The 72089-nt window shown below is 34.9% G+C and overlaps 4 protein-coding genes, 1 long non-coding RNA gene and 1 other non-coding gene across 7 annotated transcripts in view; 2 read left to right on the top strand and 4 right to left on the bottom strand.

Annotated features, from left to right (window-relative positions):
* Positions 1-2850, bottom strand: part of LOC132560508 (10 kDa heat shock protein, mitochondrial-like) — a 2955-nt gene extending 105 nt beyond the window's left edge. The window contains exons 1-4 of one of the 2 annotated variants that reach the window (XM_060225173.1): positions 2776-2850; positions 1756-1917; positions 840-929; positions 1-564 (exon numbers count right to left, since the gene is read on the bottom strand). The exon at positions 1-564 is cut by the window's left edge and continues 105 nt beyond it. In XM_060225173.1, coding sequence (XP_060081156.1) covers positions 517-564; positions 840-929; positions 1756-1917; positions 2776-2778 — 303 coding nt within the window. In that variant the 5' untranslated portion in view covers positions 2779-2850 and the 3' untranslated portion in view covers positions 1-516. Of the gene's footprint in view, positions 565-839; positions 930-1755; positions 1918-2144; positions 2286-2775 lie in introns of those variants that run through there. The other variant, XM_060225175.1, reaches the window with a different exon arrangement.
* A 283-nt stretch (positions 2851-3133) lies between these two features.
* Positions 3134-13172, top strand: LOC132560522 (heat shock protein 60A-like). The gene is made up of 13 exons (XM_060225189.1): positions 3134-3196; positions 4322-4498; positions 5221-5473; positions 6129-6211; positions 6438-6533; positions 6945-7038; positions 7888-8056; positions 9088-9187; positions 9644-9751; positions 10016-10153; positions 10434-10608; positions 10835-11013; positions 11271-13172. Exons 2-13 carry the CDS (start codon positions 4331-4333, stop codon positions 11436-11438), a joined length of 1731 nt encoding a protein of 576 aa, XP_060081172.1. The 5' UTR covers positions 3134-3196; positions 4322-4330; the 3' UTR covers positions 11439-13172.
* LOC132560524 (small nucleolar RNA SNORD53/SNORD92) lies at positions 9478-9557 on the top strand. Its single transcript, XR_009554657.1, has one exon. It is a non-coding gene; the product is annotated as a small nucleolar RNA SNORD53/SNORD92 (small nucleolar RNA).
* Positions 13173-15779: 2607 nt separating the features above from the next.
* Positions 15780-18461, bottom strand: LOC132560519 (uncharacterized). The gene is made up of 3 exons (XR_009554656.1): positions 18320-18461; positions 16430-16478; positions 15780-16061 (listed from the first exon to the last, which is right to left on the bottom strand). It is a non-coding gene; the product is annotated as an uncharacterized LOC132560519 (long non-coding RNA).
* Positions 18462-24562: 6101 nt separating this feature from the next.
* On the bottom strand, positions 24563-25783 carry LOC132560500 (protein yellow-like). The gene has a single exon (XM_060225164.1). It carries the CDS (start codon positions 25781-25783, stop codon positions 24563-24565), a length of 1221 nt encoding a protein of 406 aa, XP_060081147.1.
* A 2964-nt stretch (positions 25784-28747) lies between these two features.
* LOC132560504 (serine/threonine-protein phosphatase 6 regulatory ankyrin repeat subunit A-like) lies at positions 28748-60355 on the bottom strand. The gene is made up of 28 exons (XM_060225169.1): positions 60314-60355; positions 58634-58717; positions 58109-58258; positions 56728-56928; positions 56243-56395; positions 54873-55076; positions 54385-54471; positions 51538-51616; positions 48764-48878; positions 47361-47513; positions 46999-47067; positions 46397-46537; positions 45854-45965; positions 45368-45433; positions 45000-45075; positions 43984-44109; positions 43474-43561; positions 41886-42003; positions 41531-41671; positions 41102-41168; positions 40720-40807; positions 40400-40483; positions 39732-39877; positions 39131-39210; positions 37882-37964; positions 37287-37378; positions 36347-36484; positions 28748-34882 (listed from the first exon to the last, which is right to left on the bottom strand). The coding sequence occupies exons 1-28, from the start codon at positions 60353-60355 to the stop codon at positions 34764-34766; spliced, it is 3102 nt and encodes a 1033-aa protein (XP_060081152.1). The 3' UTR covers positions 28748-34763.
* Positions 60356-72089: the final 11734 nt, after the last annotated feature.

Genomic DNA, 72089 nt, shown 5'->3' with positions numbered 1-72089 from the left:
ATTTAAGAAAATTCTTCAAAATTACCAAAAACATCTGAAAACAGTCACCAATTTTTTTCTTCTTGGAACCTTTATTCAACAACGCCAATTAACTTCACACTACTTAATTCTAGTTTACACACTGACTTTGGATATTTACATCCAAATTTGATGTTCTGGTTCATAGAAACACATGATGTATCTTCTAAAAACACTAGTCTGAATGTTTACAAATATGCTACGTTTCACTCTTGAATAATCTAATATAATCTACACACACATTCACACCACTTACAATTCACAATGTTTTAACATGTATCTGAGTTAATGCTCCGCATTACTAAACACATTGTTAGCGGGACCGACAATGTAGACTTTGGGGCTACAAGGGAACACAGAGCAGCAGATGCTTGTTTATTTGTATTCCTCCTTCTCTCCTGCCATAATGTAGTCCAGTGGATCAACACACTTATTTTCATCACATAAATGCCTGGTCAAAATTGTTCATCATTGATTTCTGAACTTCCTTTTTCCATGTCACTCAAATTTTCCTAATATATCGCTGTCTCTGAATAAAAAGTAATCCTGAAACAGCAATTAACAAAAAATTATATCAAGCTAGGGTTAAGAACACATTTCTTAGTCAAGAAGAATGATACCATTTTCTATAGAGAGGATGGGTCGGACATCTAGTCTTCCCGTAGATCTCCAAGATCACCAAGGTGACCATCATTTTTACAATTCAAATACCATAACAAAATTTTTTCCCCATTTTTTTTCTTAAACAGTTTTTCAGAACTAACGGAAAACTATGAAAAAATGCATTTATGTTTTAAGGTTTTGTAACTAAGAACGCCTACCTTGTCTTCCAGCACAACCTTGGTACCACCATATTCTGGCAACAAAACTCTATCACCAGACTTCACACTAGTGGGGATGACCTTTCCATCCTGTGTATAAGAAATCAAGATGTACAAATTGAATCACTGTTATCAGTTTTTTCATCCAACGTTCCTGGATCAGCAAGTCAGCCTCGTGTACCCAGGACGGACAGAAATATACTGAAAACATGGTACTGACCCAATATGATAAACCTATCAATGCGATTGGTTTCCCAATTTTAGGAACTAGCATCAAAACTTTAACTTAAAGATGAGAAGTAATAACTAATCAACATTTCAACAAATGTTTCTTAAAACTGTATTTTAGTTCAGACTTGTGGTGTGCTTATGAAAGAAAATAAAATGATACCCAGTGGCCTCTTATGTCTTCATTCCACATTAGGACTAATTGATGGAGCTAGTGGAACCAACCACAAATACCCTGCTTCATCCATAGCAACTTCTATTCTCATTTTTTTCTGATCGTGTCAAAATATCCCTAGTACCAGACCCTTTTACCACTTTTAACTTTTTGCCAGCCAGACCTCCAGACGCCTTTTTACACTAGCTTGTCCCTGTTACCAAGTCATACTACCAACACTGTGGCAGACAGTCCAATTCCCACTTTGTCTTGACCGAACTACCACAATAGTCAGTGACTCCTTAAACCTTGATTTATGACTTCTGTCATCATGGTGGTTCCTATGACCTGTTACCACGTTTTCTGCTACCACAATGGTTTCCAGAATGTCTACTGCCACCAGTGGTTTTACAACCTTCATTTACCATGCCCCTGATGTGAGTGTGGTCTTATTGTCTGAAAACACTCTCACCTACCTGATCCCAGTTGCCAGGCCCCTTTGGCACTAGTATGACATTTTATACATTAACTTACCTTGTCCCTATTGCCAGGCCCCACTGCCACCACGGTGGCCTCCAACACTTTTCCTGCTGATTTATCAGGGATCATGATTCCCCCTTTTGTTTTCAACTCTGCAGCAAATTTTTCAACCAAGACCCGGTCGAACATGGGCAAAAATTTCTTGACTGCTGATGCCTGTAAATAAGAAAGTGTCCTACACATTACTTATGTAACGGAAGACTTTATTTATATGAATGATTCTGCTATTCCGCAACATCTAGATTATTAGTCTTATGTTCAACTGATCCAGCTAAAGAGAAGTTCTCTCTAGCTGAGCAGTATATTTTTTTTCAAGGTTAAATACATGAAATTATTTGTCCACAAGTTTGAAGGGGTTACAGTGAAGCTTGTGAAAGTAATACCAGATATCATTCCGGAGTCCTTGTGACACAGTGGTAATCATTCAAATACCGACATCTGGCTTATACTAAACTTAAGACTCTCGATCGAACTAAAGGGAAGTTCTCCTTAGCTAAACCGTACATTGCGGTAACCCTAGTAAATGCTAGACGCAATATTCCTCTTGGCTACAGAGAACATATCTTAAGGTGATCGGTTGAGTGAATGACTAGCATGCCAGAGGTTCACAGTTCGAATCCTAGCAGATCTAGAGGCATTTGAATAAATAAAAGCACAAGTATATTCCATCTACTTGCCATCTTAGCATTACTACTTCTACTACAGTACACACATTAACAAATACGACTATAAATTCCAATAACGCAAAATCTTAGCTATAACATATCAGTGCTATTGTTACAATTTTTGCAATCATACATATCTACTTTCAAGCACGCTTAAATGATATTACGCAAAATAACACATTGAATAATGACCGCTCCCCATATAGTGTATACCCTCCCACGTGTGACATTGAACCGGCAGGGACAGTAAGCAGTTCAATGCAACAAGAAATGTTGCACCCGCATTTAACTTGGAAAATGCTGAAAGACGTTGATGCTATCTAACATCCTTCAGTAAAATAAATCATACCATATTAAAGGTGATCTTCACGCTCACGACGACGTTTACCGTTCACTGTGTAGAAGCCTCTAGAAATTTAGCACATGGCATAAACAGGTAAATGCGCATGCGTACAAAGAAAGTGCCAGCAGGAAATAAATTAGGCCCTGAAATGAATACTAAAAACGATTGTTTGAAAACTCTGACGACAACTCTCTATTAACTCTACCATGCTATCTTTATTTCAATGTAGATATATAACATTTTCGAAGCAACACCACGCATTGTTTATATTCGTTTCTGTGGTGCCTTCATTATAAAAATACTTCTACATGCACTGTTTTGGGGCTGCAGTCGACCTTTGTTCCGAAAGACATTCGAGGACGACCGAACGAAAATCAGATCACAATACGGAACCGTCAGAGAAGATACGCCGGTACCTTACAAACTGGTAAGATAGATTTTAAGCCGAAGTTGTCATTTTGATATCTTAGGAAACAGCGAACGTCTTTTTCACAATTTTGATTATCTGCTTGACGTCTGCTTTGCATGCAGAACAACATAATATTATGCATGCAATCAGAAATAAGACAGGGCCATGAAGCAGCTAGGTTTCCACGTGGTGTCTGCCCACGTGCTTGATGTCACTGAGAATTAATGCCATTCGGTGTTTTAATGCGTCATATTTTATATGCAGGTTGATTATGGGCTCTACTATGGCAACATATAATGTTGCATAATTATTATATATGGTGCATTGTATAATGCACCCCATAATTATATAACCAAACTTCAATGTCATACGGTGGGGAGAATTAATTATTTCAATGTCAGTTGGTGATGAAACCGGTTTCACAAATTTCATCATATCATGCTTGCAACAGACCTCTTAACTGATTAAATTTCTAGTAGTCAAAGAAAAGTATACTGTTTTATCAAAGAAAAGTATGCTGTTTTATCAATTGCTTTGTTTTGCAACTTGATTAAAAATACATATTATAAAACCATGGATAAACCTGTGTTAAAATTTCAGCAAGTACAGATATTTAAACTAACTTTCTTTCATTTTTGGTTTTTTTTTGTCGGTATGAATGTATGCAATCAGTCGGCCATAATTAGACATAATTGAAGAATGTTTTTTGTCAACATAAAAAAACGCAACAACAAATTGCTGACATGGTTTTCACTTCTAAAGAACCGTAATTAGTTGTAAGAGAAATTAGACACTGCTTTTTCGATGTGAAATAAATGGATTTCTATATCATATACCAAAGTACTGTCAGATTTCTCGCACGTGAATATCACAATCATGTACCCAGGGTAGCAGTTTTTGACAATTCAGAATGATTATTGTTGTACAATAAAAACAAATATTGGTCTGTTTTCAAATGAATACAGTGATTTATATGTGGGAAATATATGTAATATTCTTGTGTTCACCTGAAAATGGATCAATGATAGGATAGTATGAGTACTATTAAAAATATAGCTTAAACTGAATATGATATTCATACATGTATGCACTTTGGAAATCCTTAGTTTTAATTACACATCCACTTTCTGTTTTTGTCATTAGATTCCAGCAATGTACCGTCTACCAAGCATGTTGCGGCCTGTTTTGGCCCGTCAGGTGATCCCTTCCCTGACAAGGTCGTATGCTAAAGATCTCAAATTTGGAGCTGATGCCCGAGCTCTCATGCTGCAAGGTGTAGACACTCTTGTTGATGCTGTTGCTGTTACCATGGGTCCAAAGGTAAAAATCAAAATTGGGAGTGAATTTGGCAATTTACTGTTTTTCAGCCTACTAGTTTTCATTCAAATGATTGGATTACATGTTAGTTGTTGGTCAGTATCAGCAAATGGAGCTAATTAGTATAGTAATTAGTAGGTTTAAAATCATGCCATTATGAAAAAGAAATATGGTATCAATCTAACCTCATTGTGGTCATATTTTATTCATACAATCTGCATGTATGTTATATATTTTGATCCAATTTCTGTTTGAAATTCTGACCAAAAGACTGAATTTTCTGCTTTGCTTAAAATAGGACAAAAATTCCCCTTTTATCACATATTTGATATTAACCAAAACTACTCCCTTCCCCATTTTTCTTTTCTATTTATATATTCAAGATTAACCATTTTTTTTGAAGTTTAAAGATATTAACTTACATATCCTTTCATCAATGATTATTACAGTGTTATTTTGAAGTTGAAATTGTAATGAACTGGCTTTTGTTTTCCATGGCATTAGGTCAGTTATTTGGCTTGAGAGATCAAGGTATAAATGATTGGTCATTATGAAGTGTCCTAAAATAGTACTGGGACTGGTGCCTCTTTGTAAAAGTCATGATGAATGACCGAATTCATGGGGTCAAACATATTTTCAAAAAAGGTGAACCTGATAAGTCAAATGACTTTTCCCCGTGGCATTTCTTGTGATTTTAAACCGATTCTGTTCTTATTTTTTTCAAGGGAAGAAACGTCATAATCGAACAAAGTTGGGGAAGTCCAAAGATAACAAAGGATGGCGTAACAGTAGCCAAAGCAATTGACTTGAATGACAAATATCAGAACATTGGTGCTAAACTGGTGCAGGACGTAGCCAACAACACTAATGAGGAGGCTGGTGATGGGACAACCACTGCCTCCGTACTCGCCAGGGCCATTGCAAAGGAGGGCTTTGACAAGATCAGCAAGGGAGCTAACCCTGTTGAAATTAGAAGAGGTTGTTATCTTTGGATTTCATCTACCTAACTAATGTCTGATTGCCTTTACATGTATAAAATTATGTATATAGTAGATATAGAATTAATAAGTCCCAATGAAAGAAAACAGATGAATACAAGACAATGGTAATTGTGTATAAATTCATGTTTACCTTCTTTGGATTCTTCAATTGTTTAGTAACATGATAAATGAGTGAGTCGGTGTAGATTGTAAATAGTGTTAAGTATTGTCTCAGTGACTCAGCTGAGGAAGCATGCTATGTTAGAAGAGTCGGTCAATTATCAAGCTGGAGACTACATTCAATTCCTGGTTGGGGCAACCGACAGGAATGTGTTTTTCCTATTGTTTCACAATAGTAATGTGTCTGTCGAAATACTTTCAATAAAGCAAAACATTTTCTTCAACTTACAAAATAATCTTATATTATCTGAAGATTGAAACAGATAATAACATTGTGAAAAAATATATATGATGAATGAATATCAAATGTTCTACATTGTGTGATTTTTTGAGACACCAGTGAGCAACAGTTTTAAAGGGAGATTTACTGGTAAATATATTTTTATTTTGTTTGGGAGAAAATATTCATACACAGTTTTTAATTAAAGTTCTATCTTTGATGGTTTATTGTTAACTTGGTGTTTATCTGGTAGGTGTCATGGCTGCTGTTGAAGCTATTGTCACACAGCTGAAATCCATGTCCAAGCCTGTCACAACACCAGAGGAGATTGCACAGGTAAGCACAAATTTGATTCTACTGCCTTTACCTCACACTGAGACCAACTCTTTTTTTATGTTAAGTTGTGATGTTATTTAGCATTACATATTCCTAAAGTAACATTAAGAGCATAATGCTTGATCAGATTGATGGCAAACGTAATGACGCAGCCAAATTATTAAATTTGATATTCTTGTTTGCTTTTTCCTACGAAAATAATGAAATTCTGGTATCTTTTTGACAGGTAGCCACAATTTCTGCCAATGGTGACAGTACTGTTGGAAACCTGATATCAAATGCCATGAAGAAAGTGGGAAGAGACGGAGTCATAACTGTGAAGGTAGGTTTCAATAGGCAATCAAAATTACCTCAAAAGTAAACTCGGAGACAGACACCAACTCCATCCCTTGTGTTTTGCTTTAATGGACTCTTTTAGGTTCACCAGCTTCAAATACAATATACATTATTTTCAGACATGTGAGTGTTCATGCTGTTGAGTTACTAGCATTTTATGATATAAGAAATATATGTTCCAAAGTTTCTAACAGTAATTTTAAGGTTATTTGGATATTAACAGGGGAAACCATCACAAAAAGGTTTTTTTCACCCTTGCAAAGAAATGTTGCTTGTCAATACATACCCAAACACATTTAATTGTAATAACAATTTTTTTTCCAAAAGTGCAAAATCAGATGGGAAGTTTCACCATACACACATTTTTGGTATCCTAAATGATGTGATTGTATTTAAGGATGGTAAAACCATGCATGATGAGCTGGAGACCATTGAGGGAATGAAATTTGATAGAGGATACATTTCGCCTTACTTCATCAATTCCACCAAAGGTGAGGAATTGTACAATATCATCTCTGTACAAATTTTATCAAAGGGAATTTGTATATTTTCACTCGTTACATGTACTAGGTCTACTCAGGGATGGTGTTTTTGACACTCTGATTGTACACTGCTGCTTTATAAACATCCAGACACTTGTGGCAAAGGAAATTCTTTTCTGTATATTCCTTCTTTAAAGTGATGGGTGCCTGCTTCACAAAAAGGTTTTGTTAAAGTAGGACATGTTTTTAAAGATAATCGGTATTAATTAACAACATCTATATTAACTTTCAATACTGACATTAAACATCTGTAAAATTAGTATCCTTACACCTTAAATGAAAATGTTATCTCCCCTTGAATTATTAATTGCATTATGTATTAAAGAAGATGAAGTAAACACTTGTTGCTATGTTTGAAACTGTTAAGGAAACACAATATTCCCTTGTTTACTTAATCTGACATTCAAATAAAAATTTCATTTTTTTTGTACCTAGATTTATATTTACACCAATCATAACAATACATATAGAATGTATAAACTATGTTATTAAATCATTAGAATATTTTACTACACAAGTGCACTTGATCTACTGTGGGGTGATGTATCTGACACCCCACATTGTACACTGGTGCTATAGAAACACTTGTTCACTTTCCCATTGTGTACGCAAAGTGTCGCCATGGGCATTCGAGCATGTGACAACTATGCCATCTTATCTGTTCTTATAACATATGTCAGTAGAATTTTTTGAAGGATTATAATTTGAATTTGAAGTGTACTTGCATAGCACATTGAACTAAACACCATGACTTTGTTATTGTCCCAGAATATTAACGTTAAAACCTTGTTTTGACAGGTGCTAAGTGCGAATACCAGGACTGCTTAGTGTTGTTCAGTGAGAAAAAAATATCTTCCTTACAAGGAATCATTCCAGCCCTAGAGCTAGCCAACCAGGCCCGAAAACCCCTTCTTATAATTGCAGAAGACATTGATGGAGAGGCCCTAAGTACCCTTGTTCTCAACAGGTGGGATGATGCTTCAGGTCTTTACAGATCAGTTGTGATGAATTAGCAGTTTATTTTTATGAGTGTTTTCGAACATTTTTGCTTAAATGGATGGGTCCCACAATGAAAAATTTTAGTATTTCCCAGAAATTCTACACGTTCTATCAAAACTCTATGAGTACAGGGCTCGGGGCTCGCCTTTAGATTGATTACTGGATCAGAAATCAAGAAACATCAAGTCTCGGTTGTATCGATTCTTGTTCTACTGTTCCGTCAATCAGAATTCAAATGTATGTCTTGTTTGATTTAGTATCGGTATCATTTTACCAAGATTGTTAGTATTGTGGAGTTGTTTTGAATTGGGGCTTTTCGTTTCATACCATTGGGCTGGTAAAATAAATGACAGTTTTCATGATTAAGAAATGAATTGAATAATATCAAAAGGGTTCCATTGAGCCAGTATACAGTAATTTAGTAATCTAAGAGATCTTTGATAAACTTTGCATCTTACTCATTCCCCAGTTTGTCTTTCTGTGACATCTTGGGATTAAATGGTGCATATAGAAATTGTCACAGGATATTCTGGACTTGATACTTCAAGTCTGGTCCTCCGGTAGACTTACATGCCAAATAGATTAAAGTGTTATGTTGAGCTAGCATTTTTTGAGCATCCATTGTTCCATAAAAAAGTATGGTCTAACAGTTTTGGTTTTTCCAGTTTCTCAGTTCTATCTTATGACTTGTTTTTATACTTTGCTGCTTGTTACCTCTGAATAGAAATAGAGATGGTGATGATAACCACACTACTGCAAAGATCAATACACATATTTTACAAGGGGTTTTGTTTGACACATATTTTGAGAAAAGAAGAAAGCTTGAGTTGAGAAAAAATATTAGAGAAGACTGGAGTCTGTTTCATCACTTCTTTAAAAAATGCATGTATTTTGTTCTTTTAACTGCAAAACCATGAAAAAATTGAACAATCGAAAAAAACAAACTTTAGTGTATTTGAATATGTGACTCATTAACCAACATTGACTGTTACATTACAGATTAAAGGTTGGTCTACAAGTGTGTGCTGTCAAAGCTCCAGGATTCGGTGACAACAGAAAGAATACTCTGAAAGACATGGCCATTGCTACTGGGGGAGCTGTAAGTATATCAACACAGCTTGCAATGTTCTATTACTTTAATGTAAGTTCATTGTTCTACGCTGGCCAGAACTAAATTCCTGAGTTAACAACCAGTGTATGATCTAACATAACCAGTATCATATATTGATGGAAACTGCAGCACAAATTCCCAACATAGTAAAATTAATGAAATTTCAGTGGTTGCAGCTCATTTCTCAAACAGAATGATGACATGTAATCATGTAATCACTGACCCATACCTCCAAAGTAAAATCTGTCATTGATTTCAGTTGAATAAGCTCAAATTGGTTGCGGTGATGATTAAAGGATATGGTTTCACTTTCTATTCTGAAAGTCAATGATTACACTTTCCTTGGCTGTCTGAGCAATCAATTGATTCTTACTGTGGATGTTCTAAGTTAATTTAAGGCATAGTTGTCCTCAAGTTTATCTCTACATACATATTTTTTGATAGATATTTGGTGATGATGGCGATATGTTCAAACTTGAAGATATCCAAATGCAGGACTTTGGTCAAATTGGGGAAGTGACTATTACTAAGGATGACACGCTCATGATGAGGGTAAGTTTAGCTAACCTATTGTGTGGATACTGTTCATGTTGCAATAATCTATCTCTATATCGAATCTATTGTTATGGTATTAGATAAATGTTCAAAGATAAGTTTTGAGAATCCATTTCTAAAAATTTATTTTCATAAAGGATGTTGTTATGGAGGATATGTGAATACAATAATTAACTGTTACCGATTTTACAATTAAATAAATAAATAATGCTAAAAATTGTTTATTTTTGAGTTGCTCAAAATTGATGATTTTCAATCTAGGGTAAAGGTTCCAAAGAAGATGTTGAGAGAAGGGCAGACCAGATCAGAGATGAAATTGAACTCAGCACCTCAGAATACGAAAAAGAAAAACTTAGTGAAAGAGTAGCTAAATTGTCAAATGGAGTAGCAGTGCTTAAAGTAAGTTTTAATATGAATGCGGTTTGAAAATGTCAAGTGTTGACAAATGATTTTAACTAGAATATGTTGAGGCATTTAAGCATTACAAATGCCACAAAACACAGAGTACATTTGTCTGGAAGCTTCTTTGAAAGATAGTTAAGGCTTATTCGAAGGCATTTCCTTGGAAAATCTTTTAAGTTCTTAATAGTATTGTCTTCGTAGCAATTTCTAAAGAAGGGAATAGATACATGATAATAACTATGGTTTGAACATGACAGATGATCCTTTTCTATTTTAGATCGGTGGGACCAGTGAGGTAGAAGTTAATGAAAAGAAGGATCGTGTAAATGATGCTCTGAATGCTACCAAAGCAGCTGTGGAGGAGGGTATAGTACCTGGAGGTGGCACTGCTCTCATCCGTTCTCTTATCGCCTTAGAATCTGTCAAGGGAGATAATGAAGATCAGCGAGCTGGTACGGGAATATTTTGTTTAAATTTAAATGTGGATAATCTTTTTTGATGTGTCTACTTTTTGTGAGATGTTGGTTGTGTCCTTCATCAAAATTTGTTAAAGTATTTAACCACAGATAAAAAGTTGAGAAGAATTTTGTCTTTAAGAAAGAATTGGAACAAAAGACAATTTCAGGATTTTGTTTGAATTTCTTCAGAAGTGATAATGACTGTTTATTGATATTTTAGGTATTGAGATAATAAAGAAAGCATTAAGATTGCCAGCTGTAACAATTGTAAAGAATACAGGAGTTGATCCCTATGGTATCGTGGAGAAAATTGCTAATGGTGAGGGTGACTTCGGATACGATGCCATGAATGGAGAATTTGTGAACCTGATTGAGAAAGGAATCATCGATCCAACAAAGGTATGTGAATGTATCTTGCAGCTGTTGCTATGAATCAAATAGATATGCTAGTCTTTGACTAATGTATACATTGGTCTTCAGAATATGAACATTACAAACAAAACGAAAACAAAAAAGGAATGAATAGAAAAATAAGAATGGCAAATATGATTTAGCAATGAAAATAATTACTGAAAAGGTCGAATCAAATGTTTCTTTAAGGTTGTCATTGGACAATGACACAGAAAATTATTTTTAAGTGTTGAATTTGTTTACAGGTTGTGCGGACAGCTTTAGTGGATGCTGCTGGAGTTGCCTCCCTTCTGAGTACAGCGGAGTGTGTTGTAACAGAAATTCCCAAACCTGATCCTCCAGCACCCATGGGTGGTGCTGGTGGTATGGGTGGTATGGGAGGCATGGGAGGTATGGGAGGAATGGGATTCTAAAACCATACACCAAAAGAGTTTATGGGACTTCTTACTGCCAGACAGAACGTATTGGTGGGAACCAAATGTGATTTGTTAGGGAGCTAAATGGCCTCGGTTATCGTCTTTATCTCACCTATAAGGAATTGGTGATTAGTGACTGTCGCTGTAATTAGACTTAAGAGACTGATTATGGTACATTTTGATGACAAGAAACCATCGACATCACTTTGTCAGGAACAATTTTGATTTCTTGTTCTACATCGGGAATATTTGTTAGCAGACTTTTATACTGAAACAAATATCAAAATTCAACCTTGCCATTCTTTTTTCTTGGTGAACAAAATTGTTTGAAATTTAAGTAACAAAATTTGTCTTTGAAAGTTTTTGAAGCATTTTTGCATGCTCTGAAGCAAATCCTTCCATTTTATTACTCATCATATGTTCAAGATTTCCTCTGTGTGATGGTAAACATGGTGGATGTCAAGGGACAATTCATTCATTATTTACACAGCATTTATCATGTATTTAGACTTTGCTGAGAAGATGGACCAGTTATTGAAATGAAATCAGGTACAGCTTTAAATTTTAAAGTGATAACTTTATTGGAGTTGAAAAAATTCCTACAGTATCTTTTACTGGAGTAAATAGGTTCAAAACCATCACAGAATTGCGCAAGCTGTATGTTTTAGTAATTATTCTTCAGGTATGAGATGGTCATTCATTTTTCAAGATTTATATCATTTCTCACTGTGTCATAAATTTTTCAGTAAAAATCGTGTGAGTATGATTGAAACCAGGGAAGTAGTGGGTTACTCAGGCTGATGAAAGTCAACTTGTCTACTGACCCTGTTTTCAACAGTAGTTGTTTGTGAGCAATGTTTTGTGGAAGAATTTACTATATATATATGTTTAAAAGATTATGTGATGTCTGCTGTAGCCTCTGGCCTTCAAAATTTAAGGAAATTTTGTGATCAGTAATTAGGAGCCAGCATGAAGTTAAAAACAAGACAGATATATTACATACCGATAAATCCTGGCATTGGGATAGATGTAAAGTTTGTAAATGCATTATTGTTTTAGTACACATATCTAAAATCCTTTTCTGGAAAGATGATGGGTATATACATCAAGTGTGTTCTCAAAGAGTTTGTTTTGAGACATTATGAACTGTCACAGTAAATTAATTTTTCGTTTACTGATTTGAGTATTTTATTTATACAATTGTCATTGCAGATACACATATTCGTTAACATGCTAATTTGCCAGAAAGTTGTATTCAAAAACTTGATAGCACCATTTTAACTTTGTATACAGTATTTCATTTTGTGTTGAAATACAAATAACTCCCGTAGAAGAGGACAAAGTCCTCCCAATTGCATTGGCAGATGTTGCACTGCATCTATCATGATTTTTGCCTAGTTGAACAACTAACATTGTTGGAGTATGTCTGCTGAGACCGGAGACTAGGGAGGTACTGTGATTTATAAATGATATTGTGTCCCCAGGCCAGGTATTCAAGAGCGAATGTAATTATTGATATCACAGGTCAGGGACTTTCATGTATGGTGATTTTCCGTGTAATCAGATCAAGATACATTACTTTCATTAGCTAGAGAATATTGGAGAATGATTTGGTATTTGATTATCATTTGTTAGTACATATAGATTATGTAGGAGATTTATTGTAGATGTCCTATGTGTGAAAGTATGGTGTGATTTTATATGAAAGTAATAAAATATGAAAACAACAAATCTCTTCTTTCTTTCTTTCTTTACATATCACTGTGTAGATTCTCTATTGACATTTTAGCTGTACTGATAATAACCATTATGGCTTATTTAGAAAATGTGTGTCTGTGTGTCATGGCTTATTTAGGGATTTTGTGTCATATCTCATTTAGGGAATATGTGTCTTGCCTTATTTAGGGAGTAAGTGCCATATTTTGGGAATATATGTTGTGGCTAATTTAGGGAATGTGTCCTATGTGTCGTGGCTTATATAGGCAATGTGTATTTGTAGGTCTTGGGATTATTTAGGGATTGTGTGCCATGTCTTACTAAGGGAATGTGCATTGTCTATTTAGGGAATATGTCTTTTATGGTTTATTTAGAGAATGTTGTGGTATTTTGAATGAATGAAACATCATCTTCAGCATATTTTTCAAGGGTTTAATTTTGGCTTGGAAGACAACTTCCTGCATATTTAATAAACCCACTATCATCAGGTGGTGGGTAATTCTAATTGCTCTATGTCTATGGTCCGTCCCTACATGAACAATTTTTGTTATCGCTATTTCTTGGGAAGTACTGGATCTTTCTCAGATTCCATATGTAGGTTCCCCTTGGTCCCTAGTTCTGTCTATTTTTAAAACTGATCAGAAAAATAAAATGGCCAACAGGTGCCCCTCTTGGATTTTGACAGTGCAAGTTTGTAATTGCTATTTCTCAAGAAGTGCTTGATGGATCTCGCAAATTTCCTGTGTAGGTTCTCCTAATGGTCAAAATGTGGCCATCTTAATTTTTGCTATCTCTTGAAAAGTAATTGATGGATTTATGGCCCCAAAGATAGTCCATATTTTGCTTCAAAATGCTACTCACCCTGAATGCTTGAATGGATTTCATTCAAATTTCATCTGAGACATCATTGGGTAGGGGGCAATCAGTTCTAAAATTCAGAAAGTTGATTGAACCCTTAGGGGTTTAGGAATTGGGTCCAAATTGGGAAGTTAGACATTAGTTTGCTATTAAATACTACTCATTCTTTATGCCTGAGTATATTTTAACCAAATTTGGTCTGAAAGATCATTGAGGATGAGGAATCAATTCTTAAATTCAGAAAGTTGATAAGACTCCTGGGGATCTTGTCCCGATTTCATTTCTCAATTTATTTTTTTCTCAATTTTAGACAGATCTTTAAATCTTGACAAAGTTTTTCATCAAATACATAGCACTCTTTTCTCAAGACATTTTAAACAGGCAGGGTTTGAAAGATAATCAAGTACTTCATCAGAGATGACCATTTGTCAGCTGTTTTATTTTGTCTGGATAGTCCCAAGTATGCCAATTCACAACTATGGCCCTGGGGCACCTTCATGTGAAAGTTAAAATGACAGCTAATAATTTTCAAGAAATATTAACAAATTGGTATCTGATATTTTCAAATCCAAGATGGCCTAATAAGTTTAAAGATCATAAAAAAAAGCATAATTAGGGATCAAGGGGAACCCACAAATATTTGAAAATGATTTAACAAATGCCCAAGAAATATCTTTACAATATCTGTTTATGGATGGATGAGGGCGATGTAAAACAAAGAGATCCAAGAGGGATCTTGGTGCCCATCATTGTTTGGTCTTTATATGCTCTTTGAAGAATAGATCTTTTCCCTTCTTTTCTGTTTTTTTCTCTTAATGACAAGACATTTAAACATTCCTTTGCTGAAATAGCCATGATAATCTTTACCTGCCAAATAAAAAATGGCGGTGTGGAAGCCATTTTGTTTTTTCTGATCAGTTTCAAACTCAAACAGGCACAGCTAGGAACATAAAGGAACCTGTTTATGAAAATTGAGAAAAATCTACTGTGTAAGTGTCAAGAAATAGTGAAATCAAACTTTTGAAGGCAAAATCCAAGATGGCCATCTGTCTACCATTTTGTTTCTCTGATCATTCCCAAAATTAGATTGGCACAACTAGGGACAGAGGGAAACCTACTTACAAAATTTAAGAAAGATCCATCCAGTGCTTCTCAACAAATAGCAATAAGAACATTTCAAAGTCAAAATCCAAGATGGCTGTCTGTTGGCCATTTCGTTATTCAGATCAGTCTCAAAATTACATGGGCACAACTAGAGACCAAGGGAAACCTACATATGAAAGAGAGAGATCCATCTCTTTCTTTTCAAGAAAGAGCGATAACAATCTTCATTGAAAAAATCCAAGATGGCTGCCTGTCAGCCATTTAGATTTTTTATCAGTCCCAAAATCAAACGGGCACAATTAGGGACCAAGGGGAACCTACATATGCAATTTGAGAAAGATCCATCGAGTACTTCTCAAGAATGGTGATAACGAAATTTCTGTACCGATGGACGGACGAATGGACAACTGACCACGGAAGCAGAATGATTTGAATAGCCTACCATCTGATGATGCAATGTCCCAAGGCATCAAATCAACTTTCTGAATTTAAGGAATGATTTCCAACCACAATGTTCATGTTTCAGACCAACTTCGGTTGAAATCAACCCTGGCTTTAAGCAGGAGTAATGTTTTAAAGGAAAAGTTTATGGATAGTGCATATCACATGACAATACACAATAGCAGTAGGTCATCTTGACCTAAAAAAACAATACCATCATTCAGAAATCAATAAAATTTTAATATCACACTGAACAATACATCTGTATAATTATCTGTTTTACAGTTCTGTCCATCACGTTGTTTTCTCACCATGTCCTGGTATCTATAGTGTAATCATGGATGATATCAACTTATGAGTTTGGGCTATTTCATGCTACTATTTCAACTGTCACAATATCACTCTGTTGACTTAATAGTTCATGAGAATCCTGAATGATGCATGCTATTGATGGTGATGCTGGTGTTTAAGCATTCTGGTCCAACTCACTGCCACAACAGACTGTAAATAGAAGGTATTCATAAACAAACCATTTCCTGTGGCTTTTGATTATCCTATATATCTCACCCAGAAGGTGGTTGGGATTATATTAATCTAGCTTTTAAATCATAATGACGAAATCTATTATCTTTCTCAAGCAAGTTTTTCAAGTTTTCACTATCCTATACCACCTACAATACAATATTCTTTTTTTTTGTGTAACCTAAATTAATATTAAATAAATATTTACCTCTTTGTGCTTTGAACACAGACTAAGATGCATCTAATTGTACACTTATAAATTTTAACTTGAGCTTATTATAAACAGCCCTCTGTCAGGTCTGTTCAGGCATCCCCTCATCAACCCCTCGAGTCTATGATAAACATACCTCTGCCATGTCAGTTCCGGCATTCCCTCATCAGCACCCCTTTTAAAGCCTGTAATGTATACAATAATATTCACACTCTAGTATTGTTAACATAGCTCTAGAAACATGATACAAAAGACTTTTTCTTATATTTTATTTTTGAAAGATTTTCCACATATGTTTTTAACACACCACAAGTACATTTACATTCTCACCACCACCACCATCATCATCATCATCATCATATCAATACATCATTATCATCCTCCTCATCATCGTAGTATCATCATTATATTGTACATCATTATCAATGTTATCATGACATATATACATTCATGCACATACATTTTTTTAACATGGTGGCACATACACACAAAACACTCAAACCTATATAAACACACTTGCATACAGAGAGAGAGAAAGAAAGGGGGAAGCTGAATTAATATTTCAAATTGCAAAAAACAAAGAAAAAATCTAAAATACAAGTTTTATTGTTAGCATATTATCATATTTAAATTTCATTTAACATGTTGTTTTTGCTGTTTCAAATATAATGACTAGTAATGACTTTGTATAGTTTTAAATGAAGTATCAATGTTTAAAAAAATGTGTAGACATCTTGTTATGTAAATGTTGTATTTAAGTTTAATTATCAAAATTATTTCATTATCAACTTGAAGATCAGTGTTATTGTAGCTATTCATCCCAAACAGAAAGGATTGTTTGTTGATAGAAAATGGAATAGTCAATGCATCTTAAGTGTTTCTAGAGTTAGTGAGAATATTCCAACTTCCAGATATTGCCAAAGAAAATGAGTCATTGATTCCCTTTCAGATTTACATAGGTTGCATAATGGACTGCTAACTAACCTTACTTTAAACAGCCAGAATTTGGTAGTTAGAATGTTTTTAGTAATCATGTATTGCAGCCACTGAAGTCTAGTATTTTTCATTACTTGAAATGTCAGTTTCTAAATAGCTTCCCGGTATTTGTTGTTTGATTCAAATAGTTCCCCCATTTTCTTTTATCAGTTGGCTCTGCCAGAGTTATGTTTAAAACTCCTTTGTACGTTTCTGATTTCTCTAAAACGTCTGAATATAGAATGGTATTATTTGCCGCACCACAGTATTCCCTCATGGTAACCGACCGGAAATTGATTTCTTAACAGAAGACACTAACCCCTGATATTTAAGGAAATTGGTTGTTACATTATGTGTTTGTACAAAATCTTCACAGCATAGAAGTGATTACTACATCTGCAAAAACCTTTGTGCTAATAATTTTCAATTCCCTATTTATGATATCTTGGAACAGCAGTTTCTTTCTTAATTCTATCAACTTCTGTAACATTGGAATTCAAATAAGATAAGGGTTTATTTTGTTGTTTTTTTCATCTGGATAGGATTGAGCTGTAAAAATGTGATTGAATGGAGAAATAAAATGAGATTTAATTAAGCGTATCTTCCCTATTGGAGTTCGATATCTTCTTTTGCATGTGTCAAGATACAAAAGATTGATATGAAGTCGAAACATTTCAAAAGTGTAATTCAACATCAGCTAAGAAGAGCTTGCATTCGATGTATTGCATTTGGCACAGATTGTAGGTCGGATCCTAGAATCATAACTCTCAGAAAGAATGATATACTTTTTTTCTATATTAGTATGGCTGGCCCCCTTTTAGGCTTTTTAACCGAGACCGTAACTAGAAATAGATGTTGGCAAATATGCACTCGAACTCCAACACATCCTCGCATTACAGTTATTCTTAACTGAAATTTGGAACTTTCTTTCACAATGAAGTCAAAAAATGCAGAATCTAGTTAAACTGTAACAGCGACCTTGACTGATAAAATGAATGTGGTAGGGGATTGCATGTACACAGACATTGTTTACAAACAGATAAAACAATACCTAGATAAATCACAGCTGGAATGAAGCCATATTGAAATGTCGCTCTTGCACAAGCTATAACTGTGGATACTCTTTTTTTCATCTCAGGACTCATCTTGAATTCGTTAAAGTCAAATCCCTAAGAGAATGAGGATACACATGTGCCGCAATCGATGATCAGAAAGGAAGTTTAAATAGCGATGTTACTCTAAAACCGTACTTCCGTACCAATATTCCGGAGTGAACTACATAATTTCACGAAAAATAATTACATATACGTTTAAAATAAATCTATTTGAGAGAAACAATCTTGTGAAAATTAATTTTGATATTATGAAACAGTTTCATGCTGGTATAATTATCTATTATTTCTTAATTAGGAAAGCAACATAACATGCAGTAATGGTAGGCACACATAGCCTACACTACCATACATAGCACGAGATCAGATAGCAAATATTGACATGGGTAAGAAAACGGTATGAAAGAACGCTATATTTTCTACTCGCAACTATAGGGGTTTAAAGGACTTGATAAAAACTAGTATACATACCGTTTGATATGGAATCTGTGTAATTTGCAACAAACAGTGTTGTCTAATATGCAACACTCAAATTCAAATTTAAACAGTCTTGTTCTTAATTGATAATATTTTTTTTCACAAAATATTTTCTCCCTTGAATTTTGTTGTCGATTATCTCTTTCCTTTTCTATGTATAGACCATGAGAACTAATGTGGACCTTTGTAATGAGGCAATTCATTCCTTTTATCTTGTTTGAATACAACTACAAAATAACTCCTTCTTCTACAGATATGCTACTATAAAACGATAATTTACCATCTATATTTCCAGTTCAAAAATTTTCATTTACCTTTGTAACAGTATGGGGAAATCTTGATCACAACCTGGAAGCTATTCTGGACGTGACTCTACAGGGTACAGTGGAGAAGAAGTTTGAGGTAATGACGTCCATTGTACACAAATTGAGCGAGGAGCGATTAGGAGGTCAAAGTGACTAAGCTGCACAATATATCCAGCAGCTACAACGACCAACAGAAGAGAACATTAGATTGCGCAACCACGAAAAGAGCTGAGAGACTTGGGGAGGTGATTCAAGGAAGCGCCTGACGAGCAAAAGTTTGGGCAACAGCAGCTCAGATATCACCTTAGAGGGATACTTCGCCGTCTAAGGAATGCAGAAAGACTTAGGAAGTGACTGGAGTAGAGAGCGAAGAAAATAGCGAAATTCTTGAAAGATCCATTCCATTTGACAACGTCCTGTTTGGAGGTGAACGATTAGGCCCTCTTGAAAGTTTAAAGGAGGAAGTGGAGGATCATCTAAGAAGTGTACACTCTGATGACAGGAGAGCAGAACCTCTGGGAGATTGTCCTAGAATCGAGGAGGTGGATGCCCAACTACACCACTGGATACCGACCTCCCTCTTTTGAAGGAAATTCAGGACATTGTCAAGAAGGCAAGAACAGGATCAGCACCAGGTCCAAGTGGTATACCGTACACAGTGAATATGAAATGCCTACGGTTGTTACGGAGATTGTGAAGACTCCACTGTACAGTGTGGAAGAAAGGGATTATACCGCCATGTTGGAAAATAGCGGAGGGAGTCTTTACCACAATGGAGAAAAACCAGTTTAGGACCATCTCTTTGCTGAGCGTTGAGGGAAAGATTTTCTTTTCCACCTTCGCTAGGCGGGTGACATCCTACATGGTGGAGAACAGCTACGTCGACACCTCAGTCCAGAAGGGAAGTTTTCCTGGGCTCTCTGGATGTATAGAGCATACAAGTGCAATTGGTTAACTGATCAGGGAAGCCAAGAAAAGCAGAGATAACCAGACGGTAGTCTGGTTGGATCTTGCCAACGCTTATGGGTCAGCCCGACACAAGTTGATTGAGGTGACCTTAGAGCATTATCATGTCCTAAGACGGTAGGAAACAATAATGGACTTCTTCGGAGGGATGCAGATGAGATTCGCATTTAGGGAATGCCCTACAAAGTGGATAGATCTGGAGAAAGGGATAGTGAGAGGATGCACTATAACACTAATTTTCATGGGAATGAACCTCGCTATAAAGGCTGCGGAGAAGGAAATCAGAGGACCAAGAATAGAGTCTGGTGTCTACCATCCAGCCAACCGAAGGTTCATCGATGACCTTACCGTCACAACCAAAACGCATGTACAAGCCAGATGGGTGCTGACTGCGCTGGAGGAGGTGGGTTCATGGGCAAGGATGCAGTTTAAAATTCGGAAATTTCGTTACTTGATTCAGCCAACAGTTCACACTAAAGGTCAAGGATGGTCAGAACCAAAAGGACACCCTGGTCCACGTACACTAATGGATGGAGAGGAAAGTATAAGGCTTGGATGTACCAGCATGGCATGCTACCGAGACTGACATGGTTGCTGTTGCTGTATGAGAGCCCGACGATGAGAGTGGGGTCTTCAGGGAATGTGGCGAACAGGTATCTAGGGGTCCCGCCAAACTTTACAGATATCGGTCTGTATGCACGCTCTACTGAACTACAATTGCCGCTAACGGGAGTCGACGAGGAGCACAAAGTGTCAAAGTGCAAGCTTGTAATGACAGTGCGGGACTCCAAAGATCAATGATGCAGGGATACAGACAAGGACGGGAGTGGTCTGCAGCAACTGCTATAGGGGAAGCATAGAGTATGCTGGAGCTGAGGATCACAATTGGTAATACATGTGTTGGAAGGCAAGGTGTTGGCTGTTCACACATCCAGCAGTGGGAAAGGACAAACACTCAGGAGCGACGGCAGATGGTTCATACGGAGGTACGGAGAGCAGAAGAGGAGAGACCAAATCAGGAATCTGTTGAACTGAGTAAGCTGAATACATGGGCCACATGGAAACTACCGGAGAGAAAGCTTACATGGGCGGAATGGTGGAGGATGGAACCATTTACTCTAAGATACGTTCATAACATTTTCCCACCGTAGGCCAATCTGCACCAGTGGGGAATGACGGATGACCCGATCTGCAGGCTATGCAACCAGAGAAAGTCAATGTCTCACATTCTGTCTGGATGCAAGAAGGCACTTCAGCAAGGAAGATACCGATGGAGGCATGGCAATATACTGAGAGTACTGTCTGATATCCTGTAGACGGAAAGACGGACATTCTGCTATTCGGTTTGTCAGACAGGGTTAAAGAGGGAAAAGGAAGTATAAACTCATCGCAATAGAGCTAACAGTGCCATGGGAAGAATGTTGCGAGGAGGCCCATGAAAGGAAGAAAACGAAGTATGGCGAGCTAATGGCAAAGTGCAGAGAGAGGGGATGGACTGTATAGATATTCCCAGTGGAGGTGGGCTGCAGAGTATAGAAACATTTGACGAGAACTGGATACCACCTGATGACGAAATCAGAGGCTTCACGGCGGAAAGACACCAGTGACATGCTACACACAAGGGATGTCACCGATAGCAGAACATCATCTGTAGGTGTAACTTTGAAGTATATTGTGTATTACCAGCTCATAAACTGCCACTGGCGTAGGAATATCACAAGTAAGGTAAAATAAATCGAGGTTTCGCCCCTTATAACAAGGCGAACATTGAAAATTATGTATAAATAAAACATTTAACTGCATTCATTTAGCATGACGCGTTTCATGTTGAATTTGCACTTATCCCGTGGGCATTCATTTGCCAAGGAATGCTAAATGAAAGCAGTTCTGAAGAAGTTTGCTGTTATGGGATACAATACACGCCCTGCAACAGGTTGCATTATAATCCCATGTAATTTTATCATTAAAACTATTGTATTTTAACACGCTGATAATACTAATCTTACATTTTCAGGTAAATATTCTGGAAAGGTTTCTGAATTGTTAGAAGTATAAGGATTTTGGAGCTATAATTGATAGGTAATTAATTAATTAATAATAAAACGGGATAAGTCATTTGTTATGCTGCTACAACGGCATTCTGAAAAAAGACAAATTAGGTGTTGGAATTAGAAAAGAAGTTACATGTGTTCTTGGAATTTTTGTCGAGAGAGTGTAAAACTTTGCATTACACTAGGTTGGGATGCAAAGTTGAAACCAATGTAATCTATTTTGAATTTGCGGTTGCCAAAAAATGTTAACAATACAAGGCAGAGCAACTGCCATTAGGATATTGTTATTGTCAAAGTATACTATAAAATGAAATAAAAAGATATATGTATTGGAATTTTTTAATGGAATAATGTTCATCTGATTAATTACGGCACAGTTACTGATAAAAGAAAAGTTTAGGTATCCCTGATATACAGTTAATGCTTGAATCCTTTGACGTTTTGATGAGATGGGTCGATTCAGAATGTAAAGCGGAAGACTACATGCTACCATTTTTCATAACAAAGAAAAAATAATTTAGACTTCAGATCAATATATTAACTTTGATAAACAATCAAAACATCTTAAGATAGGCGAAAACTTTGTGAAATATTTCTTTATTGAGAACCCATTGATTAGAATCAAAAGTAAAATGAAATATATGTTTCGTCTTTATCCATTTTTTTCTGCATTGAGCTGGACATTTAAAAACAAGTATCTTTTGTTTTATATTTCATAAATGTTTTGGTAAGATGTATGTGCTTGACTTATGTGTTTATGTATTTTTGCTTTATTGATATCAATAAAAGATAGGAAAAACAAAATGGGTTATCATTCCGGAGACCCAAGATCGATTCCTGGTCGGGGCACTCGGTGGTATAGTTTTTCTATAACTTGGTTTAGGTTTTAGATTTATCAACGCCTTTTGAGATTTCTTCCTCTGGTTTAGGTTTTAGATTTTTAATGACCTTTTGAGATCTCTTCCTGTGGTCTAGATTTAAGGTTTTTAATGACCTTTTGAGATTTCTTCCTCTGGTCTAGATTTGAGGTTTTTAATGACCTTTTGAGATCTCTTCCTGTGGTCTAGATTTGAGGTTTTTAATGACCTTTTGAGATTTCTTCCTCTGGTCTAGATTTGAGGTTTTTAATGACCTTTTGAGATTTCTTCCTCTGTATCTGCAGTATGTATTAATTTATTGTTAATTCACATTCTCTCCATTGTTAAAAAAAACCTTTGATAGTGTTTAATTTCTTATTCATTATGTTATGGTTGAGTTCGATCATTAAAAGTTTAGCTGTTTTTTTGTCTTCGATCAACAGGTACTCTATACTAAATATTTACTATATAAATATATTTCATATAAATACATTTTCAAATGCTGATATACGAGTTTTAATCACAGCCTACGTTTGTAACCCCCCCGCCCCACCCACTAAAAAAGACATATATATTCTTCATCATTCCTTCCTTCATGGTGAGTGTCCTTTGTTATCTTTTTTCAGACAATGATGTAATTCTGTTATTCAGATACCGGAGAGTATTTTCAGCCATTGTGGTGTATAAATTTGTATTGTTAACACGTATGATGACTCTTCATTTCTAAATGATATGATGTCTTCATTTAAGAAAAACATAGTGGTCTATAGATCTTTTATTTATCTTCAGATATCGCAAGGTACCGTTTGCAATAATTCTTTCTATTATTCTGCTTTACGTTAGTACGTACCACTTCTCTGTACCTCAACACTAACACAATGCGGTTAGAGGGGCAGGGAGATTGTTATTAAATTAGAGTACCCCCGCTTAAAAAAAACACACACACACACAAACCCACCACTGTAATATACTTTCATATGTTGATTTTCCTCTCTTATAGTGTATTCTTGTGAACAAGTTTTTTTTTACGAATAAAGATGATTTAGCAAAAAATGTTGAATAAAAACATTATTGTTCCACACAATTATAAATTTGCAGTTTTTAATTTTGCATTCTGAGTACATACTGTTCATTGTTATAGAAATAGTAAGCATTACATCGCTGATGACACCGATTTGGCAGCAGTTTGGATCCCGTTCGTGATAACGCGAATACAATTCACACTTGGCACATTACTACAAGGATTCACTGTCACAATACCTGTTAATTAGCAAACCGGCTAGACGGTGTGTTAGAACGCTATCAGTGCTGTGGAATAATGTTTTATTACAATATAATAAACAACAAAAAACCACAGAACAAAAAACGTCAAGTTGACGATGTATTCTGAACCGTGCCACTATTTGAATGAATTAAGACGTGAAAAAAAGACTGATTTAAAAGACATCTGAATCACTTTGTAATGAAAACATTTTGAAATGGACACCAAATAAACTAACAGCAAATAGCCTTATATATATCCCAGCCTAACCAATCATCATATCTCCATTCAGGGCAGTGTCTGTTCGGGATTTTGCAGATGCCAAATATCCGTTTTCTCCAATGGGTAATTTCCAAATGTACATATTAGTGTTTGTAAAATTCATTCTTCCTGCTAGAAATAAATCTAGACTATTAGCAACAAGCCAGAGAGACTGTTGCGTGTCCATGGCCAGGGAATCGACCCAGCGGAGGCTAGACTCATTGGAGATAACCGTTACTTCATTACCTGCTTCGGTAAATGGCCACTTATCCACGGCATTCGTAGTCAGTCCGCCGTAATACAGGGCCTTATCAGTTGCCACCATTCCACCAGTGACGTCATTTTTTCGGCCAAGCATTTCAACAATGAACACTGCTGATTCATTCCTGAGTACATAGGTGGGAACTCTGTACAATGAGAAGGCATTCAAAGCGCAGTAGTAGACAAAGCGGAAGTCGAAATTCATGGCTATCCCATTGATGTGGACTTTCGTTGTTAAATTATTGTCGCCAACTACAATCGTGTCCGCGCCTGATTCTATCTCCATTGACGGATGCGTGAAGAAATAAGACGTGTTCCTCTTATGATCGTACACAATTAATTTGGAGTCAGAAGAATCTGTTATATATGCAAACGATGCGACACCGTTAACGTAATCTAGAACAATATCATTCAGAAAATTAGACGTCCATGACGCAACACTATCGGGGAACTCGTGCACGTGAACAAGTCTTTCATTACGTATGTCGTAGATGACCAGCTTCGGTGGACAAAGGTTTTGTGACTTGTTCGTTAGAGTATTCACACGCCCAACATCTATTATCCACATATAGCCAGTATTAGGATCAATTTCCATGCTCTGGACATACTGGAAGGCACCACACTCACCCAAAGTCTGCATTTCCCAATCAGGATATGGTTCCAAGATATTCTCTTCCAGATTCGCCGGGTTGGTAACTACCTTGTTCAATGTTGATGGAACGCCTGGTTTCCATCTGGGCACAGTCACGAAAACGTTTTCATCCAAGACTTTAATTCCAGAAATGATATTATTTTCGACTATGAATCTCTTACTTGTTATGCTGTTTTGTTTCGTGGTTTCATTTGGCCACGAGTAATCCAGTGATTTCCAGCGGTAGATAATCTGTGATTGTCCTGAAGATACGCCTTGAGTGTAAACAGTCGACGACAGCAGGAACAGGAGAATGCTGCAAACAGCCGTCATGGCAGAATATCAGGAAGCGTAATAAGTTACGTCGGCAAAACGATGTGTGTGAGCACACACAAAGAGTGGCATATTATATAGTCAGTATGATCGCGTCCTGTATCACAGGGACTTGGCACGAGTTCCCGACCCACGGACCAGATATATGTGTTATATAGTAATACATATATATTGTCCTTGGGTCGGGAATTCTCGTCAAGTTCCTGTGTCCTGTTCTACAGACATCCGGGTAGAGCATTCATTGATCAGTCGTTTATGGTATATATGCCTTATCAGATACTCGTCGATATTTACATAAGGAACCAACCGGGACAACGCTCCCGGAAACGAACACTCGAAGACAACTATATTTTACACATGGTCCTTGATATAAAATTTGAAAATCAAATACAAGGACATGTATCAATAATAAAACACTTTGGAAAGTGTTCAAAATCTCTCCCGCGAATAGCGGAAACATAAAAACTTTTATAACACGGTATTTTACGTCCCTGGCAAACGCCAGAACACGACTTTAGAGATCCTGAAATTTTCATTGGATGAATTCTGGCCAATCGATTATTCATTAAGGAGAATGGTATGAGCAATTCGTTTAAATAAATCTACGTTCAACCAATTGAATCATGTTTCTTCAGTAGAGTGATGCTGCATATATTCCTTCAAATATAAATCCGTGTGGGAAATTTCAACACAGGTTTGTCCATGCTCTCAGATTAGTATGAGTGTATTGACCCGTGGTTTTAAACTGGAATAAGATATCTACTGACTATAGATTGTCATCTTTCGTCCGTGAGGAACTTGTTTTGCAGCGCGATCTATTTTTATCGTTTCCGATTATTACGATATTCTCGAGACCCAAAGTGTGATAAAAACTCAGAACTCTCAAATATATATGTATTGCAGATAGAAAGAAGAAATTCACATGGCGGTTGTCGTCGATGAAGCAGAGAACGCCTACTCTTCCGGAACAGACGCCCCCGTACAAATCTTTCTTTTGTTCATATTTTGTCCAAGTTTTATTGAATTTGACTTTGGATGATGATTATGCTGACGTGTTGATGTTTTTTTTCGTCTCCCAAAATTAATCTAAATATTCCTTGCTTGTTTACAAAGAGTGGCAGCTTTAAGCCTCGTTTTCACTTTTCAGATGATCATCATCATTGGAGCTACACACAACAGCGTTACTCTCCATTCTGTACATGATGAAACATGTTGACCATTTGAAATTCGTCTTTACAACACTTAAAATAGGAAGCGGTAATTTTATTTTTGAAAATTAATGTAAAAAAAAAATACGACATCAGCATTAGACGAGTGGCCAATTTAGTCCAGTTCAGTTTTGGAATTAGAAATATCACATACAATAAGGATTGGATAGTGATGGTGGATGCCGAAATTCGTCACGTGTTAGCTGGATTACCCCAGTAAGAAATAATTACTTCTGTTGTACTTATATGTACCCATCTTTATTAAAAATAAATATTTGTCATTGAAAAGCACTTGTTTATTTACACAGAAATACACATGTACTGCACATATTTCTCTGATTTCAGTCAGTAGGCTTAGGGACGTCTTTACCAACACCCTGTCACATCGGACATTTCATTGAAGCCCCCGTGATGTCGGTAAACTCGTGTTTACTGTATGTATCTGTAGTAATGTCAGTACATCAAAATATGGATGCTATAAAGCGGACTCTGGGTCTGTTCAGAATCCAATTTCCCCCCGGACGCCATCTCCTCTCCAACTTCATTTTTTTCTAATCGTGGTTGATCATATCACAAGTTTCACTATCAATAACTAGTTACGTACATCGTAATATCAATCATGTTGTCAAACAAGGAATGTTCTTGATTAACAATATATATATGTGGCTTTGACACACAGAATGACCGTATCGTTATCAATCATCTCACTTATGACTCTGATGACATTTAAGACAAAAAATGTTTTCCCCTGCTTGCCTCCTCAGGTTCAATAAGAGGCCTGGCGTTCTCGACGATTACCTGAGGTAAGCAACACTGAATGTAAAGGTTAAAGGGTAAGCAGTTTTTAAGTGTCATGAAAAAATGATATTGGCAATAGTAAGACCGATATAATGTTTTAGGCGCGTGGGGATCAGGCAATGTAAATATGATTATGTACACCATCAAAACAGTCAAATAATTCTTACGCAGTTATTTCCAATGGATAATATTTGCTGTAAAACTGTAGTAGATTCTATTCCCTCCCCAGAGGTAAATTTGAGAACATGGAGTCATAAAATTCACAATTTTGGTAAAAACCCTTCCAACCACGCAGAGCACTTGATTCTTCCATATGTGTTGAAAAGATTTTTGAATTTTTAATCTATTTGACCCTTTTTTGCCCCACCTGGGTTAACCAGGGTAAACATCTGCATACCATCAAGTTGTCATCCTTTCCTTATAATTCTAACCAAGTTTAAAATATTTTCAATGGAGATTAAATAAATTATGCTAAAAAATGTACTTTTCCTATATAAACTATTGTAAACCCCCACCCCATAGGGAAATGCGAGACCTTGGGGCAGTGAAATTTACCATTTTGGTAAAGTCCCTTCCATCCTGATGAGCATTTGATTCTACCATATTTTGATATTGAGGAATGAATTTGTGAAATTCCAGTCAATTTGACTGTTTGGGACCATATAATTCACAAGTTTAGTTCATCTTTGGCTAGGGAAAGTTCCAGCAATTTTTTTTTAAAATTGATTCAGTGGTTTTTGAGAAGAAGTCAAAAATGTTAAAAGTTTATCGACGCACAATGTAAGGCAAAAGGCGATTACAATAGGTTACCATGAGACCTAAAAATAAAACATGTAATCATCCAACTTCACTATTCCAGGTAAAGTTTAAAGTGATTGATCACTCTGATTGGACTACGGTGATATATCAGTCATAGAAATACAACAAAACATTTTTACATTTCAACCATTTTACTGGTCTAAAACACATGATATAGAAATATACAATTTCTAGAATTATTTATGAAAAAAAAAAAAAAAAAAAACCATTATTCTCTGGATACTCACTACTTACAACTCGCTCCATAACGATATTAAACTGTTATACACTATACATAACAATATTACAATCTGAGACTTAACACTTGGCTGTGGCACCGAACCGGCTTATAATTTATCAATACGTCTGTTAAACAATTCCTTTGCAGGTCAAACAGAAGATCAATGTGTAAGATTCCTAGAAAAAATTCAAATTAAACAGAATTTGAGTAAGCTTTAAAACGGTGTGCTGAAATAATATTCTGCAGCAGAGTGTTAAATCTCAAGCCTTAAGTCCAGGTCCCTTGTTCATATTACTTGCTTCCTTAAACTCTTGAAGTTGACCACAAACTGAAAGTAATGAAAGTGTATATGAAATATTGTTATAATCACTAAACTCCTTTAAGGAAACACAAATCTGTAGGACCAATTTCGCTCTTTAGATACATTTTCCATATTAGAAAAATAATTATATGTTTCAAAACTAGGTTTGAATTGTTGGCACATTTCTGTTGGGTGTAGTTTGATCTATACCTCTGTATTATTCGACAGAAGACGACTGCTGCTTCATGACAGATTCGCTCAGGCTTGAAGGCCATGCGATAGCAAACTCTAAAATTGTTAAACCTTTCACAAATATGATTTCCTTACAAAAAATCTCTAAGTACTAACTAAATATGAAAAATAAAGCATTACATCCAAATGATATTAATCAAGGTAAGATGAAGATCGGAGATAACATCCTTTTTTACCAGTTTTGACCTTTCCTAAGCTGTTCTGTTTGTCTTTTTCTCAATAACTTTGCAGAACACCTGCATGGCTTTATGTCTGTAAGGATTTGTGACTAAGAATATATATCTTTCAAATTAAAAATGTTTACATTAGTATGACTTGAACATACACTCAGTTAGAAAACTTAAAAACCCTGGTTAGAACCAAGGCACCAGGACTGTACAATAAAGGATATTAAGACTGAGACAGGAGTAGTGGGTTACAAGACAGGGATATGAGCACTTCTGATTACAGGTACATGTCGATAAAAATCATATTCTATATACCATTAAGTAATTACCTATAGGGGTTTATATATCTTATTGTTTCATCTAAATACAATCAATTAATATTTACCAACCTGTTATAAATCATTTAATACATTGTATATTTTTCAGAATAAATTTACAACTTAGGCACGAAATTTTCATGAAACTGTAAATGGAAGGAACTCAAAATAAATATAAGAATTTCCAATAATCAAATTACAGAAGTTGCTTATAATTTTTTTCATAATACAGGAACATTTATACAATCAACAGAATTATCATAGCTTACTATAAAATCATGTATTTCTGTGAGGCTAAATTTTTGTTGTTTTTTTTCCCCAAAAAATTACTTATATTTTGGAGACACCTGATCTTGTGGATAAATATAGCTCAGTTAAGTAATACTTATTTAAACATTTTCTGGACATATAAATTAATGGATTAAAAGTATCCACTAAATCCATGAAAATAAATCCTCCATTGAATTGAATAATTTTACAGTATTATGGAGAAAAAATTGTTGAAGATGAATAAAATACTTCATAACTTCAAGTACATAGAAACCTACAAAGAAAAACCTTAAAACAACAAAACAAAACAACATCAAAGATTGTTGATTCTAATTAAAGGTGTTAGGACAGAATATAAATATTTATGACATGTTATCAAAAAAGGATGACAACCTGAAGAGTCCTGGTGTCCCTGCAAATTAAAGCTTCATATTGGTCCATAATTCCATACACAACTAATCGCAACACATTCATAATGTGAGCTCTTTTAATCTCAATGCTGCCTGAATTTAATCCTGTATAAATTCCATTGTCTAAATATGCTGCATGGACCATCGTGATGTCTTATCTTTCACTGCAAATACTGATATATCATGGTGAAAAGACGAGTCAAACACAAAATCAAAACTAGGGTGCGAGATTCTTTTACTCAATGAGGTCAAATGAATGAAAATGAGGATCTGAATGGAATTTTGAATTTAACAACCTTTGTTCCTCACAATGAAAGTGAAAGTAGCAATTTCATTAGTGTTGAAACTTAAACACTTACCTCTGATCAATGATTAACCTCTCTTGGTAACATGCACATGATGTATTACATCCTGATTGAATGCTGACTTTTTAATCCATTCTCTAGCTGATATTTTATTAGTTGGACAACTAATATTTGTAAAAACTATAAACATACACATCAGTCACTGAAAGTTAAAATACATTCTCTATATCCATTGATATATAATATGAAGCCCAATTCCAGTACAAATACCCTCTCCCACTGCAAGACAAAACACACTACCACACTGTAAGCAAAAAAGATATAATTCTATCCGATTAACTCTTTAGCTTTGTTTCATGTAGAATTTGATATATGCATAAAAAGACAGACAGAAGTGGATACAGGAAGGAAGTCTGTAAATACTTTTATTGCCATTAATTGGTTGCCAGGTGTATTGCTCTATGAATTGCCACGACTGTTGTAATACCAGGCCCCCTTTAATGTATCATTTTCTCCTTAAATTTTCTTCACTTGATAATGTAATATACCAATTTAAACTTATACTGACATCTCCACCATCTGGAGACCAAACTTCAAAACATTTACAACATGAAGTCCCCTCTTTATAGCATATCAAAACAATGCCCACTTGACACATTGAAATTATTCAGCAAGTCTCCTAGGTTGATCTACTGTAAACTCATATTCAAATTCAAAGATGATAGATGTGCTATGGTTTATAACATCACCATAATATCTGACGGAATAATCTGAGCATAAACCCTTTAAGTTCAGTAAAAAGATTTTCAAACATCAACTGGTCAAATGTAAGCCATTCAAATAAATGTTGGAAATGTGTTATCGTGAACTAAAACTTGAGGTAGTTCAAAAGTGTCGAAAGTCCCTATCTAACTGAAAACAAGATTAAAACACTGAGTGTCATCATATCGTGTATCAAATATTTGACTTTCCATTCAACGTGTTTTAATGAATACTTGGTAAAGATAAGAAATGTATCGGACATTTAGCATCAGCAACAAGTTACCAGGCACCCCCATCTGTACATAGAGCTGTTAGTTCAATATTGTAATAATATAACATTGTACAACAAATTAGAAATAAATAATCGAAATAACAAAGAGGGACAAAAATTAACACTGTATGCAACCCTACTTGTCATAAAATGGTGTACCAATAAAACTATTTTCTTTGGACTTTTCATTCACTGGTGAGATCACCAGCAACCAAATCAGAAAGAATGCTAGATTTTTATAAAAGATACAGAAGAAAAACAAAGAATTTCATATCAGAAACAATCAAAATACAGACATACAGAAAGTAGAGCAACTATACACCTAGAAAACTAGTCATCATAGTTTCAAGAAAACAAACTAAGATACTACGCCCCATATGTTAGATTTTATATCATTAAAAAACATTATTATATAACACAGAGTAAAATCAAATATTCAATAATCCCTGTCGTGTATAGCTGAATATATAATACCTATTACAGTCTGTCCTCACCATTCTGGTCACAAGTGGTGTCGGTAATATCGCTTGAATTATCAATACTGAATAAACTACAGACAGGACTGTAATCCTAAGGTGATCAGTTTTTAGCACTTTGTTCCTGTGCCGTGCTGGTTATATATGATGGTAAGAAGCAAAAATGAAGTTTTTTTCAGCTGTTCTGTAAATACTGATGGCTAAAATTGCAATACACTCTTCGATGAAACTTGATAATATCTCCTTTAATAAATATTACAGATCGCTGATCATAGCCGTCTATTAAGTTCACAATTTATGCCTGTGATTTTAAGGCAATGGCTAACAATGCAGAGTAATGACAAATATAATTTCTCTATGTTTTCAGAGTAATGACAGATACAATTGGTCTAGGTTGTTTTTCAATCCTCAGGAATTCATGACAAATTTCAAATGTGTTCAAGTTTCCCACATCAATTGAAACCCTTCTGTTGCTTCGAAAAAAACCCATACCACATTCAACCCTGACAAAGGCAATATCATACATGTCAGGGACACATTCATTTCATATCCTAATAGACAGACAGCTAATCCTGATTGACAGACAGTTAGTTATCCTGATGTGTTATAAGTTAAACCAGGTTTAACGTCCTCGTCTTGGTTAAGAAGACGACTGTAGATGTTAGCAAAAACAAATATTCTTACTTGGTCATAAAATTCTCACACCTAAAGTTAAATCAAATTTGATTGAAAAAACAAACACAACAGTTTCTCAACAGTTACAAACAGATGATACACACATGTACTGGGAGGTATAATGTATAACTTAAACATAGCTAGCTCTACACAAATATTTTTGATTAAAGAATTATAATGACTTATAAGTAATGAATTTGAAACATCTCAGAAATTCTATAAAACAAACATAACTTAGTACAGTGAATATTTATCCTAGACATCTGTTCAATTGATAACAAGCATATTTAATATCAAACGCGTGCCTGACTCCTGTCCTGTACAAAACTTGTTTGATGTTCAAAATTCCCATCTTAAACTTAACTAATAGTCTATTTATTTTCAATACAATTCTCCATAAGCATTTTATACTTCATGTGTCCACTTGTTGTACAAGAATATTTCATCTGAACAAAACTTAATCCACAACTCATAAAGCTCACTTGATTTTGTTTTTTGTTTTTTTGATGAAAATAGGACAAATTGTTTGTGTATCAAACATGGATAAAAAGTACTAGTATCTGTATATTTTGTAAATAGGCTAATATATTCCTGAGAATGATCTGCTTAATATAAATAGGAAATATCAAAGTCATAAAACTTTTTATACTTGATTTGACAGGCAAGATAGTTCACATCTCTTGCATTCAATCACTATTCATAAATTTTGGTAATACATATGATGTATTACTATCTACAAGTATTACTGGGGAAACAAATTAAAACATTTGAACAAAAATGAGGAAATGTTACTAGTATATTACACAGATACTGATATCATACAAAGTTACCTTGTTAACTGTATATTATGGTTTAAGACTTTCTTAATGTCAGTTATAAAAAGAAAAGTTATAATCTTGAAATTCAGCTGTGAGTGACAAACCAATTAATCTATAAACAAACACTTTCAAAACCTTCCCCATTCTTATACAGCAGAGGAAAACAATATGTCATGACCGCAAAAAATCACTCAAAACTAATTTATAAAAAAAAAAAAAAAATCCACAAATTCAACACTGTTAAAAATTGTGATCTGTACAAAATGACCATTCGCACTTTACAACTATCTGTATGAGCTATCCGGGAACTTAGTCCCACATGTTCGCACGTTACAACTACCTTGACAATTTGTCCGCAAATTTAAATCCTACATATACGCACATTAACAACTATCTGGACAATGTATCCAGAAATCTCTGTCCCACACATGTACATCTGGTCCTCTTTAAATTAAAGCCATTGTTCCCTGCAAATTTTGGAAGAACTCAATTCATTTACTGGCAATATAAACCTATACGTCTCTGGGCAGGAAACATCTTTTCTGCTGACCTACAACTTGGCACCAACCTGTAATCATGCTACCTGATTCTCTGTCATGGTTTCTATCTTTACACTGTCTTACTGTGGTATCAATGATAAAAAATCAACAAATTTCTGTCTAACATTTTCTGACTAAAATATCAGTTATTGACTAACACATGACAATATGACCAGTGTATTGGTATTAAGGATACCTCGACAGTTCTACCACTAATACTGAGAGATGCATTATATCACTGGCAGCAGGTCCATTACTTTGACATTAAGGTCTTGGCAAATTCACACAAATCTTTGTGATCAGAACTAGAGAGTTGTGGAAGTTAGCCAGAGTGTCGACAGAGTAAGGATATTGGCAGGATAACAAATTTGATCAATAAAATTCTGAATCGGAACTTTGGTACGAGCCCGAGTGTTCTTTGACATCCTGGACGCTGCCTCCTGGACTTCCTATTCCAGTGTTGTCTGGGGTCTCCAAAGTACGGGTCGCACCTGTAAAAGTTACCACCTGATAAAAGGCCCTCGTCAAATCTTGGATGTCTCCAATCTTATATTTCTTAAATAACAGAATTTCAAATTGATATATGCATATTGTATTTCAAGTTTTTCCTATACAAGACTTGAGATATAGGAGAATTAGAGACATGACAAGAACTATCAAAGTTTTGACTGTAAACATTACATCATTCTGAAGCAAGTAGAAAAAGGCACTAATGAAATGACAATAAGAAACAGATGTGAATCTACAAACCAATCAATCTGAATACTTATACCCACAAATGATTTTCACTGTTATGTTCCTGGTGATACGGAATTGAACTTTCATTTTAAAGTCTGATTTCCATGGATACATACACAGTATCATCCATAATGTGACCACTGGTTTTTCTGTTCAGAAGAGTATATTAAACTCCCATGTTATCATAGTTAGATCTCCTGGGCCGACACCAAAGTTAAAATCACAAGTGTCTTATTGTAATGAATTATCCTCCATTCCATAATCGGTTATAGCTAGGTATAATCAATTGTTTTAGAAAAAAGAACTACTGATTCATATAAAAATACCAAAGTACAGTCAGAATGGCATTATTATCTTAATCTCTACCAAAATAATACCCTCGGTTACAGAGTGCACTCCCTTTCATAAAACATATAATTTACATGCCCTCTGAAATGATCCTTTGTAAAGGACAATTGAGTTTCAGTGGTTTTCCAGTGGAGGAAATCCTTCTACCATGCCATGTCAATATATGGTTGGGTGGCACGCTGGTAACACACTCGCCCTTTCCTCAAGTTGGCTGGGGTTTGATTCCCAGAGCGGACATGAAAAGGTAAACGGTCATCTGCCTGACCAAGTGAGTTTTCCTGGGTACTCCTCTTTCCTCTCACAATAAGACCCAACATACACTTACATCCAGGCCAACAAGAGTGATTAGTATAAGTTGAAATAACTTGTTTTGCAATTGTTGTAAAATAGATAAAGTTTATATTAACTTTTAAGATGTTAATTACTACTTATATCAAAGAATGGTGAAACCCATCTGTGCAGCATAACTTTTTTTTTTAACAGACCTAAAGTTCAACAAGAGGCCCATTCGCCTTAATGGTTATCTGACATAGAATACAAGATTTCAAATTTTGAACTTGAGAAGTCGAAAATGTGTTTTCAAGATGGTGGCCATAACCAACCCGAAATTACCTAACTTTGGTCAGGATCATGTCACGTTAATTTCAGGTAAGTTTCAGCTCAATGAGACATGTAGAACTTGAGAAGAAGCTGAAAATGTGTATGACGGATGCCGCCGGACAAAAGGCGATCGCAATATGTCATCAGACCCTTCAGTCAGATGACCTAAAAATGTTGTTGGTTTATTATGTTCTTTTGATGTGGTCTGTTTCTATGTAATTAGTTGTGTTCTAAGAGCTGTTTTAATGGATGACCCTTGCCCAACTCACCAAATCCTGAGGGTGTGGTGTCAAGCTTGGAACGCTGTATTGTACTGTTTGGGGTTTGAGGAATCATGTGTGCTAGGATGATAGTTAGACAGTCAGCCACCCTGTTGTTTGGGGCACATGCCAGGGCAGGAGAGTGGCCTGTAAGGAAGACGCAGGATAGACATAGCAATACAGACGTCACTACAGCATGTCAGAGTTTTCTGCCCATACATAACCAAGGAGATACAAGGTTGTAACATAGACAGGACACCAGGATATATTTACAGTAATATCACTATCATCCAACAAAGTTTCCCTCTCTGTACCACTCATGCAGGCTTAGAACTGTGTTCTGTGTTTGTGTATTTAGAGGACAGGACTGTGAATATCAAATAGAAATATTTTATTCACATAAATATGTAATGTCTTCATAGCACAAAGCTACCTTCCATTACAGAATATTTTAAAATACTTGTTTGAAAGTCACCGTAATAAAACAACATAAATAAAAACATCCTGAAGGGCACCTGTCTGTCATAATTGTACATAAATCTTACCAAGTTGTGTAAAACAATTATCCAGTTCTAGTCTAGTGATAAATACAAGATCAAAGAATCAGAAATGAAAGGGGAGATTACTCTGACATGCTGTACATGATACAAAAAAAAATCAAGAGACTGTTAAAAGCATAACAGAAGACATGAAACATGATACTGTTGACACAATATTAATATAGAAAGGCAAAACATTTTCTGTTTTGTAATCATGACTATAAACATAAATCAAAAGTAAGCAGCATTCAACATTCAAAGAGTAAAGAGCAACATTCTCAATTAATTATCTCCATGGACATTTGTAGATGACGTAATTCATAGAAAGAAAGTCCTGCTCATATGATCCAGGTGTTTTCAACAGATCTATGATGGAGGAAGAAAGGATAGATTGAAGTCTGTGAACTTACCGTTTTCATCCAGGCAGAAAACACTTGCACCCTTCTCTATGAGACTGTGCACAACAGGGACAAGGCCGTACTTGGCTGCTATGTGTAGAGGGCTAAAACATAACATCTTAATAGGTTACTAATGATCAGTCATTATCAACAATTAGTAATTCACTCGCTTCAACTGCTGTCAAAAACTTTTGATCACTGACTATCATTTTATAAAGACAGTTCCTATAAAAGTTTCATCCAACGATATTACAAACCAATAAATAAAGTTGAATGATGGTAGGAAAACAGAATGATTTCATTTTTTAAAAATATTCTTCTATTATTACCATAGCTAATTTTACTTAAATGTAACTGTGGTAAAATACTAGCTGCATCATACTGCTTAACAGAGAGATGGATCTCCTATTCGGCTTGATCGGCTAAGCCTAAGAGGTCCTGGGTTTGAATTCTAGCAGAGGGATTGAAATGATGACCTCTGTTTCATAAGGATTTGTCACGGATTATTAAACAAGTCGATCTAATTGTTCTTGACCTATGGACAACAGTGGTCAATGGAATATAATAAACGATACAAATTAATGTTGTAGGTAAATAAAACACTTACGTTTTTAATTCATTATTGGCCATATTTATGGTTGTATAATCTGTTATCTTATCCAGTAGTAGTAAGGATACACTCTCATGACCCTGGAACAAACAAAATCTATTTCACAACCTTTACATTTACATGTTATATATATATATGTATATAAATTATTACATTTACATTAATAGTATATATCATGAATTTCAATTCATTGGTCTATAAATTTTTTTCTTTTAGTAAGCAAATCTCAGGTAATATAAATACTTTTTAAGTGTTTGTATGAAATCCAAACCATTGGATCAGAGAGAATTTTCTTCATGTCACTTCTGAAGACGCATTGCGTTTTTTTAAAAACTGTTTATAGTTCAACAACATAACATAATCTGTAAGTGTAGGAAATTCTATAATTACTGAATGATACCATATAAGGTCATATTACAGGAGTTTATTCACTTACTATAAAATGTTTATGATAATGCTGGAATTATGTAATAAATTCTCAGTGTGTAAATACATGGAGCACTTTATCCAGTAAATATATTAGACGATATGTCTTCTATGAAGAAAATAGTTGTTATAACATAAAAAGGAATGTCCTAAATGTATTATTCTCTTTGAACATAACATTTCTGTATCACTGAAATACTATTTTCATCAGACACATGACAAGTCTAGCAGTAATATGAAGACGCTTTTCATAATCAGATATCCTTGAAACCATATTGATAGTTTTAAATTTTTATCATTTAACTGCACAAGCTGTTTTTCTCATTGGCTTAAATTTTTGCGATTTAAGCAAATTTGAAAATTTCATTGATTTTGCATGCTTTTGATGTGCAGAAATACATTAGTATTACAACAAAACTAGCTGTGTGGTTCCTTCTTGTCCAACAACTTCATTCCTTCATTATTTAGTGAAAATTTTTACAGTTTTTAATAAAACCGTTAAATTTTTAATATCCTCACTTCACTTGGATGGCTCCCAGAAAATATGTGGATGAAGCTTAAAATCCATTAATACAACAAAAAGTTATCTGCATTGTACTAAACATACACTGGACCTATATTTCGTGGTTGAAATACAATCTCAAAAATCACAAAAATTAGATTTATGTAAAAACAATAACTTCACAGTAATTTGCCCACTGATCATTTAAAAGTTAATACACCTCTATCACTTTTGCAACCCTTGTTAAATTTGCCTTCTTGACAAAGAACCAAACTAGAAAAATAACATTTAAAAGTGTCAAACAAGCAATATACTTACATTCATACAAGCAAAGTGTAAAGCTGTGTTTTTGTCTTTGTCACAATAATTTAGATCTGCTCCATTTTCTAACAATAAATCTGAAAAATTTAACGAGGCAAATAAATCAAAATAGAGTTAAAGTGAACATGATAATATACATGTGTCTCTGGAATTTGAGATATCATAAACAAGAAACGTTTACAAATGGTAAGTAATAATAGTTGAAGGAGGAAGACTATCTGTCATCCTGATAGAGAGGGATGAACTTAACACTAGAATGGTAAATTCTGAAATATTCAGAAATATTCCTTGAATTATTCTGGGTTCATTATAAACAAAATAAATAAAAGCTACCAATCACTACATCAATATCAAGAACTACCAGCAAAGTTCCTAACCATCTGAGACATTGATGTAATCATCTGGTTTACTACGGTATGATACAAGTCCCCTTAGGTCCATTCTTGAAAATTCTGATAAATGTTTAACAAGATGTGTCTCGGAGAACACTACCACTAAAATACAGCACACTTATCAACTTCTGTCAGAGATCTTGACCTTGCCTACACCTGTCAGAGATCTTGACCTTGCCTACACCTGTCAGAAATCTTGACCTTACCTACAGCTCCTATATGGCCATTGTAGGCGGCAAGCATGACTGGACACCTGCCCGTACTATCACAGTGGTTAACGTTGGCGCCATGGGTGAGGAGGAGTTGCATAGACTCGCACTGGTCACTGAATGCTGCTGCATGTTGTGGGGTCCTGTAATGACATGTTTAACAGCAACTTCAATCCCATGTAAAGTTGTGGAAAATGTTTCTGCACATGTTTCATAACTTCAACACAGAGAATCAGGTGGGGAATGTACTACACATTATGGAGATTTATGGGACTGAAAACAAGTTTAACTGAAAATTTAAACAGACTACTTTAAACAATTGATTCCAAATTTTCAGTTACACATAATGTATTAGGTACTCAATTAATGGAAATGTAACTGCAGTGCAATGTAGTGCAGCACAAAGCTCACAAATGCTAATCATTGTTTGCAATAAGTGCAATCCCCTTACTTGGATGGATCATATGTTGACATCCTACACCCATTGTAAGGTACTGCAGATAGATACTGTACAAAATCAGTGCAGATGATACAGAACTATAGCCCAAAACTTAGTCCCAACAGATGGTACAGGGCTAAAACCCAAAGCCAAGTCACAACAAATGGTACAGGACTCCAACCCACAACTAAGTCCTGACAGTTGAGGAATAAAGCCCACAACTTACCTGCCCTTTGAATCTTCTAAATTTACTATAGAGTTTCCTAAGGTATCAATTAACAATTCAGTACAAGTATCATTTCCATTTATCCTGTAAACAGAAACAGAAACGGATTTCAGTAAAAATACAAAGAATTTCATACCTGTGATACGATACTACCACTTAGTTAATCATCATGACATTGAACTAGTGTGTGCAGCACAATCGTAAAAAAACAGAACTATTTTAAAGTATTGCTTCTCAAATCATGTACAATATCAAACAGTGTCATCAATTTCTTTTCAAAAGAAGAATACACAGGAATGAAGGAAACTCTGTAGACTTACACAGCACAATGTAAAGGGGAAAATGGATTCCCTGAAATTTTTTTATGAATTTCATCTTCTAACAATACTTCCACACAGCTGTCATGGCCTGAAACACAGGAACAATATATGAGAGAAGATGGCAATACACAATATCTATTACTAGCTAACAGTACACTAGTAAAGTAATTGATGATAGGAGAGATTTACACGATATACTCTGTATTCTGTCACTTGATGCTACTTTAAATTTTTTTCCTCCCTGAACAAAACATTTCAGTCAATAATCTATGACGATAAATGGCGTGTAATAAACTGACAACAATGCTCAACCCATGGAATGTTTTGTTCTGGTGTGAGTGCTATGAAAAGGACAGAATTTAGAGTAGGTCAACATACTTACCATTATAACAAGCCAAGTGGAGAGGAGTAAATGATTTGGCATCTTCTAACTGGTCTACTGGTCCCATCTAAGGGAGACAACTAGTTGTCAGTAACTGGTACATAACATAACATTCTACCAGGTATCATCCTACCAGATAATATTGTGAAGATATAATATCTAACAAACATAAATATATAGATATCTACAATTGCTTTTACTACTTCTGATATTAAAGTTATAAACAGAAATAGCATAAATCCAATATAGGGTAATGTCTATGAATCAGTTTTATGATGTACTGACCTTCAAACACATTTACATTCTTGTATTTGGCCAGTAAATGTTGTACCCATTTCAGCCTTACAGGTTCTCAACCACGCTTACGTAAATAATAGTTTGAAAAACTGGCCTTCAATAATAGTTAAATATTCCTCTCTGTATACTGACCAACATGAGTGACCCAAGCTGCCCCACTTGGCCACATGCGGCAGCAAGATGTAAAGCCGTTCTGCCACACTGGTCTTGTATGGAGATATCAGCTCCGTTGTGGAGTAACGCATCCACACATTCACCATGGCCGTTAGCAGCCTGTAAAACACAAATTTACATCCATCAATCTCTCCATGGTATTAGTAACAAAAATTTTGACAATCACGAAAGAAAAAAATATAAAAACTCTGAAACCGCTATGAAAATATGGCAGATGATCATTTATTTCCATCAGTTCGACAGTTTTTGATATCTATGTCCAATGGCTTTGTTACAAAGTCAGTAAAATCATTAAGAATAAATGTGTACTTACTCCTCTGTGTAGAGCTGTGCGACCCTGATTATCTTTACTATTAACAAAGGCACCATTAGCTATGAGGTATAAAACTGTATCCACATGGCCATTGGCTACAGCCATCATCAGTGGAGTTCTGTGTGAGGAAAACAAGTCAGATACAGGTATATCACATACTGGTACAAGTCAGGTACATTGTAGGTATATCACATACTGGTACAAGTCATCACATACTGGTACAAGTCAGGTACATTGTAGGTATATCACACACTACTGTACATTGTACAAGTCAAGATACAGGTATATCACATACTGGTAGGTATATCACAGTCAGGTACATTGTAGGTATATCACATACTGGTACAAGTCAGGTACATTGTAGGTATATCACATACTGGTACAAGTCAGGTACATTGTAGGTATATCACATACTGGTACAAGTCAAGTACATTGTAGGTATATCACATACTGGTACAAGTCAGGTACATTGTAGGTATATCACATACTGGTACAAGTCAGGTACATTGTAGGTATATCACATACTGTCACATACTGGTACATGTACAAGTCAGATACAGGTATATCACATACTGGTACAAGTCAGGTACATTGTAGGTATATCACATACTGGTACAAGTCAGGTACATTGTAGGTATATCACATACTGGTACAAGTCAGACACATTGTAGGTATATCACATACTGGTACAAGTCAGACACATTGTAGGTATATCACATACTGGTACAAGTCAGACACATTGTAGGTTTATCACATACTGGTACAAGTCAGACACATTGTAGGTATATCACATGTATAAAAGTGAAACATTTACACTTCTGTTACATGTTGATTGTTTTTTTTAATTGATCAAGCAACAAATCAATACACTTCATTGTTGTATTAATGTATTTACACAAATAAAGCTTAAGAAATCCCTTTCATCGCACTGGAATAAGTGACACGACAAGTCAAGTACATGCTTTGATAACATAAAAAAAATTCACTGAATAGACTTAAATGATTTCGTTTCATATTGTTTAAGTGAATTGTTTAAATTCCTACAACCAGCCAGAGTCTTTTAAGCATGACCTCTCTAGGTGAGGTGACTGCATATGTTGATTGTATGAAACACACTTACTCAACACATGTAGTGTGAGACTGTGATATGTTCATGTAAGCCTTCTTGAGACAGTGCAGGACTGAAGCCAATTTTATAGTGCTATCACACTGAATTATACTGCTGAGGGCCACCAGCAAAAAACCTCATCTGTTCACATCATATTGAAAACAGGTGAATCAGTTGTCCTACCCTTGAAATGCTGAGTATCATCCAAACACTTATCTTTTGAGACCCTGGTATATCAAGGCCAAAGGACAGGACCAGAGCCTTCCATAAAGGTAACAAGGCCAAACTAAAGGCCAAAAGTGTCAAGGGAGACACTAGGGAAAGTGTTGTTTAGAAGAAGAGGAAAAATCCAAATTCAGTTTCCTTTTATGATCATGCAACTGGGCAGCAGGAACCATTCCAATGCCCTATATAAAGGGCAAAGTGACCTTGATATTAGTAAAGAGATTACAATCAATTTGATATTGAAGTTGACTATACCTCTCATTTGAGTCTATACAATCTACTATATTGTTGTCTTCGGCCGTTTCCATAAGCAGTCGTAGACATTCTGTGTGGCCATTACATGCTGCAAAGGTAAAAAAAAAAAAATATATATATATTTATATATACAACTACTCCAACAATTAAAATGTACTTTTCATCCTTGATTATTCAATAAAATCTCAACTGTAATGCTGTTTCCTTCATCAGATGTTTTCATTTTACACTATCCCTAATCATTAATTTCACCTTATATATAACACTACCTAATTATACATTTCAGTTTCCACTGCCAGTAAAATTATGAGGGTATAATGAGGTTTTACCTTACAGAATAATATCTGTTCTATCTTATTTTCTTCCTGTTCATTGCTCAAGACATTGTACCTCTTGAATTGATATCCTATAAAATCATGATTCCAGAATTCTATGTCTTTGGCAGAGGATCTAGGAAAACAAAACCTACCTTCAGTGTGGAGGGGTGTGTCTTATGAGAGTTATACATACCTGCGGCATGGAGAGGCGTGCGACGGTTGATGTTGTCCTGGACCAGTATAGTAGCCCCTTGTAATAACAGTGTTTCCACACATTCATGACGACCCTGGTAACAAGCCAGGTCCAGCATTGTACGTCCTGTAAAGCATAAAAGTTGTACAATGAGAATGTCTAATATACATTTTGTTGAGACTTCCTCCCATGCTGTCTGTATGGACTGTGCAAAATTATAGGAATTATTTTTCCTGTTTTTTTTTTAAATTTTTATTTTCTAACTTTTCCCATTTTTTAATCAGACCATAAATTTCAATATCTCTTCAATGTTTACAATAATAATAAGTAGCCTTAATTAGAATAATAATAATGTTTTGTTTTACATCCTATTAACAAACAAGGTCATTTAAGGACCTGTCAGGATTTGGTGGTAGAGGAAAGAGTTCCTGGAGAAAATCACAGACCAGTGGCAAGTACTTGGTGACTGCCCTACATAGGTCTCCAGCCCGGAGAGGAGGAGGGGTTGTGATAAAACCGGTCAGATGCCTTAACCAGCTGACCACAGCGCCCAAAGAGAATGATAACATACTTTTTAATGTTTGTTTGTTAAAAAAAAGAATGTCCTGTCTCTCTGATCCTATACAATACTTATAAACAGCACACAACTAAAGCAATCAGTATGATGTCAATAGACCCATATTTCTGTCAACACACTTCTTTTCCAGTGATCTGGGAAAAGTGCACAAGTAGAACACAACCAATATTCCTACATCTATGTATCTAGCTTCTGCTGTGTTTTATGAGTCTGCTTTAACATAATTTTCCTGATATTTTAGGTCAAACCAACCAATTTCTTTAAATAACCTCTATATGGTCACTCATGTAAAGCAAGTCTGTACACAGAGTATCACTGGATGATAATGATACCACCAAATCTGTTATGATTTCAAGTGAAGGTACGTGTGCGATACTGGTTATAGAACAATTCCCAATGAACTTTGTGTAAAGATTGACTTTTGACATGATAAACATACCATTGTGATCCCGTATATCTAGGTTCATAATACAACCAAGTAAAACATGGAGGGCTTCGTTGTGACCATTGTAAGCCTATAAAGAAAGAAAAATATCAATTAAATTTGCTGATTAATTATTTTTATATATTTGAATCCCATCAGATTGTAATCATAGAGAGAAAAATTACAAGTTTAAATGATGTGAATACTTGTTTTTTTTCTAGCAGTCTTTTTATGAAAAAAAAGGACATAAGCTTATTTTGTTTGGACAAATAAAGCAGACAATCACTGATTGTCCTTTACTTCTAACTGATCAGACCAGACATTACATTTTTGTACACTTATGTTCAAGAGGCCTCAAGGGAAAGCTAGCGCTTTACACGTACCGCTAAATGGGCAGGAGAGTACATGGCTCCACTCCTAAGTAAGTCTGTTGCTGCAGCATCCAGTAACTATAACATAACAAATACATTATAGATTTCAATATCTCTCTTCAGTTTTACAGCAATTTCTATTTCAAAACTATTAAAATACAAAAGTCTTACACATTTTCAGAATGCAAATTTTCTTAGCTTAAGTGTTCATAATTATTCTTCAAGGCTTAGTTTTTAGCAAATAACTATAAACAATATTGAGATCAGACAAAGAATAGACGTTTAAAATGGATACTTAATATTTTTAACTTACAGACATTCATAACAAAGAACATACACATATAGTTTTAAGACTTTATTATTAATTTACAAATCTCATACAAGTCTTTCTTAACATATAAGAAACAAAAGTGTGACCACCACCTCATTATAGCTTAAATTCTGTCAGATACCCTATCCCTCATCTTAGTTTTTCATTAAAATATTTTAACATCTCACCATTTCCAATGCTAGCTTGTGGCCTTTAAGAGCCGCATAATGTACTGTATTGAAACCACTGTTGTCACGGATACCTGGACGGGCGTCATGCTTCAACAACAGCTCAACGACTCTGTAAGAGACAGTCAAGCTGCCCAATCGAACCAAAACAATTTTTTATATAAAAGCTGTTAATTCACCAGTTTCTTTACCATCACCTCATGTGATTTGCAGTATAGAATCAAATAGTGATATGAAATAGGGGACTATGATAGTCGACAATCAGTTTCTACAAAAGAATCAAGATACATTTTTTTCCATATTTCATAATCATATTTAATCAATTTTCTTTTTTTCCCCCAAGCAGATCCAAGTAATTAACAAGAAAGTATCACAAGTGTCAGGATCATTCTGCACATACTTAATTCAAATTTGAGACATATCTGTGATGACAATATCACTCTTTCAGAAACAAACCATCTATTGAAAATTTGACTGATAAACCTGAAGGGCTGTGTTGGAGACACATTAAGACAGAAAACTTATCTGAAGAAGATGACCTACTTTGCATCAGCGTCAGAGGCTGCAGCATAGTGAAGGGGTGTGCAACCTTGCCTGTCTGTGATGTTAACATTACTGCGAGCATCCAGAAGAGCATGAACACAGTGATAGTGACAGTGAGCTGCTGCATAGTGCAGCGCAGTCCTACAATCAAAACATCCAATTATACTGATGTCTTTTAAAAGTATTCATATAGTTTCACAATGTGATAAATGGAAAAATTATGTAACCCCGATAAATACAGGCAGCAATATGTCGCCCTTCCCTTTAGCTTGATCCATTAAGCATCAGACTACTACACCAGAGGTCTCAGATTTAAATCCTAGTGGAAGTATTGAAATTAATAAACAATGACTTTTGTTATATTGGCGTCCATATAGGGACTCAGAAATAATACTTTGCATTGTTCCACAGACATTGCTGTTATCCCTGGAAATAATAGAACAAGTTCTTTCCTGGAGGGGAAATATGTAACCCTGGTAACGAAAAGTCACAATACACTGTTCGGCTAAAGAGAACTTCTCTTTAGTTCAATAAATTGCGTGTCAGACTATTAAACCAGACAAACCTGGTTTGAATCCTACGAGTTACTTTGCTCAACATACCTGCCCTCTGAGTCTAACATTCCAAGTTTACCTCCCATCTTTAGTAAGAGATCAACACACTCAACTCGTCTGCAAAATAAGACAAAAGCAATGTTTTGAAAGCACATCAGTATGATATTATATCACATTGAGACAGTTTTTCTCTGATCTCCATACAATTCACACAACAAATTCTCACGTGATAACATTACCATTATATATATCATACCCAAGACATAATCTTCATTACTCTTCCCTCATTGTGAGATCTACTCACTGATTTTATCATCTTTATCAGCTTTTACTAAATAAATTGTACTATGAATTTTCATACAGGATGCTAAACCCTACCAACCCCCGACCAAGTCATAACATCTACTCACCCACTACATGCTGCCCCATGTAGACAACTTCGACCAAAGTCATCAGTCATATCAATATCCAGATTCTCCATCGCTGACAGTAATTTCTTGAGACAGTCAACATAGCCATTGGCTGCAGCTACATGTACAGGAAGCATCCCACTGGTTCCTCGTCTGTAAACAATACTATATGTTTGAAGCTACTTTCTTTTAGAACATTTTTTGTACCAAATAATGGTATAAGATAAGCTGTGACTTTTGAAAAAAACACCAAGGAATTAAATACTATCAGCTCACAGGAAGGTTCGTTTATAAATTATTCTTGTTGTCCCAGACTGAAGTGTGCCAGGGGTCCCTACTACAGGATGAAATCAGTCCACAATTACGAAAGAAAAATCAAACTTCGTCAAGCTACACCCAGACCCAGATGTAGTAAAAATGGCAAATTCATTCTTTGTGAAGTTTTCTTAATGGAAACACATCACAACATTACTGACGATGAAACAGTAATTTCCCCTTATTCAATATTATTATATCTTTTAAACAGGATCAAGTCTTTTAAAAACCACCAGAAGAAGACTGCTTGAACCTATTACTACTTTAACACAATTCTTAGAAATTATACATCCACCTAGGAAAAAGACTAATGTTGAACGCTGTTAGGATATTACAGGATATAGGGAAGCCTCTTGTTACTATATTTAGGCACAAACTTAGTATTTTTGGATTGCCCTATCAACCTGGAATGCTGATGTTTGGGGTTATTACAATGTTTGAGTAAGGTGAGAATATTGAGAATTGGCCAATCAAAAAATAGATAAATACATAGTCAAGTAATAAGAATTGTTCAGATGTGATATATAACAACCCATAGGCACCCAGAATTTAAGGAAAGATTTCATGATAAAATTATCTTTATGAAACCCAATGTTCAGGCAAAACCGGTTTATATCACAAACAAACCTACAACCCTTTCTCATGATTGAATTGAAAGCCCTACTCAGTCATTTCGAAACATTTTCATCATATTGGTAATGTCAAGATTTTAAAACTTAACCACTAGAAGATTTGAGTGTGATTTTAATGACTACATGGTTACCTTCATCAGACAGTGTGGAGCATACTAGCACTGATGTACAGAGTGCATGAGATGGTAAAGAATCAACAAACATTTTCGGCTGTACTATAATCCTATGTACACTAAAGTCAAAAATAGAGTGATGAGAGTGTAGAGAGATTATAGATAAAACAATACACAAGATGGTAACAATGTACTGTAGTCACTTTGGCTATGCTTTGTTTAATACTTGGTCATAGACGTGCAAGAGTCTGTGGCCCCCATTGTCCCTATTAAGTACTGGCCCACTGCTGCATATCTAGTATTCCACTCTATTCAGCTATTGTTGTGAGTATATATACTATACCTGAGTGGATCTGCTCCATTCTCTAATAAAGTATTAATGTGAAGCTCGTGTCCATACCGTGCCGCAATATGTAAAGGCGTGTTTCCCATCTTATCACAGACATCAATTTCAGCTCCTGAAACACAAAAATATGCCAAGTCTACACACAAGTAGGATTGATATGGATTTGTCTTATTTTCATGACAACCTGAACCTTTATTTTACAATTTTGTCATGAGACATAAAATCCTGATCAAAGCTGCTTATTTACTAGTTCAGCATATCATATAATTCTACCAAATTTGAAACAAATTTAATAAAAAAAAAAATGGAAAATTTTTCTCTAAATTGTTAATTAGATTTTTCCAAACTGATGACAAAATAATATTTCATGTTTGATTTTGAAAACTATTCTTTCATTTTATCAGTCAGCAAAATGATAGAATGTGATGGGCTTGATTGGGTATAAAGACTATACAAACATCTAAAACATAACAGTATACATCTCTGTGGCATTATACATAATGCATTAATTCATTCATAAAGGACTTGTATAATGATGAAGTAAGAGCAAGCTTTCAAGCAGAGATGTAGGGAGAATATCAGATAAAATGATGAGAAAGTCATATTATAAAATTTTACCAGTATTAAGCACAAGAAGATACTTTCATATAATTTACATATGCAGTGTTCAGAATGAAGTATTTTAGAATTTAGACTATTTTTTACTTTCATTATTCTAGAATATAAAAATAAAGACTAAACATTAAAGGAACTTGTCACCAATTCAAGTAATATTAACAAGAAGTCAGAAGTTTGCATGTAGATTTTGGTAACTAAAAGTAAAGAGTTACAAAACAAGAATTTTTTTCACTGCAGACTGCCGTTCAATATACCACATACTGCTACAGTTCAAGTCTACAAATTAGGCCTTTCTCACATGCATACTTGAAAATTTTTTTCCTTTTTTTCTGTCTATACCCAGAAAAAATTTAAGCAAATTGGGATGCAAGGGTAGAAAATGAAACATGCATATTCCATTATTTTATTAAAATCATGAACAAATTATTTGAATGGAATTCTGAAAATAGGCTTGCTTGAAAACCTTAGTAATCATTTCATAAGTTTCTTTTGAATAATGGAATTTCACAAAGTTTATTTGCACTTAATTTACAAATCAAGCAATATTTGAATTATGCAAAATTTTGATACAAGCAAACCAAATGAAACTGATTATCTTAATCTAATTGACATGCTTTTAAGATCATGCAGTATTTTTGTTTCTTAAACCGATTGTGACATGTTCACAACTTTTAAATAAAATCTAGAAATCAGATACTTTTATTTAAAAAAAAATGGCATCTCATTATTAATTGACCCTGGTTTTAATCATTTCTTTAACTGGGGGTAGAAAAACTTCTTACCTGGACAGTCTAATCCTACAATGTTATGATATAATTAGGCGTACATTTTTTGTACTGATGTTGGAAACATATCCTTCAATAGAACGTTTAAAGTATTCACACATATACATCTGTATTAAAAATGTAATAAAAAATCCAACAGACTACTGACCAAATGAACAATTCCACATCACTTTTTATTAACTGTCATATGCTGTTCAATGGCAATGTCTATTATCAACTATAATATTTTTCAGTGTTTTGTCTCTTAAATCATTGCAAAATTATGATTGCAACAAAATAGGTGATTTTAATTTGACCTACTTGAAGTGATAAGTATTTGCATACAAAACAATGAAGCCAAAAAGCGCACAATTCTTTTGTAAGCCAGTCCAGTACTAGACTGCTAAATAATTATAAATGTAAGATATGGAGGAGTCAAAAAAAATTAAATAATAGAAAAATCATAAAAATTGATGAATTAAAAGCCTGACATAAGCATGCCAATCAAACCCATTTACATCAATTCTACAAATCTTGACCAATCAAATTCCTCTTTAAATCATTACAATGAAGAAAAATCAAATAAGTTAGTTGTGGAAACACTTCTGTAAGTATCGCACACAAATGGTTGATGGTTATGTGTGATGAAAGGAATCAAAGAAATCTAAGTCACACCATACAGGAATTTGTTAGTTATAACAACATAATCTGAAAGCTTCATGTGTAGCTATCTGAAGAATGTCATATATAACACTTAATATTGGCTGATTTATTGAAAGAAAAGAGACAAAAAAGAAATAAAAACAAGGAAAATGAATGGCAAGATGACATATTTCAAAATGTTTCATAGAGATAAACAAAAGGCTCGTTTGGAACTGAAGGACTAAGGGAGTCATCTCGAACTTTTTAAAGAATTCTTGGAGTTTATTTCATGGGAACAAACCTTTTAGGCATCAGATGGGTTTCCTTTGGTGAAAATTGAAGGTCTTTCTTGAATATCATAAAGATTTCAATTATCATAATAATCATACAAAACACCCTAAGATCTTATTTACGGTACCTAAAAGACTCATGAGAAGTATTTTAATGACTGACTTAGTATTCAAATGCCTGATTTATTGTATCTGAATGACTGGAGTATTTGAATGGTCATTAACAGTATCTGAAGGGCATCTTAGAGTATTTGAAGAGCTCATAAGAAATATCCTATAAATTCAATTCCCCACACCCCCTCCCCTACAAATTAGCTCTTTAGGAGTATCGTTATGGCTTGTAAGATCCTAACAGATCACATGTAGTTTTACATAGGATTTTTCTGAGAATTCTTAAGTCTCTTTTGGTGTACCCAAAGAGCTATTATGAAATATCTTCTGGGGCTGGAAGCCTCACCATGCTCGATTAGTGTCTGTGCTCGAGTGAATCTACCATGCAAAGCTGTCATATGGAGTGGGGTACGTCCTTCAACACACTGCAAGAAAGATGGAGAGCTGATGTCATGGTAACAGGAACACATGATAGAAGACACACAGACAGACAGCAATACTTGTCATGGTAACAAGTGATTTGTGTTTTCATGTCAGTAACAGACACAAACAATACATGGGTTTTCAGGTGTTAGGTTCAGCAATCCTCCTTATATGTGATGTTTCTGGATACTAAAATGTTAGTTCACTGAAAAAAATCTACAGGTAATGAGTTCTGCAGGCATCCATGTTTGTATTGGGACACAATACATACAAAACAATATAATTATACACTATAAAATGTTTGTTACTATTTATTAATTTTCAAAGCTTCTTTAGGTCCAATATTTTTGTGTTATTATATTGACAGCTTCTTATCCAGTCTTTGAAATCAGCAAGAAGAATACTGCAGCTTGATAGGCCAAGAGACAATATAGTGGAACCTTGTTATCTAGGTCACTTTGTTATAGATGTATATCATACCGTTACTCTACCATGCATTGTGACAACATTATATAAGTCTTTTGATTGACTCAAACAAAAGGAAGCCAACACAGTAAAATAACCACTTGGTCATTTTGATTCACATTTCTACTATTTTGGACAATAAGGCAATGAATTACAAATTTATAAGGAATCATCTGCCACAATATAACCTTCCACCATCAATTCAAGACCTTTTGAAAGGATCTTGAAAACATTTCTATTAAATCTGGTAAAAATAACTGACAACATAACAGACTATTTGATCACAATGTATTGATCCAGATATAGTTCCAAAGCATCGACAAACATGTGAAATATACTTTGGTGGACTTTACAATTATTGTAATTTACCATATATGGCAGGTAGAAATATTGCACAATACAATAAAACAACTGGTCTCTGACAGACAACTAACCAAAACAGGTTAAGAATTTCAACATCATACATTTGTGAGATAATCTGACATATATTGGAAAGCACGAAAAAAATTTCACCAGAAAGTATGCTAATAGGGGTAAGATAACAGATTTCAGGACAATAAAATACCCACTGTGCTGGGCCATGTATATCCATTATGATAGTAAAGTGAAGATACAATGATTAGATGTTCTTAAAGTGAGGGATTATCATGTCAGATTATCCTAGAACTCTCATATACAGTGCCACCAAGAACGAGCAGAAAACAAAAGATTCATGGGATCATCTGACAATAAAGACCTATATATATATATATCACCAGTAGTAGAAAGTCATCAATTTATTTAAACAGTTCTTAATATTTTTATCCCAAAGGTGAAAAAAACTCATTTCCGTTTTCAACATTTGCACAATTTTTTTTTTTAGCTCAATGGCACCAATGGAACTTGAAAAAAAGTTAAATTAAAATGTGTTTTTTTGTTGGAAAATTCTCTAAAACTTTCCCAATTCTGATGAATTTGCTTTCATATAGTAGCATGATTTCCAACAATGAATACTTGGTCGACTTACACCCAGGTGTCAATGCAATGTACTAGTATGTATCTTATTCACAGATACCTCTAGACATTCAATATCTTATATACAGTGTATACTGATGTTTATGTCCAAGTTCAAATATTGCATGTTTAGTAACTCATACATAGTATTAGATTATACACATTTAGGATTAGATGTCTATTTTGCAGACCAAGCAGAATAAACGGTGAGATTATATCAAAACCTGGCTACAAAGGACATGTGAATATCAGAAAAGTATTGTAGTCAGAAATTAAAGGATAAAGAAATATTTGGTATTTAAGTAAAAGTCCATTGTATGCAAGTTTTGTTATAATACAAATCATACAAACAGCAGCAGTTCGACAGTGTTTATGCTTTGTCTTAAAGAAAGGGAACATTAGGGGAATGGGACCAATCCGTGCAGGGCACACATACTGATGGGGTATTTGGTTTCCCTGGTGAGGACCCCTTCTCCAGGTTTGGTTGTTTCAGCAGTGGGAACCTGTATCTTATAAAATATCAAATATGTATTCGAGTCTTAAACTTAAAAAGAAAAAAAAAAAAGCACATAAAATTTCAAAAGAGAGTATCAATAAACATTTTAACTATAAACCTGTATACAAAATTTTGATTATTATAGATTTAATTCTATATAAATCAAACAAAACTCAAAATGCATTGTCCATCACAGGAAGAATCTAGGTTTTGTGAAAGGGTACTACCCATGAATATTATCAATAATGACCAATGAAGACATTGGCTTGAAACAAAACCTTATAAGAAATAACCCAGTCATAAGCCAAAGAAGCAGTAGACTTTTTTTTCAATAAAACAACCCCCAATCACGACTTATTCTTCTGCAATAACAGAACTTCACTGATATTTATCATCTAAATCATTATCATTCTTCTAACAAGTTCAGATATCAATACTTTCATTATGACATTATGTCAAATTTTTCTGTGATTTTCTGCTTAACTAAAATCAAATCAGTTTCATAACATAATTGTTCAGTCTACTCTACAGCTTTCCTGGAGTCCAAAGGGATATAATATGTAACATTCACAAATACTAAAAACCGTTATCCCTTAAAAGCATTTATGTATTTTGACTGTAAGTATCATGATGAAAAATTTGAAATGTTGCATCTTCAGAATAAAATCCCACAGCATTGAAATAGATGGATAACAAAATATATCAATATTATTTCTGATGTATTAAAAAACAAATCGTGATACTTTTCCGCAAAAAAATTGTAGCATTGCCGAAAATGGCATAAAGCCAGTGAAACAATAATGCGACATCACATACCTGGAGCTTTGTACTGGCTCCTTCTGTCACCAGAATTTCCAGACAAATTCCGCCATGAGTTGAGGAGGCTGCATAATGGAGTGGTGTCTACAACATGATGTTAATGGTCTCACATTTTTTTCATAAATCCTAATTTTTAGCACATATTACATAGCATGTCTGCAACAGTAGCATAATATGATGTTGTTCATTTTCCTCCCTTTGACCTTTGTATAAACTGTAATCTCTGAGAATTTAAGTACAGGATGCAACAAGACAAAATGGGCCAGAATTTACTATACAGATATCTATACTCACTTTGTAATTGTATTGGCTTGAAAATGACAAGTGAAACCAAATATTGATGTATAAATCATCATAAAAATGCATCTTTGTGTCATTTTGGTGAATTTATCACCCAGTAAACAGTCTGGGTTATTCTGAGTAGAGCATGTATTGGTGTTAACAGACTCGACATGATGTTATTGATTTGAAGAGTAAGACCTTACCATTCCCCTGTTGTTGACTGCATTAATGGATGCACCATAACTCAACAGCTCACTGACCACCACATCTTGACCATTGAGACAGGCAATGTGTAGCGCTGTATTACCATGGATGTTGACAGCGTCCACTTCCACACCAAGCTCCAACAGAAGCTTAACTACACTGACTTGACCACTGGCTGATGATGCGTGTAGTGGAGTATACATCTAAAAACAGACATAGATATAATACTTATTCTAACACATTTGAATTTTAACATGACATTTGATTGGTTAATGACATTAATTTGCAACAGTGTAACCATATATACAGTCCACCAAATTCTCATTTCCATAACTTATCTGAAGGATTTCTAATGAAATCAATGATACTTACATATCATGAAAATGACATTAAAGAAAATAAATATTGTGACCCCAAAAGTTTGCCTGATTTTAATACTACTGGCATCACAAATCAGGAGTAAAATAGCCTTGAGATTTTGATTATGAACAAAAATGCCTTCAGTTACCAAATCTTTCATAGCTTAAATCTATGTGAATGGGGATAGCCCTACGGAGTTTGGAAATTTCCAGCAGAACATGATTACAGTGATAAATATACACACGAATCCCCAGAGTCCTGTAATCAGCAATTTTTTTTACTCATAGAATTTCTGGAAATATGACCGGTGGAAAATAGCAAGAAGATTTGATTGACACAAAGAATTTTCTCTGATAAAGAAGTTCAGTTTCCTTTCTACTTAACTTTTAAAGTGAATCAAATGGCCAGAAGATGTTGGATAACAGTGGAAACATTGACATCAAGCAGTTTCTCTGACAGCATTTGTTTTCAAATGACTTTAAACGTTAGGTCATGTGGCACACACGAAGACAGGACGACTATACATGTTAACACAAAGAAGTTCCATTGATCAAATTCACAGCAATCAAAATTTGTTTTCTAATGATTTAAATACAATGAAAGGCCATATCATGATAAGAAGTACACTGAAACCAAAAGGTTTTTGGATGAAATAGTTGAGAACGGTTTTCTGATGAGGAAGCTTACAAAGCTGCCTATCTCGTACCTGCTGGTCAGAACTGGTCTTACTTATATCAACTATACACAGAAGGGCGGTGGTAACACACTCGCCTTTCACGTAAGCATCTTGGGTTCGATACTGGGAACGGATGTGAAAAGGAATGGGGATCACCTGCCTAACCACATGGGTTTTCCAAAGGAACTCTGCTTTACTCCCACAGAAAGACCCCTTGCGTACTTCCATCCAGGCTAACAGGAGTGATTAATATAAGCTTAAAGCTTGTTTTGCAATTGTTTTAAACAAATAATATTTTTAAAAAATATTTTTTAACTACATAACACAGCACACCTGTTTGTCTCTACAGTTGAGTTCTGCCCCTTTCTCTACCAGCAAACTGACCACCTCTGTATGGCCCATGTAGGCTGCCCAGTGGACTGCACGACGGTCTTTCTTGTCAAATGCATTGATGGTCGCTCCTTTCTCAAGGAGAAGTTTGGTCATCTTGTCAAGAAAACAAAACATAAAGTTAACATGTATCAGCCTCAAAATTCTGTGTGATTCTTTCTCTCGTCATCAAATTCAACACATTCCAATAACTGTTTAATAAAGAAAACAAAGTTGTATCCACATCCATCAATGTTGGTACACTGAATGCTGCTTTAGCACTGTATACAGAATACTCTCTGTATCAATTTAGCTATGCATTATGTTGTTCTACCAATTTTTCATATTTTCAGGACAAGACTTGTAATTGTCCACCTCTTTTATAACAACATTTATTTCATCCTAGTATGAGGATATCAGGCTAGGCTAATTCTGTACTCTGAGTTTACCTCCTTGTGGCCATTGAAGCAGGCATGATGTAGACTCGTTCTTCCAGCCCGATCAGACACATTCACATTGGTCAGTAGTGGAGCAAGGTACTCGGCACATCTTACAGCATTGTTGGCTGCAGCAATGTGAAGTGGTGTCTGCCAGTTTTTATCTCGGGCATTTACATCCGCTGAGTGACGAAGGAGAGTCTCCACAGTCTCCTGAAAACCACAAGTATAAAGGAATACTTATTAAAATAATCAAACTTCTATGGACAATCAAAAAAAGGAAAACAAAAAACAACAAAATAAATAAATAGATGGTAACAAGGATGCATGACTGTTTACAAGGGCTATTTTGAATGGTATACATTTTTATATACGTTTCTATACTGGAAATGTACATAAGTAGAGTCAAATTTTTGTGCAATGTCATTTTTTGGCACATTAGCACAATGATGAACTTGAGCATCCACAATGGTTATTTCTTATATGAGTAACACTCAGAAACTGCAATCAAAGCAAATATATTTTAGTGCAATGTTTCACCATAAAAATGCTAAAATAAGATTATCATGATAATATGTTTTTTAAAGTACTCTCAACCAACTCTGATCATAATGCGATTTTCTTTTGTTAATTTTAAGATTGAGATAAATTCACAACAGGAACTCTCTATGAATTCATATTCATTAACAAAATAGAAGGAATGAATGACTTTATTTTCTTTTATCTAATAGTCACAAACCTTTTTGTTATGTTGAAAATTCTTACATAAGTTAGCAGCAGAGAAACAACCCTGTGGCTTAGAGTGGGGATTTTGTTTTACAGTACATGTAGTGATGGTTTACTGGGGAAAAACACATGTGATGCTGAAGACAAAAAAGCTATTCTATTACGCCCTGATATATCTTATTTCTGGAATAAACTTTACATTAATATAAAATTACTACTAATGCAAATAATCCAAAACTACAAGCAGGTAGCACTCTTTTATCCTAATAATTTTGTAATACAATGCAGTCTTATTAGGGATTGGCAAATCTTCAGATGTTTTCTGTCAAAATGTAACTCAACAGAGGGCCTCCAGACTGACATCACCAAGGGGAGTAACTCTTAAAAGAATTGTTCTGTTCTTGGACAAAATTCAATTATTTCATCTTCTGTTCTTGTATAAAAATTCAATCACTATTCCTATTTCTTTCACACAAACAAACAGTAGCTAGATAGTAATTTTTTTAAATTTGAAAGAGTAATCTTTGGACAGAATATATAATATTCACTGTTTGAGGATAAAAAACTTAGAAAATGCTTACGCCACTTTGAAGTGCAATGGTAAGAAAACTTCAGAAAGTCTGGAACATAATAAAATGTCTCTCATTCTACCAGAGTTCTAACTTACATCACTTTTTGAGGAGCATGCCCTGTGTAGAGGAGTGAGCCATTTATTGTCCTTTGTATTCACACGAGCACCACTCATAATAAGGAGGTCTGCAATCTCTGCCTCTCCGCAGTAGGCCGCAGCATGGAGCGGACTCCGCTTCTCTGTATCCTGCAGGTGGAAATCAAAGCTTAGACATTTATTTCACCTGTAAAAGATTCTCCCATCCTTACATAGATATTGATCTTGAAATTGTATTATAACAGAAGCTTCAATGGCCTAAATATTTAATTTGTAAATGCTGATATGGTTCATACCAAACATATTAAGTAACCATTATCTTAAATTTACAGGTTGAAGTTAAAAAGGTCATTTGTTCTAAAGACTGACTATAATGTTTAAGCGATTCCTAATTTCATATGCATGTAGTACACAGAAAGCATTATTTTAGTGTTGTTATCAGATGGAAAGGAGTAATGCAATTTGTGTAGAACCCTATAATATTATATAAATTCATATCCTTTTGTTACAAGTATGGAAACTGACCTGGTAATTGACATCTTCCTTTTTGTAAAGAAGGGCTCGAACCTCGTCTGGGTCTCCATGGAAACAGGCTTGTACCATAGGAGACTAAATAAATAAAAAAGACATTATGTAATTATACAGCCAGAAGATTTAATTTGGCAAAGTTGTCTGGAAACAATATCAAAGCAATGAATTGGCACCATTTTCATAAAAAAAATATGTTGATAATAATAATCCATAACTACATAAATTCCAGTCTTAAAAGCCCTATTTACAAAAAAAGTTGATCGGACAAATCTTTAAAATGACACAATTTTTAAATAATCACTTGCATATACAAAATGTGTAACAAAGGCATAAATACAAGTGTTGAAGCAATATATGAAGAAAATATATATCAAATGTGGAAAAAATTGATTTCAGGGATTCTGCATGTCTGGTAACCCTGCATGTTGTCTCATTTCTGGTAATCTGTAAATGCTTTAAACTTACTTTCCTTTTTTAAAAATAAAAAATCAGGAACACTCTGCTGATTCTGTTAGTAGCACATATACGTAAACAGGTGAGTTTTTGTGTGCAGAAACACCAAAATTTATTATAGAAAAAATGTATGCTGAAACATGGTAATGTATCATAGAAAAATGTATGCAGAAATACTGTAATTTATTACAGACAAACCTTAATCAAAGCTTCTATTAATGTAATATTTAATTAAAATCTCAGATATGTGTATTACTTGTCCAAACCAATTATACTTAATAAATGAAAAAAAAAAGAAAATAACAATAATGATAATTAAGACTCTTATCATTCATTAATGTTCATTGTTTTATTCATAGATGTTCCTACAACAGTTATGGAATGGGGATAGACGAAAACTAATTAAATTCATTTCACAAAACCTATTAAACCTATGGATTGTGACAAGGTTTCGGATCTGAACATAGAGGCATAAGGCCTGGGTTCAGTAACTACAAAGCTAAACTAAGCTAAGCTAAACCAAATTATCCTGCCCATCATAAGAAAAGCAATATTTACTAGATGACTCTCCTTTTAGTATTTTCATTAGTGTAAGTTTTATAAAAGTCATTGTCATTTCACAGAATTATTCATCTAACCAATGAACATTGACGAATGAATCTGATCACATATGGACATAATGTAAGGGTGCAATTTAATTTTGCCTATTTTCATGTAATATAGCAATAAAAAATTGTCTTGGTGATGTTGAGATATGCAGTGTTTATGATACTGTATAATGAGTAGATCTTCAATAGACACCAAGTACCATTTCGTATTTGTCCTGGGCACTCATTAGTCACGAGGTCCTATTTAACATGTTTATATATGAGTTCTAAACTTTGGTGATCTCTCATGTGAAATGCTGATAGGTTGCCATGAATGTGTCACGTTCTAAAACGTGTGTAGAATATTTACAGGGATAAACAACATCATTTCCTGGTATAAACACATGCATATTTATGCAAAGGGTGTGCTAATGATTTTCCACGTATAAATGCTATCATTTTACATATGACAGATTTATTCAAGCGAAGAAAGGGCCGTACATATATTTCAGAAAAATGCTTCGAACTTTTTCAAACTCCAGCAGGTCATTATACTGAATGCAAATACCTGTACGGACACCTTTCAACATTGAAGGTACCACTGCCATAGTGACTAAGCAGACTAATTTCTCACCTCATCTTCGAGCTGTTGTAGTACTAAAGTTCCCAACTTCATTTGCACTCTATATTTTCTGCATTAAATTGGCAGACGATGTGCCAGTCAAACTTTTTAAGCTCAACAGGAAACAGGTTCACCCATTGGCCGCCATATTTGTAGCATTCCGCAGTTACGATAGGTCAACTTCGGCATGTGATTATTTTTCTCCTTCCGCTGCAAACAAGGTCGACAACTTCTCACAAAATGTAGGTCAAGTGCATCGAACCGTAAAATCTCTCTTTGTAAACGATTTACATACAGATAAATAGTTGAATGGTGTTTCAAATACATACCACGCAACTGAATGAGTAGAATAAATACAGACGGTGGTAGATCCACATACAGGTGCCAGACACCTTCAGTACACTCCGTAGGTATTAACCTAAGCTTCCTATCGGCGATACCGACAGAACGAACTCAGGCAAGGCTAAAAGTCTTGCTGAGTTTGCTAACTTGGCCTAGCTCAGAGAGACTGTGAGCAGACTACTTTGTCTTTCCCCATCTTCCTCATTTTTTACCAGAGGAAATAGATATTTCTCGCTTAGAATGTCTTGAAACACAGCACTTTCAACACGCCCTACATGGAAGGGGTTGGTAAAGTTTTCAATATGCTTCAATCCAGAAATTAAAAAAAAATCAGAGACGTTTAAAACACAGATCTTGCAGTGTTAATGTTAATGTAAACTTCATGATATTGATTTCCCTACTGTGAATTTACCATTTCTGGATAGCCAAATCCTGCATCCCCAACAAATGGTGTTAAGGACCTGTTCTTATTGTCATGATTTTCGTGCAAGAAATCATCAACTGACGGACAAACTCGTAACACAAGGGTTTCAAAAGAAGCAGGTTGATGGAAATTGCAGGGAAGTTTTATGGTCGCCAAGGTGATATTGATAATTATTCTATTTCTTTGTACGATATAAAGCTGGACGTATTGGAAGCCCGTTGGTTTGCCTGTTGGTTCCGTTGTTGTATACCTTGTTCTCTTTTGAGAACGTAGCATTATATACTTGGATTGACCAAGGTTTACATTGCAGGTATTGGCGCTGAAGCAGATGACGCTTACTCTTACGGAACAGTGGTCTTACTCCCCGTGTACTATCTCAGGAATCTTTCTTTGGTTCATATTTTGCTTTAGTTTTATGAAATTTAAGCTTGGATTATAATTATGTTGACACGTTGGTTATTCCTTGAGGTTTTTTTTGTTATGTCCTAGATGTGTCGTCTGTACAAGAGTAAATATGAATTCAAACGTCACAGATGAAACGAACATAACAGAAGGAATAAAAAAGAAGAATAAAAGGAGGGGAGCTGGAGTTTTGAACACAAAACTAGCACGAGTAATTACGATATACGCGTTCCATTCCGTTCTGAACCTTCTAGAGGTCGTGGTAAGCGAACAATATTACAATGCATGCTGTTAGAAGTATGCTTAGATCTTAGCAACATAGAAAAATGTGTAGTTTCACACGATATTAAGTTCTTTTTTTAACATGAATAAATATATAGATATATAAACAAACCCCTGCAAATGAACAGCACTTTTCAACAAAGTCGTAACATTTCAGTCAGTTTATGAAGTGAACCAGAACGCAACGTAACTGTCTTTTGTCTCCATACTCGATTTGAAACATTAACTGTTCTTAACTGCGGGTTAAAGCATTAATACCACGGAGTCATGGGGTCATGGCGACAGAACATTCCAGCCAATACATCTCTCTGTTTGGGAGACAGACACATTCGGCTGGATGCACAATGACACAGCTCGGTCTAATTAAGATTATCAACATCTACCTGACTGGAAATGAGTACAAACCACATTCCTGTCAGGGTCACCTATACTAGTCATTCTTAACGTTACAATACAATTAGTACAACTAAAGGTCGTTACGTAAAAAGGTAGTCTCCACCACGACCCCCCGCCACGATGGGGAACTATTAAAGTAGTGGGACTGATGAGATACGAAAACAATCTGATACAAAACAAAGTACAATAACTGAAGGGGTATTATAACTTTTAAGTACAATAACTGAAGGGATATTATAACTTTTAAGTACAAAAACTGAAGGGGTATTATAACTTTTAAGTACAATAACTGAAGGGATATTATAACTTTTAAGTACAAAAACTGAAGGGGTATTATAACTTTTAAGTACAATAACTGAAGGGATAGCATAACTTTTAAGTACAATAACTGAAGGGGTAGCATAACTTTTAAGTACAATAACTGAAGGGGTAGCATAACTTTTAAGTACAATAACTGAAGGGATAGCATAACTTTTAAGTACAATAACTGAAGGGGTAGCATAACTTTTAAGTACAATAACTGAAGGGGTAGTATAACTTTTAAGTACAATAACTGAAGGGGTATTATAACTTTTAAGTACAATAACTGAAGGGATAGTATAACTTTTAAGTACAAAAACTGAAGGGGTATTATAACTTTTAAGTACAATAACTGAAGGGATAGCATAACTTTTAAGTACAATAACTGAAGGGGTAGCATAACTTTTAAGTACAATAACTGAAGGGGTAGCATAACTTTTAAGTACAATAACTGAAGGGGTAGCATAACTTTTAAGTACAATAACTGAAGGGATAGTATAACTTTTAAGTACAAAAACTGAAGGGGTATTATAACTTTTAAGTACAATAACTGAAGGGATAGCATAACTTTTAAGTACAATAACTGAAGGGATAGTATAACTTTTAAGTACAATAACTGAAGGGGTAGCATAACTTTTAAGTACAATAACTGAAGGGGTAGCATAACTTTTAAGTACAATAACTGAAGGGGTAGCATAACTTTTAAGTACAATAACTGAAGGGGTAGCATAACTTTTAAGTACAATAACTGAAGGGGTAGTATAACTTTTAAGTACAATAACTGAAGTGGTATTATAACTTCTAAGGACAAGAACTGAAGTGGTATTATAACTTCTAAGGATAAGAACTGAAGTGGTATTATAACTTCTAAGGACAAGAACTGAAGAGATTTCAAAGATATTCGAAACACAGATACCGATGCGTCTGATTATTTCACTAGATTTAAAATATTATCCCTTTGTTGACAAACATTTTCTTGGTTTTGAATGAAGAAGATTTCTAAAACTTAACAATTTTAACGTTTTTTTAATCCATTATGTGTAACCGTGTAAATACTAGCCACAATTCTTCAGCTCGATCAGTTTAGCGACAGACTAGTAAGCCAGAGGTTCCGCGTTCGAATCCTAGGGGAGGCATTTAAATAAGAAATGACTACTGTTACACATATTCTCATGAAAATTTCTGTTATCAGTAGAACCAATATGGAACTGTGTTGTTTTCCTTCGATTGGTTTTAACATAATTTCTCGCTATTAGAGGAGAATGATATCTAGAAATCATAGAAACGTCCGATGTTGTCGGTACTTACAGGATGAACAAGAGCATCACGTAAGGTTTTCATCATTTTCTAGTATAAAGAGATGTAATTTGTATTTGTGGTAAGTAAAGCATGCCCGAAGGAACTACGAAATTTCTCCGTGTTGAAAAACGGAACTGGTTGTTTTATAAGTGATAGTTTACCAGACAATTATAGATAAGTCACACTAATGTCTTTTTTATCTGCATTTATTTAGCTATATACTAGACTCCCCTTTTCAGTGAATGGCAAAAGTATGTTCCTTTGAAACAATTCTATTGATAAATGTCAGAAAATCGGTTTGTCCTCCACAAAACGTCAGACTGTCTACATTTGGTATAGTGTATAGGCAGGATTAAGGGAACTAGTGTATCTAATACGATGTCAGACTGACATTAATCACAAAAACTGAGATTTGTATGTTGATCTTTCTTCAGTTTGGATTTAATCATGATCGTGTTCTAAGCAAACAAGTAAAATTCTATTTAAACACGACAGCAACATATTGATGGTGTTACATTTTTTTTTGTGTTTGTTTTTTTTCCAGCGTGTTTTAGAATTTGCTAAGTACTAAATAGGACAGACTGGAACAAGCGAGCTGCATACATGTAGCAGCGACTGTATTCTAGTTCATTCATAGTGTACTCTTTCCTCCTTTCATCTCATTCTAGTTTTTTATTAAAAAAAATCGTAAGAACTGAAATATACAAATATAAACTTGAATATGTTAAACGCATAAAAAACCCAAACGTTTGTTTTCTAATTAGGAAAACACTGTAGCAGGAAATTGATCGCCATCCTGTAATTAGTCAACCTTAGGCAGCAATGCATTATGTATGATTGCATTTGTCTATAGTTTTCTAGTTATTATCTCCCTTTAAACACTCATTTAGTCCAGCATTTCCACGGTCGACATTTAAACATGTGCTACTTACATAAAAATATTGCTTTACTTACATGAATTCATATAAAGAGTTTTTGAAAATATTGATATTTTATAATATGATATAAATGTCTAAAGTATAATTCCATTCTGTTAACATATGTCTTCTATTAACTTTATACTGATGGAAATTAGGGGGGAAACAATCTCATATTCATGCCACTTAAAGCAACTACAAAATACTTGAGAAGATAGTCTCAAGAAATGCATACAGGAATTAGAGGATAAGGTGTTACTGATGTTGTTGAGCTGGCTAATGAAAAAAGGTACTATAGACAATAAGGTTACATGATATACGACGTAGTACATGTATTGGCAGGTCCAGGGAAAATGGACAGAAGAGTGAGAAAAAGCATACCAGATCCTTGTTTGGCTTAGAAAACAGAACCTATACATAAAAAATATCCTCAAAGTACAGAAAGATAATGTGCTGATAACAGATAAGTTTGAAACTTTAAATGAAGTTCGAGATTTTCATGAGAAATTATATGGTGTTTCTGTAATATGTTTTTGATGTTCAGTTAGCAGATTTTGCGAATGGTTTCATCGTCCCAAAAATAGATGATGTGGAATCAGAAAGTCTGGAAGGTATTATTAGATTAGATGAAGCAGGTGAAACAATTAGTAATATATAAAAAATAATAATAACAAGAGCCCAGTCGCGAACGGTTTCACTGCATAATTTTTCAAATGTTTTTGGAAGCAATTAAAAATTTCGGATATTTTGCAAATGAATTTCCTATTACACAAAGACCAGGAATTATCACTTGTAAACCAAAGGGAGATAAACCCAGACACTTTTTGAAAAATTGGCGAACCATTTCACTTTTAGATATTGTTTACAAAATCGCTTCTGGGGTTATAACAAATAGGGTAAAGTCTGTTTTAGGTAAACTTATAGACAATGATCAAACTGGCTTTTTGTCAGGTCGTTACTTAGGGGAAAACACTAAACTTATCTGTGATGTAATGAATTTTACTGAAGAAAACAATTTACCTGGATTGCTTCTTCTGATAGACTTTGAAAAAAGATTTTGATTCTGTTTCCTAGGGAAAATTATAATTGAAAACTATTTTGAGGGTGGTTTAAAGATGATAAATATTTCAGATTTTATCAATGCACGGAAACTAGGTTGAATTAGGAGATTTTTTTTTATGTTCATGTACATGTAAGTGGAACATTATATTTATGAGATTGATCAATACTGATATTGCTATGAGTAGTGGGAGTGACTATATAAAAAAGTGTCTGGAAAAATGATAAAAAAGTTTTGGTGTGCTGTTTTTAAAGCATGGGAGGTCATAAGACTATGGATTCATTTCAAATTTTCTCTCCTAGCTCTGGCGGTAAATGTGTAGACTTTGAAAAAAGATTTTGATAATGTTATGAAAAGTGATAAGTTTCAACGATTGTGAGCCGGGTTAAACTAAATAATAATTTCTTTTAAGTTTAAAATTATAATTACATTATCTAATACATAACTACTATAGATATATACGGTGTTGGTATATATTGGAACTGATGATATTTACAAATGTTTTTTTTAAACATTAAAATTTCTGCAGGAAGAAAGAAATGGGCTGAACAGTTTGATATTGAAAAATCCACATGAGCCATTTTTTCTCTTTACTTTTTAAAATCGTAAATAAAGTTAAATTCAATAGTTTCAGTACAGAGTTTTACATAACATTCTGACTACAAACTCAATTCTGTATAAGGCAAACACAGTGGATAGTCCAATCTGTACTTTCTGTAAATCTGAGACCGAAACTATAAGTTTTTATTGGGGGAGGGAATGAAGACAGATACAGCTAGTCGGTAGACAGACACCCGTTACGCTTCCTTGAGAAGACAGATAAATCTAAGACCTTCCTTGAAACTACATTTTTTTTTTTTTTTTACGCTTCCTTGGAAGACAGATACAGCTAGGGGGGGGGAAGACAGATACAGCTAGTCGTTTACCTTGAGAAGACAGATAATGCTAATCGGTTCCTTGAGAAGACAGATACAGCTAGTCGGTAGACAGACACCCGTTACGCTTCCTTGAGAAGACAGATACAGCTAGTCGGTAGACAGACACCCGTTACGCTTCCTTGAGAAGACAGATACAGCTAGTCGGTAGACAGACACCATTGACAATAAGCGTATAAGAAAGTGATATTTAAATCCGTTAAGTGACAGGATTTTATCACCTCTGAATCATTTGTTTTGTTTTGTTGTGTTTATCGACTCGTTACCAACCAGCGTCAATCTGAGGCGGGATCTCCATTTAGTAACTGGTGGTAACCTTACTGAACATTATAAGAGAGGTTTGTCATATATCGGCAATAGCGGTTTAAGTTAAGTGAGTATAGACTGGTCGTTTCTCATCTTCATGAGGAACACAAACCGACACGGATAGGGATTGTCGAACAAGGCACCTAAACTCGGAATCATTCCAGGACACTGATTAAGATAAATACCAAAAGGACTATGAATGAGGTAATGTCCATCCAATTTTACTGTCAGGGAAAAAATAAATTGCTGTTACTGAACTAAGAATATAAAATGCAAATTAAACACTCAAAATGTATTAAAATGACCTGTGTCAAATAAACTACAGCTGTGAAATGATAAAGAATGTTTCCAATTTTATTTAATTTAGGATTGATTATTGTCACTGACCACTGGTTATCTCTAACCAGCCTTTGAACAATCGGGATAAGGTGTTCCGGAAGGGCAAACGTCTTCTATTGGAGTTGTTATAAAGAACGTTAATTTCGTTGTATTTTATAAAAGTGTGATGTATTATGTAGATTTTACTCTACACATGTGAGTTGAAATACAAATCTTCAAATTTGAGGTTTTTACAATGTAGAATGGCAATCGTAGGTGTGAAAAGCAATTAACCTACATATGTCGTGTAGTGACAAGAGAGTTGGGGATGTCAGACACATGCTCTGTAATTAGGATAGACTGCGAGCCAGGAGAAAGACAATCGGATGGAAAACTGCTATTATCAACCTAGGACTCCTGATTTGCCTATAGGTAAGTATAGATAAATCCCATGTAGTTCATACTGGCTCTTCTCCATCTCAACGCATGTATACGACGCATTCGATTTTAGACGAGCATCAATTCTCAGTGGTAACATATATATATATCTTTCTCCAGCCTCCGTACCCAGGGAGGGGGATCTTCATCATAACTATAAGCAATGTAGACACCAACTGTTTGTAAACCTCTGTTTCCCGCCTCCTAAAGTAGACTAAACTATGTGGTATCTGTCGGAAGTTTTTTTTTAATCCTAAATTCTATACTTCATCTTACCGTGGAGTATGTGTAAGTAACATGGATGCTGAACGGGTTAGTTTGTAGACAGGATAAATCCGGAATCCGATCCGGAATTACAATCTTACTATACATGAAGGTGTTAACACGTGGTGTATGATGGCTGTTAACCGTTATATCTCTGTTGTACATATAGTAGACACGATATGAACACCTCTGTTTCTGCTTTCTGTTATGGCTTTTTACTTCTCAGCTACCATGGACTGGACAAGGTGAACACTTAGGAACGATAGTATTAAAGACAAAATCTGACCGATGGTCAAAGTGATCTCGACAGGTGTGAAATTGCAGCTTTGAGTTCCAGTGATCAACCAGGTAAGTAAAATTTCATTTTCATGTTTATTGTACCTCTTACTTGACCAATAAATCAAGTTTCTCTTTCTAAATCGGACTGTGTAAGCACGCGTGTCGTTTAACACGAACAGAGGATTTCTTCGTAGAAACCCGTCCAGGCGGGGACGCAGTGTTCTCAAACATCGGTTATTAATGGTGGAATGCTAGCACACAAGTTCAAATTCTTTAATAACCTTGAATCTATCAACTTATTAAAACACATATCAAATTCAGATTACCACCTGCTATAAATCCCAGGTGTTTCGTTTGGTTTGATAACTTGAACAGGACGACTGTGATGACGGAACACCCGGCGCGTGCCACATGTGTTAATCGTTACTTTTATTGGTGCCTTTAGTGTCCTTGTTCCAAAGTTATGACACATCTACGACCAATGGTAAGGACGAACAGAGACGTTCGAATACTCCATTGATTATTGATTGAAGTAGACGTGCTTTACTGTAAATAAAATCGGACTTAAAAAAAAAAAAAATACATTTCAAAATAAAGCTCAAGATTCAGATTATAATCATAAACTTTACAATGTACATATTCCATATAAAATACAAGGTTTTTAACGAAAAAAACAAGACATGATACAAGAAGAAGGGAAGTAACTCGTATTAAAGGGAAAGATTTATAAAACGTGGTTAGTTCCTATATGGGGACATCCGTATATATAGATATAACACAACACTGTCAGCTTTGGTACAATGTCTTCTGCTTAACAATTTGTATTCATGTGTAGATGTATATCGATGTTTTTCTGCTGACTAACGATTTTACAGCAGTTCAAGCTACATCTAACGTCTCGTATTTATTTGTGAATATCGTGTAAAGTGACCATAATATGCCTGGACTGTATAACGTCACAGGCGATATGACATCTTATCCTTGTCACGTTGCAGCGAAACCACTGGGCATGGAAACATTGATTAGGGAATGAAATAAAATATTGACAATTAGTGACATGGTAGAACATTTTCACCACATTAGTTCTCAATCAAGAGGAAGGCAGCCATTTGCTGTGGTAAAAGACGTGAAAACTAATCAGACGGTACCGTATTGTGTCTACGGTAACTGACTGTGTCAGTAGTGAGACACTACAGACGGTACCGTATTGTGTCTACAGTAACTGACTTTATCAGTAGCGAGACACTACAGATGGTACCGTATTGTGTCTACGGTAACTGACTGTATCAGTGTGAGACACTACAGATGGTACCGTATTGTGTCTACGGTAACTGACTGTATCAGTAGTGAGACACTACAGACGGTACCGTATTGTGTCTACGGTAACTGACTGTATCAGTAGTGAGACACTACAGATGGTACCGTATTGTGTCTACGGTAACTGACTGTATCAGTGCGAGACACTACAGATGGTACCGTATTGTGTCTACGGTAACTGACTGTATCAGTAGTGAGACACTACAGTCGGTACCGTATTGTGTCTACAGTTACTTACTGTCCTTTTGAAGGCAATCCTTCCTAATTAGATTGAAGTTCGAATTGAAAATTGTATTACGAGGTAACAATGGATGTCAAATTGATAGATGAAGTATTTTAAGTCTAATTCTTTCACTTGTGCATCCATCATTTAAACTGTGTGTGTTATCTGAGAACGCTTTTAAACCTACGAGGCTATCATTCGGCGCCTACAAATCAAGACAAAGCTTCTCACACGCAATAGTTGATGCGAGGTGAATGCCATTTAATATCTGTTCATGTGAAATCTTTCCAGAGAATCGTAATATCATACTTAAAGAAACCATTTTATAAATTGAATTATCGAAAAAGACATTTGATTAATCAATTACATGATACAATTAATTAATTAGGCAATAAATTATAAATAGAATTAATCGTAATCGGACGCCGATACATTTACAGCAGTAGAAGAGTACTTTTAATGCAAGTAAACTACTTAAACTCCAATAAGTGAACCATTATTCTACATCGTTTGCAAGTTCAATCATGGCTCTGTAGAACGGAAGTAGTGATGCTGATAATGTTTGGGATGTTTGAATAAATCCCACAGGGGAAACCAACAGACACCATTTTCATCTCTAGATGAGAGTGATCTCAAGCTTGTATGGGCAATCAGTGCATACCACCACGGCTACCGAGACAAACGCTGATCAACAATCTCAATTGTAAAAATACCATCCTATCATCAATTTTCGTTTCGAAAGTTTTTGAAATTTCTGCAGACGAAGTGAATGGTTTCAGAATCAATCTATTCTAGATAAGTCTCACTAGGGACACGTTTTCATATCAAATCATACGTTCGTAAATTTCGAGACCTCTGTCATGAAATACAATCAAACCTCGTTATCTCGAACTCGGTGGAATCGTGGGGAAAACTTCGAGATAACCGAGTATTTTATTGAAATGCGTTCGAATGCCTCGTTTAAAGTAGGACATGGGCAAAATGTTTCGAATCAAACTGGATCTTCGTGTTAATAGTTCGAGAAAGCGAGGTTCGACTGTATGTATTCATTTCAAGGAAACAATATTTGGTTTGTGTGAGAGTGTCATCTTACATATTTCCCCTGTTATTGACATTTTAGGGATCATTGTCTGTCCAATAGTTAAAATCGTCACAGTTTTTATCCAAAGGCTTGATGCAAAAAGAACGAATGTCTCACTTAAGAGGAAAAATCAAAACGGAAAGATATTTCTTATTTTGGTTCTATAAATAGTAACATGACAGTTCTTAAGGATACCCCGATACATTTAAAAAGTAGAACAGAAACAAGTAAACTACTTCTATTATCATTTCAACTCTTTTAGATCTCATGTACGAGGAGTGTCACCATTCTTCTGGAAAACAAATTTGCATTTACATATTGATAGAATGAAAAGGAGGTATTGCTATAGAAATAGAAAATGAAGGTTAAAAAATCTAAGGTGGCCGAAAACGGACATCGCAAATACATATATAATGCTTGGGAACGCGATATTATTGCGAGGGATACTATTTCTTTCTCATGCAATATTTTTAGGTGTCCGTTCGCAGCCACCGTAACAATCTTATTAATTAACATCGATAATGATAACATTGAATTTTACAATGTTGTCTCCGAAACTAAACAAGATTCTGGTAACAGATTTGTGATACCTTGCGATTAGTGATCCAAATTATGACTGTCATGAAATTTATAAGGAGATTACCATTCTTAAAGCCAGGGAAGACAGCTTATCCAGATCAAGAGCCAAATGTGTTGAAGAAGCCCACTAGTGTTATTTTTAACTGGGTAAACATATTTTTGTGTGTCAAAAATGATACTTAAAGTGAAAGTGGATAGTGCTTAAGTAATTACAAACCAGGCATAATAATTGAATGAAATTTTGATGAAAAATTATTGACGATAAAAACACAATATTAGAAAAATATTTCGAGACCTCTGTCATGAAATACAATCAAACCTCGTTATCTCGAACTCGGTGGAATCGTGGGGAAAACTTCGAGATAACCGAGTATTTTATTGAAATGCGTTCGAATGCCTCGTTTAAAGTAGGACATGGGCCGATGAAATGTTTCGAATTAAACTGGATCTTCGTGTTAAACGAGTTCGAGAAAGCGAGGTTCGACTGTATGTATTCAATAGAAGAAATCAAGGAAACAATATTTGGTTTGTGTGAGAGTGTCATCTTACATATTTCCCCTGTTATTGACATTTTAGGGATCATTGTCATGGCTGTCCAATAGTTAAAATCGTCACAGTTTTTATCC

Source organism: Ylistrum balloti, unplaced genomic scaffold (genome assembly GCF_031769215.1).
Source record: "Ylistrum balloti isolate Yb309-2 unplaced genomic scaffold, AGI_CSIRO_Ybal_v1 Utg371072, whole genome shotgun sequence".
Lineage (NCBI taxonomy): Eukaryota > Metazoa > Mollusca > Bivalvia > Pectinida > Pectinidae > Ylistrum > Ylistrum balloti.
This window is presented reverse-complemented; position numbering and strand designations above follow the sequence as displayed.

Coding starts and splice junctions, on each gene's coding strand:
- LOC132560522 (XM_060225189.1), top strand. CDS start 4,331: ATGTACCGTCTACCAAGCATGTTGCGGCCTGTTTTGGCCCGTCAGGTG. Junction 5,474..6,128: donor CCCTGTTGAAATTAGAAGAG/GTTGTTATCTTT, acceptor TTTATCTGGTAG/GTGTCATGGCTGCTGTTGAA. Junction 6,212..6,437: donor CACCAGAGGAGATTGCACAG/GTAAGCACAAAT, acceptor TCTTTTTGACAG/GTAGCCACAATTTCTGCCAA.
- LOC132560500 (XM_060225164.1), bottom strand. CDS start 25,783: ATGACGGCTGTTTGCAGCATTCTCCTGTTCCTGCTGTCGTCGACTGTT.
- LOC132560504 (XM_060225169.1), bottom strand. CDS start 60,355: ATGAAGTTGGGAACTTTAGTACTACAACAGCTCGAAGATGAG. Junction 47,068..47,360: donor CATGGGGCAGCATGTAGTGG/GTGAGTAGATGT, acceptor CTTATTTTGCAG/ACGAGTTGAGTGTGTTGATC. Junction 45,434..45,853: donor ACAAGCTAGCATTGGAAATG/GTGAGATGTTAA, acceptor GTTATGTTATAG/TTACTGGATGCTGCAGCAAC.